General features: G+C 39.6%; 1 protein-coding gene and 1 pseudogene across 2 annotated transcripts; one reads left to right on the top strand and one right to left on the bottom strand.

Moving 5' to 3' along the window:
• Nucleotides 1–24,648, top strand: part of LOC122910089 — a 39,874-nt pseudogene extending 15,226 nt beyond the window's left edge.
• Nucleotides 24,649–33,990: 9,342 nt separating this feature from the next.
• On the bottom strand, nucleotides 33,991–57,507 carry MFSD1 (major facilitator superfamily domain containing 1). Of its 2 annotated transcripts, XM_044251690.1 has the most exons (16): nucleotides 57,254–57,507; nucleotides 56,637–56,689; nucleotides 55,567–55,679; nucleotides 53,237–53,279; nucleotides 52,872–52,939; nucleotides 51,187–51,295; nucleotides 46,812–46,914; nucleotides 44,930–45,028; nucleotides 44,133–44,244; nucleotides 42,973–43,029; nucleotides 42,467–42,623; nucleotides 41,119–41,216; nucleotides 40,427–40,539; nucleotides 38,895–38,942; nucleotides 37,274–37,331; nucleotides 33,991–35,817 (listed from the first exon to the last, which is right to left on the bottom strand). In XM_044251690.1, the coding sequence occupies exons 1-16, from the start codon at nucleotides 57,423–57,425 to the stop codon at nucleotides 35,814–35,816; spliced, it is 1,407 nt and encodes a 468-aa protein (XP_044107625.1). In that variant the 5' UTR covers nucleotides 57,426–57,507; the 3' UTR covers nucleotides 33,991–35,813. The 2 variants fall into 2 exon arrangements, with proteins under 2 accessions (XP_044107625.1, XP_044107626.1); XM_044251691.1 differs by lacking the exon at nucleotides 33,991–35,817 and having other exon boundaries at nucleotides 37,270–37,331.
• Between the last annotated feature and the right edge of the window lie 14,582 nt (nucleotides 57,508–72,089).

Here is a 72,089-nt window from a genome sequence, read left to right as displayed (position 1 = left end):
GGTCAGGTGTAAAGGAGTGATTTCTAAAAAAGCTTTTTAAATAAATGTGTTTGTGTGTGTCTGTGTACACGTGTGTGTGTGTGTGTGTATATATATATATATATATATAATTCTATTATTATTATAACCTTTATATGGGAAGGTCCACAGTTTTCCAAGAGGATTTTAAAAAGAAAAAAAAAAAAAAAAAAGACTTCTCTGCCCCTAATTTTAGGCTGCAATTGAGCTCACCTCCAGGGAGTTCAGGAGCAAACTGCAGGGCCAGACCCATATGCTACAGCACCTGCACTCAGTAAGACTTACCCCAAGAGTCACCTGGGGTCAGCATTTGGCTTTCCAACTCCTTCACTTGCAATAAAGTCTGCAGGACAATGAAGCACAGAGCTCTTCCCCAGGAAGACAACAGAGGACTGCTACAGAGGATCAATCAGTGGCACATGTGGACCAGGCTCAGTGAGGGAGCTCCTGAGGTAGTAAGGGTTACAAAGGGGACACTGAAAAATGTGGGGGCTGGGGGGACGCTGTGCCAAGGGTCTCAAATTCAATTGCCTTCTGAGGCTGAACAGATCATAAACAAAACCAGACAAATGTGGGCAATGCTGAACTGGCAAGCAAATCCATCAGCTAAGAGAAGCAGTCATTGTCCAGTACTAGCTGACTGTCATCAAATGAGACATCGTTTCATTTGTCACCAAATGAAACTGACTTTTCGGGAGAAGTTGGAAGTCATTTTTGTGTGAAGTTCCCCACTTACTAATCAGGAACTAATTCCCCCCAAAATGTTAAATCCTCTGCAAGCCAAATAAAAAACAAGTCTGTGGGCCACTAGCCATTCTACAGCTGCCATTTTGCGAGCACTATAGTGCCAACCCAGAAGACAAAGGGAGAAAAACCAAATCACAATGAGAAGACTATTTTTAGGCATTTTCTAATGTCACACCAAAACAAAGATAGCCAGATTGTAAGCTAGAGCTGGCAACTCCCTTACAGGAGTGTTCAGAAGACTGACCAAAACGCTAGTTTTCATAACCGTCTGAGAAAGCCGTTTACCAGTGTTTTCCTTTGGCCCGGATCAGTGTAGTACCATTACCCGCTGCCGCCACGGCCCTGGATATTGAACTAGGACGACAAACCGAACACCGCTGCAAACATGCCCCTCAGCCACCTGGCTTCCTAATGAAGAACTAACAGACTGTCTGCATTTCCCAGCTTTCCCCTTAACCTCTGAGATTCGGGTCTCATTAAAGACCAGGCCCGAAGGATGGCTGGCGCACTGGCAGCGTGAATGCAATGATGTTCACGGGTTAATTCCCGTTCAGGCAAAGCTAAATGGGGCCGGCTCATCTCTTGCCCTGCACATTTCACTGCAATTGGGGGTACTCTGGAATCCAACAAAGAAGTTTCTGAGAATACCACAACCGCTGCACACCTGACCCCAACACCACACCCGCTCTCCCAGGACCCGTTATTTGTGAACAGCAACTTCATGACCTGCCTTTCCGTCCTGGAGGATGCCTTCCTGAGCGACAGGCACACAGAAGTGGGCAGCCATGAACTTCTTCCTCCAAGGCAACTGCAGCCACGGCTTGTGAGGCGGAGGTGCTCTCCGCCCTCATCCTCGCGCATCGCGCCTGGCGGCGGAGCGCGAGCCGCATTGGCTGCCGCCTCCTCACTCCCACAATGCCCCGCACCCGGCACAGTCCGCAAGGGCCGCCGGGAGGACTGGCTGCCTCCACGCGAGGAGGCGAGGCGAGGCGAGGCGAGGCGGTGTCTTCCCTCAGAAACGGAACGGTTAGTTCCCCTAACCTTAGGTGTCTAGTATGTAAGGCATGCAAAGGTTTTGTGGGCTTATCTGTCCTCGTGAACCAGCAGAGCTGTTTGGAAGATCATGAGATGTCTGTGCAGGGTTGTTAAGATCAAAGCTATGAGACTCGAAAGCATTTCCCCAAGTATTTGGAGGACAGATTTTCCCCCAGTTCTGCAAACCCTACTTAATCCAATTTAAAAAAAAAAAAAAACAACATATAGTAAGGTATCAGATATACTTAGTTTACATTTCAGCTATTAGGTAGTTCCTTACACACTATATGCTAAGGAATTTTTTTTTTAAACTGGTGAGGTTTTTTTTTTAAAATTTTTTAAAGATTTTATTCATTTATTTGACAGACAGAGATCACAAGTAGGCAGAGAGGCAGGCAGACAGAGAGAGGAGGAAGCAGGCTCCCTGCCAAGTAGGGAGCCCGATGCGGGACTCGATCCCAGGACCCCGAGATCATGACCTGAGCTGAAGGCAGCGGCTTAACCCACTGAGCCACCCAGGCGCCCCGAGGTTTTTTTTTTTTTAAAGCATATTTTCTAGCTTAACAGTTCCAGAAACACTTTCAGTTCTACTTTTCAACTGGTATTGCTTACTAAATGCAAGTTGTGATGTATGTATGCATATGTACATATAAACATATCCTAGTCTAACTGTATTTTAGAAATATGTCCTTAACTCTCAATGTAGACTCAAAAAACAATAGCACTGAACAAATATTAAAGCTCAGTCTTCCTAAACCCTTTATGAAAGAGAGAAAGAAACTTTACTCTTCAGGAAACACAGGTGGATAGGCTTAGGCGAAGAAAATATTATAATCACCTATTACCAGGAGAAAGGTTTTAAATAAGGAAGAACTTGCCCTACTGGGTAAAGCAAGTAAGATTTAAAAGGCCTGGATGAAAAAGGCAATTACAATGAAATATCATCCCGTGTATGCTAGGCTCAGGAAAAAGACATGCCACATTGTACAATGTTGTGCAACATTGTACAAAAATCCCACCAACATAGGTATGTTAGCACCAATTGCAGAAAGCTGAACAGACATCTTCCTTCACTCAGTTCTCTAAACAGAGACAAGACCAAGGAATGGGGGAGGGACTGTGGAAATGATTCTCAAAATCAGTCCTTCTTTTTCCTTTTTTTTTTTTTAAGATTTTATTTATTTATTTGACAGAGATCACAAGTAGGCAGAGAGGCAGGCAGAGAGGAGGAAGCAGGCTCGCAGCGGAGCAGAGAGCCCGATGCAGGGCTCGATCCCAGGACCCTGAGATCATGACCTGAGCTGAAGGCAGAGGCTTTAAACCACTGAGTCACTCAGGCACCACCAGTCCTTCTTTTTCAATGACTGAAAGCCTCAAATCCGACAGTACCAGCTCCCTTTTCTAAAGACCACCACCTGGAATGAAGTCTATCTCATTCTGTGAGTGACAAGGCCTTCATTATTACTGACAGATTTTTTTTTAAGATTTTATTTATTTATTTATTTGTCAGGGATAGAGGGAGAGAGAGCGAGCGAGCACAGGCAGACAGAGAGGCAGGCAGAGGCAGAGGAAGAAGCAGGCTCCCTGCTGAGCAAGGAGCCCGATGTGGGACTCGATCCCAGAATGCTGGGATCATGACCTGAGCCGAAGGCCACCACTTAACCAACTGAGCCACCCAAGCGTCCCACAGATTTTTTTTTTTTTTAGTGTGTTTGAACTCCCAAAGACTAAGCAAGAAATCTCTTGCCAGCCCAATTGAGATGCAAGAATAGTGCCTCCTTGTACCTCCCATGGTCTGCTGCACAGCCTCCTGTGTGACCATGTCCCAGCCCATAGGACAGCAACTGGACAGGGTAGAGGGAGAAAAGTACAGGGAGGACACCTGAGCAGAGCTGAGGGTAGTGTGTCTGAGAATAAGCCCCACAAGTGGGGCATGCTAGCCTAGCAATCCCAGAGCAGAAACACCTGGAAACCAAAGAGCAGCACAACAGGGTCGTAAAGTGCTCTTACAATGCCAGTACTGTAGTTATCCAAAAAAAAAAAAGTTGGGGTAATCTTACAAACACAGCTTGCCTGTCCCCAGACCCTCTCTATAATCTGTTTGCTGCCACTCTCCTGACCCCCAAACAGCAAAGATGAGAATTCATGTTGGCAAAGCTCAGGATCCAGGAGTTGCTATGACCTTCACTCTGAGAAATGGCTATAGAAACAGCAGCCTGGGGATAGGGAAGGGACATAATGTTAAAGCAGCAGCCAGAAAGCAAAGAAGGAATGCTGGAAGGCCACATTCCTCCTGTCCCTCCATTCTTCCTGAGAGGTAGCTACACAAATAACTAGCCAGTCACTTCCCCAAACAATTTAGTTCCCTGAGTATTGTTTAGTGCCAGGTTACATACTGAGGGGACAGTTCTTTCTGAGGGAAGGGGGAAAGTGTGCAAGAGAAGTTTTAGAACACAGGCAAAATTGAGCTGGCCAGTAATAATGATGAGGATAACAGCTAAATGTACTGAGTGTTTACACAGTTTAATTAACTATGTTCAGTGCTTATGGGATTATATAATGTAATATAATTATAAAATGAAATTGACAGGCAGGAAGATGCATAGAGAAAGCATTGCAAGAAGGAACAGCATGAGCAAAGGTAAGGAAGAGAGAAAGTGTTGTCACAGTCAAGAAATGATGAGGTGAAAGAAATAATGAATAGGTAAGAGAAGAATTGGGGCAGGGATAGCAAAATGCTTCCAAGAAGCCCTCCCTCGTGGCAGTTTCCCATTCTGATTACTGCTCTGTATATAGTCCCTTCCACACTTAAAATGTTCACTTTGCAGGATGTGCCTGCCAAGATTATATTTGGCTGGAAGTATCAGATACCTAAAATAACAGACAGATGGCAGTTTATTGCTCTCTCACATAGAAGCCCAGAAGTAGGCTGCCCAAGGCAGTTCCATAAACACAGCACCCCAGGCTCCTTCCAGACTTTACTCCTCCATTCCTTGGTGAGGCCCTCATCTGCAAGGTCCAATATGATCACAGGAGCTCCAGCAGTTACATCCACATCCAGTGAGCAAGAAGAAGACATGAAGAAGAGGAGTCAAAGGGGACACGGTGGACAAATAAGGATCTCAGTAGCTCTCACAAAACAGTTCCTCTTACACAGCATTGTCCAGCCTTAGCACTGTCCACATTTATCTGCAAGGGAGGCTCAGAGATGCATCTTTTCTCTGAGTGGTCATGTGCCAGCTAAAAACTAGGAACTCTGTTACTGAAAGAGAAGAGGAACATAGATGCTGGGGGACAAGTACCAGCCTCTCCATAGTAATTTGTATCATCTTGCTTGCCTCTAGAACATTTTCTTTTTTATTAACATGTAAGGTATTATTTGTTTCAAGGGCCTAGAACATTTTCTTTGACTCAACTAGATCACAACTTCCTTAAGAGTAAAGACTATCTTCTACTCTTTAACACATTTAATGGCACCTAGTACATACAGAGCATCCAATAAATGATGTAGAAAATAAATTGATGAATAACAAATTAAACAAGAAAATTCATAAAACCTTGATAGACTCTACTTTCATGGCTGAGCTACACACAAACAGTGTGACCATATGATAATGAAACTGATTTCTTTTTCCAGTATGTATCATGGGAAGATAAAGACTTTAAGAGCCATAATCATAATATCAGTAGAAACAGAATTTTTTTTAATTTTTAATTTTTAATTTTTTATAAACATATATTTTTATCCCCAGGGGTACAGGTCTGTGAATCGCCAGGTTCACACACTTCACAGCACTCACCAAAGCACATACCCTCATCAATGTCCATAATCCCACTCCCCTTCTCCCAACCCCCCTCCCCCCAGCAACCCTCAGTTTGTTTTGTGAGATTAAGAGTCACTTATGGTTTGTCTCCCTCCCAATCCCATCTGAAACAGAATTTTTTTTAACAAACAAACCAGCCCCTGCTAACCCAAAGGAGAATCTTTATCGTCAATGCAATCTTTATAGCCCCATGAACACTGTTTCACAATAACCAATTATGTTGAATTTTCCATCTTCCAAGGGTTTATTTGGAATTTGGAAGCATGGAAAAGTGATCCAGAACCAGGTCTGATAAATAATAAGCTAGATCATCCAGTATAATACATTTAATTACATTAATAATTACATTAATAATTATATTATTACATTTTTAGATAATGGTAAAGTAACTGGGCCAAATATCTCACATGCTTTAAAAATACCTGTGGGACAAAGAAAATAAGAGTACACAGATTGTGAAAAGCACTGAGTAATTTATAGAATTGTTTTGGGTTTTTTTAATCATTGAATCACTATATTGTACACTTGCATCTAACATCGGATGTGAAAATAAAAGCATATTCATGATAAAAAAAATTTAAAAATTTTTAAAAATAATAATACTAAAAAAAATGCCTGTGGGAAGTAATTTTAGGAGGGCAATTCCGAAATCTTTTCAAGAATGATGAATTACCTAAATGTCACAAATAGTAGTTACTTATCATATTTATTATTTCAGAAGAATAATAATTCAGACATAGATAAGCATATTAATATGATATATATATTTATTTGTCCTATTATTAATGAACAGGATTATGCACTATAGATAATGTAAATTAGATTTTAAATTTAAATTTATATATACATATATGTTTATACATATACCGCACATACATATTATATATAATATGATAGTATAAATATAAATATTATATGTGATATATACTATATATACACACACACGCACACACACATATATATATTTGCACAAATACACACACATCGTGTCCCCCTATTATTTGATGAATAGGATAACCCAGAATGGATAAACAAAATATTTACCAAACCAGACCCTCCATAATGTAAAGCGTTTACTGGGCTCAACTTTACTATACACGGTAACTAAAAAGCAAACCAAACCAAACAAATAAAAAGAAAATACTCTGATGGGCAAATACAAATACAATAACAATACATAATTAGTTTAAATCATGTAATAATGTTTTTTTCAGAGAAACTGAAGGCAGTTTACAGACATCAATTTTCCTTGGGGAAAACAAAGGCCACATCTCTTCTGCCAGCAATTCTTGGCTGTTCATGCAATGCTGAGCCATTATCTGATCTGTGGAGAATTTTATATTAACCACAAGGAAAAAATTGAATCAATAATGTTGCTTAGAGTGGACACAGCACTTCTCATCTTCCTAGCACTTTACCAACATTGATGAATTAAACCCCCCACCGTCCCAGTGAGACTAAAACAGAGAGTCCTACTCTTTCACTCGGGAAAGGAGGCAGAGAGAGGTCCAATTAGCTGCCCTCAGCAGTGTGGGGAGTTAGGGTCAGGGCCAGGGCTGAGGTGAAAACTGCCTTGTAGGGGAATGAACACTACACCCAACACACTCAAGCCTTCCACCGCACTCCTTATACCATCCTCAGAGAACAGGCTTCAAGCTCGGGCGCCCCATTGTCTGAGGCAGCGTGGAGAATGTGTTTTCAAGTCAAATATCTATCAATCAACACACATTGATTTTCTTTAATTATCTCCACAGAGCAGACTTGATTCTGAGGAGCTTATGTGATTTGAAAAATGTATCACCTATTTGTCAGACATGTATAATTTATGAAGTTCTTTCACTCGAAGCCTATAGTCCAAAGCTGGCAATTTGTGAGTTATTAACATGTTATTAGACATACCCTACTAAGATTTGCAGACTTTCAGCCCCTTACACAAAAGCAAGAGAAACGCTACATAAATTTTCACTTTTACTATTAAGCTCAGAGCATTCTGATTTTAACACCACCCTGTGAATCCTTTCCAAGGAACTACCTGATAAAAGAAAACTATCAAAAAATGATCCTTACTTTAACAGTCAAGCTCTTCGACTTAAAACAAGACTCCTTCAGATAGACTTCTACTTTCCTAGACTGTGTTTCAGTACTTTTTCCCCATGCCTAGTGCTTGCCAATACTGATATTAAACTTAGAAGAAATGCTAAGGATTTTTTATTACCCATCTGTGCTCCTGAATTGGAGCACAGATCATCTGCTTTATAGACACTTGACTTAAAAACAATGATTAATACTTACTTCATGATTCCCTTTACATTAGGTGTCACTTACTAAATACTAAGTAACATTTAATTTAGGGATGTCCAAAACCCATGGTAGGAATTTCCATTAGTCTGGTAAGATAATTAACTTTATACCTATTATTGTCTTATGATAGCAGAATAAATAGACATATCACCATTCATAAAGAGGGATAAGTAGGTGTTAGGGTGCAACCTGATTCATTTAATCTCTACAATTCTAATTTCAGGTTAGTGAGAGTTAATAAATATGTATTGATCACGTGTCCTAGGAACTGTGGGGATTGAACAGAGAATGAGACCAACACAGACCCCAGAAAGGGGGTCAGGGCCAATGACTTAAAGAAGCACCTAGAGCTTAAAGCTGAAGGGAGATGAGGAATAACAGTAAACCAGGCAGAGCTGCTGATCTGTGAAGACCCTGGGTGGAGAGAATAGGGAATATGATAGGAGAAGACTGAAGTCCAACAGGTAGGGGAGAAGCCTGGGTCCGGATGCTGCAGGGCTGCAGGTTGCTGGGGGCTTCATTCTAAGGATAACAGGAGGTCATTAGAGAATTTTGAGCACACAGGTGGTAGAAGTCGGGGAAGAGCCTCTGGGATACGTGAAACAAATCACTGTGAACAAAAAGTCCCCGGTTGTCCAACTCTTTTTCAAAGCCAATCTCGAATCCAAGTTTGAGGTGATGTTTTTAAATTTAATAGAAAGAAAAGGTCACCTTCTCCAAATGACACGAAGTAAACCCAGACTACTAGAAGTTGTTTTTCACATGTGATGCTATTACATCGCTTGGAGGTTGGTGGGAGGAAAAGGAAGCTAATAGGGATGGCGGAGGAACTGTTGTATTATTAAATATTTCCCATTTGTGAAAAAGCATAAGGAAACAGTAATAAGTACCCTCATGCTCACCAGCAAGATTTAGCTACAGTTAACAGCCTACAATACTGGGGTTTTGTTTTTTGAGAAATCATACATTATAGATGTAAATTATTCCCCCTATGTATAACTTCCCTTCCTTCCTCAGAGGTAACTGTTATTCCAAAATTCTTGTGTACCCTTATTCTACATTTTATTTTTAGTGTTATTATAAATGTGTATATCTATATATATGTAGTATTGCGTTTTGTTTTTGAACTTCAAGTAAATGGTTTCATACTGTATATATAATTCTGAAACTTGCTTTTTTTTCACCCAATGTGTTTCTGAGATATAGTCATATTGATACACATAGTTCTAGCTCACTCAATTTAATTGTTGCATGAATATTGCATAATCGTAGTATAATATATTCATCAATTCTCCTATTGATATTTGGGCATTCTTTTTTTTTCTTCTGATCACAAACAATATTGCAGTAAATATCTTGTCTTTATATATCCCCTGATGCACATGTAGGAGAGTATCCCCAAGGGACAGTATCTTTGTAAAAATGTTTTAACACATTAGAGAAAAGTAGCCCACTAAATTAAACTAATATCCTAATTACTATAATGACAATGACAGTGATATGTTTAGGTTATTGGAAATAGTTCAAAGTCACCATTTTCAGCAAACATATGGGAAAATATATGAAATCGCTATATGGAGATGAATGGACATGTAGAGGTCAACCAGAACTTGGTCAAGTGTTTAATTCAGTGGCTGAAGTTCTGCAGGGTCTGATCTAAGCTGAAAATCTGTTTGAAAAGAGCTGAGTGTTTCTAATTTAAGACACATGCCAACTAGACCTAAATAGCAAGGAAAAACGGGAATAGATGTACCGAGAGAGAAAAAAAAAAGTCTTGACAGGTTCAGGTTAGCTTCTCACTGAACAAGTTTCCCATAACCCCTGAGGCTCATCCAACATGAAGAGTTATACAGAATTAGTTGCAGATGGATGACATTTTCAAAGTCTGATTTCATTTCTCTTAATTTTTTTCTTTCCAAAAACTAACAGTTTAGGGCCAGGCTGGAGTCAGGATTTCCATCACATCTTACTGCTTGCTGTTTTTTTTCATCATCACTCATCAACAATACTCAAACAACCACCTTGTCAGAACCTGCCCTCTGGCTAAGTGAACTGAGAATGAAAAATCCTTTTAAATTGAACAGTAGTCTCATGTGGGCAAATGGCAAGGCTTCAGTTTGGAAGAAATTAAGTACAGGATCCATCCCCTAGAAGTTGGCTGAGGGTGAAGGTCTTCGATCTTCCCACATGCCTACAGAGTACAGAGTAATGCTTTCAAACAGCCCTAAGATGCTCCACAAATTGAGCCCTCAATCCTGCCACCACTCAGACCACCACTCATCATGTACTTGCTATCAGAGGAGCACAGACATTTTTTATTTATAATGAACTTGGAGATAATCTCATTTGAACCCCTTGTTTTGCTGAAATGGGAGCCCAGCGGTATTAAATGTTTTGTCCAAGCTCACACAGTAAACTGCTGGCATACGAAGACTCCAGATCTTCCATTTCATGCTCTTTTGTCCTACTAATGTATTTGACTTGCACATAATGCTAATACATCATAACAGTTAAAAATACTCATTCTTTTTAAAATTTTCATTCACCACATATTGCCATAACTTTTCAGCAAGAGTATTTTAGGTCTTCAGTAGAAAATTCCTGTGGAAGATTATATTAACATTCTCAATCATTTGCTCTGCCTTTCTGCGAGAGGATTAAACCTCCTTATTGGCATCAGGTTTGACTGGGTGATTTACTCTGACCAATGACATGTAACTAGAAGTGAAGCATGCTATTTCTAAGCAGAAGCTTTAAAAGCTATTTCATGTTTCCTCTATCTCTCTTTTTCTCTCTGCTATAAGACAAGCATGTCCCAGATTGGGACTACTCCTTCAGCCTGGATCCCAGGATGAAGAAGAGACAAAAAGAAGACCTGAACCTGACTCAAAATTAGCACATTGTGAGTGAAAAACAAGACTTTGTTATTGTAAACCAGTAAGATTTTAGAGTTGTTATTGCAGCATAATCTGGTAAAAGCTGGCTCTTACAGTTACCAACAAAAGGCAAAAACAACAGGGGTGCTTGGGTGGCTCAGCAGGTTGACTTTTGGTTTCAGCTCAGGTCATAATCTCAGGGTCTTCAGACGAAGCCCCACATTGGGCCCCATGCTCAGAGGGTACTCTGCTTGAGATTCTCTCCCTCTGCCTCTGCCCTTCCCCCTGCTTGTGCGCGCGCATGCACACACACACACACACACACTCTCTCTCTCTCTTTCATTCTAAGACAAAAAAATAAATACATTTTTTAAGAAGCAAAAACAAAAACAAAATGGTCAGTTACCATAAACAATTCAAAAAATTGTGAATAGAGAGACTAACACAATACACTATTTTTAAAGATGAGAACAAGCCAAAATTCATGTTTTTTCTTTTATGTATTCACTTCCACATTGCACAGAACTTCCTTTCCAAGAGCAGTGTGAAAAGTTGGTGGTGGGATTACTCCCCGTGCTTTTTACTTATCCTTCTCAGGAATGCACATCTCATATCAAAGGTAACAAGACCTTTGCATGAAATTAAGATTACTCTAAACTGTCCTAAATTGATTTAGAGCTCTAAATTGGAGGTTAAAGAGAAGGACCCAGAAAGAAGCCCAATACCCCCAGAGTCAAGGCCTTGGAGGATGAAGGCTCAAGCTACTTCTCTTTATGCCCATCCATGATGGTAGTCATCCAACAACCACTGTCTCAGAAACAAGCCCGTTATTGTCTGTATGAATCCAGCAGACAGATAAAGTCCATCCTGCTGGGATGGGAGAGGTGACATGACCCTCAGCAGAGCAAGCCACTTGTCTCCTTCCCTTCTAAGAAAGTAAACAGAACAACCCCTCATTCAGCTAAGATCCACTGAGTATATATTATGTGCAAGGCACTGCTAGGCCCAAGGATACAAAGAACAAGACAGACAAGGTCCCTGACCTCAATTAATTTACATTTTAGTAAGAAACGCACAACAAACAAGCAAAAGAATAAACAAACACAGATTTCATTAAAGACAAACAATATGTATATAATATGCACACACGCACACACACACATAAAGTAAACAAGGAACAAGGTCTTATAGTAAGGGATTACAGCACAAATTGTTTCAGATAGTAAAAAGCCCTCTCAGAGCATAACATTTTAGCTAAAATCTGAAGGATAAGATGAATTCAGCCATGCAGAGAAAAAAGCTATGGTAAGTGTGTTCTAAGCAGTGGGGGCAGGAATTGTAGAGACTCTAGGGCATGAACTAGCATGATATGTTCAAAGAACAGACAGGCTTTCAGGGAAATGGCCTTGTGATTTGAGTCCTAGGACCAAATGCAACATCAGAACAATTTGGACTAAGGGAATGTCAGGGAGTGGACTATGGGGAAACAGTCCCATTTACAGAAATTATGAAGAATGTTGAGCAGAGAGACAGATTTGGTGGCGGGGGTGGGGGCGTGGAGGAGTTAAATCAGGAGCTCACTCTTGGCCACACTAAGTTGATAAAATCTGTAAATATCCAGATAGTGCCAAACGGGCAGTTGGATACACAAGTCTGGAGTTCAGGAGACAGAACTGCACTGTGGGTATCGATTAGGCAGTTATCAAGATATATTTAAGTGGCATGAAAAAAATAGGTTTCACATACTGTTTGGGTATTATTCTTATAGAATCACAGATTTATTTTTCTCAAATAAACCTATAACAAGAAAGCCAAGAAAGGGTTCTAATGGCTTCTGACTAGAATTAGGTTTATGAATTTATGTAGAAATAGAGTTATGGAATAAAGTTAGTGAGGTCTTCAACAGAGCAGGTTGGCATGCAACAACTTAGCTACATAAATCCAATCTTCCACCCTGGCATATTCTAATATATACAATTTCTTATGATAGACACATAGTGAATAAATGCAATGCCCCACAATAAATATGTAAAACAAGCTTTGCAGTAACCATAGCCTCAGGGTTAAAGATTATATTCCATAGATGATCAAAATAAACCTCTGCAATAAAGAAAGAAAATATCCCAGGAGATTTCTTTACCTTCCCAGCAAATAAACCAGCTAGAAATTCAATTTCACATAGAGAAAAGCACATATGTATAGATACAACCTTAAGAGGAGTTTTAACCCACCTGACTAATACGGTTTATTCTTTGTGCATTTACATAAATATTTGTAAATATTTTCCAATCTTGTCCCTTATCTTTGGAGCAAAGGATAAGGAGAAGCTTGGTCCTCTGCATTCTCAGATACATTTATGTCAACAATTATCCCTTCTATCAAGAATTCCCATTCAACACTCTTACTAAATTCCATGCCTACAATTTCAGCTACCATGTTAGTCAAGGTTGACTCAAAATGTCCTGGGCTATGCCAATTTGCTTTCACAATGGACTGAATAAAATCACCTTGAGAGTAAATATAGACATGGAAGGGGACAAGGTCTGGAACTGGGCCCTAAGCATCAAGTTGATAGGGCAATACAGTGAACAAGACTGAAAAGAGTGAAGTAGGAGACATATTAAGGCATTTATCACACCAGAGAAGTTGTTCTAGGCATTTGTTGTTTTTGCTGCCTGGTATTCATTCCCTTTCCTGTAAGAAGACGCCATATGTGTTTTAGGAGAGCCACCGCTCCCTCGCTCTAAATATATGGAATTTGGATGAAGCCAATTCTCTCCACTGGGTCAGAGGGTTGGAGCATTTAACAAAAGCCTCTGCCAATCAATGCGGTCACAATGGTTGGTTCAGAGATAAACAAAGAACTTAAAACAAGACAAGAGGAGCAATCAGTGCTAATCCCAGGAACTCCTGGCTGAGGTATAATTTTTCCTGCTGGATTTGCACATCATTAAATGAAAGAGTGGTCTGTGACAGCCATCCTGTCACTAAAACCAGAGAGTACATATGAAAATGAAGCCAGTTTGGAAAAAGTGAGGCCAGGAAATATAGAGAGAAAGCAGTCTTGGTAGCACCATCTATAAAAGCCAGCCTTATGAGGTCAGTGATTATAAGAGCAATAAATTATTGTTTTACTTGGTCACCTTTGGCATGGGTTTCCCTCACCAGGAATGTAATCCTAACTAGTGAAGAAAACTGTTTCAGTGACTGCAGCATATGCTGATTAGAGATTTAAATGGAGTCAGAAAAGTTCCCATAGGATTTGGCAACATGCAGGCTAGTGAGAGCCTTGACAAGATCAGCTGCAGTACAGGGGCAGGTTGGAAACCAGATTTGAGTGGTCCTCTGGAATGTCCTCCCAGCACATGCATTATTAGTCATGGCTCCCAGCTGGTATAAAGGAGCAGAAACGACCCTGGACGGAGACTCAGGACATCTGGAATCAGACACAGCTCAGTCATTAACCATCTACCTGAGCTTGGACAAATTGCTCATTTGAGAGTTTCCTCATCTATCAAGTGATTACACTTGCCTGGCACCCAGGGGCCCCTATGGCTCTAAAAATCTTAGTATGTTCTTATTTTCAGCAAATTTATTCTGTTCTGGAACGTAGGGGAAGAAGTAGTCATCCAAATCCACTCGGGTCTTCTTAGCATTCTCTCCTCTGCTGCTAAATTAAACTCTCCTTGGCTCAATCTTCATTTTGTAGAATCATTTCACTGAATGCCTTATCATCATTGTGGTTGGCTTGTGTAGACCACAAGGGTGTGCCCCTGCCTCTGGCATTTCAGTCTGAGTCTCTCCTCTGTGGTCACCCATGGCTGACACATCCCCAGTATCCTCTTTGTCTTAGGGTCTCATGCTGGTCTCAGAGTTTACTGAAGATACTAGTTATGAGCTCCGCAGTATCTCACCCAGAGACTTTTACAGGTCTTTTGATCCTCTGAAAGGCAAAGATTTTTGCTGAATAAATCGGCTTTCATTCTTGTCAAAGTCTTTTCTGAAGAATGTTGAATGTGCATTGCTCTTTACTTCACAACGCACACTGTTCCCATCACAAACTCAGCTTTGGCCATGAAGGAAAACATACACAAAAGGTCAGCAGTGTTGAAATGCATCTTCCTGGGGCGCCTGGGTGGCTCAGTGGGTTAAGCCGCTGCCTTGGGCTTGGGTCATGATCTCAGGGTCCTGGGATTGAGTCCCGAGTCGGGCTCTCTGTTCAGCAGGGGGTCTGCTTCCCTTCCTCTCTCTCTGCCTGCCTCTCTGCCTACTTGTGATTTCTCTCTGCCAAATAAATAAATAAAATCTTTAAAAAGAAAAAAAAAAAAAGAAATGCATCTTCCTTATTTAGTGCAATCGGGAGTAGAAGAGGAGAGGTTAATTTTTCAACACGGTAACATACCATATATATCAGCACTAACAATCAGGTTTTATTTCCCTGAGTCAGCTTTAAAAATAATGTTGACTTTTATGGTCGATACATTATAGATCACCATATTTATGTCAGAACATATTGGCATGAAAATAAATCAATGAAAATATTAATACAGGAGCCTCATGTTTAAATGAAACCCCTTGCCACTCCAACACCTTCCCCTCATATTTCACTGTAGTACTTTCTGAGACCTCACCTCTAACATGTTTTACTGAACATGACATCAAGCCCTGTTTTCATTCTCTATGACTACTGTTTTTAATCTGTCTTGCATATAATAAGGTTCAAAAAATATCCATTTTGTTCTTTTACCATATACGTACATAAGTGCATTCCATCATTAGTAGAACTATCAACTTAAATTTATGGTTTACGTATGAACGAAATATCTCAGAGTCAAAGCTCTGACAGGCATACTCTTAATAACTGAAACTCTCTGTGTTGGAGACCAGCTTCAAATATTATATTTGCTATCCACAATTGTTTTAGAATCATGAGAAGTTTCTATTATAAGTATGTGGTCTAGAAAGCAAGTTTGTAATTTAGACATTATTAAAGAATGCTTGGTGAAAATCCATTCTCATAAGTGGGTCTTCTCTTTCTGAGTAACAGTGAATACCTGGGTCAATCAGAGTCTCTTGGAACATTTCTTTGGCTCTGTGCTCAGAGTTAGCCATCTGCAATAGTAGTAGAAGCCAAAGGATGCCCAGAGGGAAAGCGGAGTCAGAAGAAGCAAGGAAGAAGCAGAAACTGACTAGAGAGAAGCAATAAAATAGAAAAATAATAAACAAAAGGATGAGAGCATTGGTTGGTAGCAACAGAGAGTAAAGTCACTGGGGTCGTCCTTAACCCCTCCTTCACCTCCATATTTAATCATCACCAGATCACGTTCATTTACTTCCTAAGTATCAGCTGAATCCATCATTTGTCTGTTGCCACCCTTACCACTCAAGTTAAAGCTACCATCTTTTTCCTCTTAAACTAGAGCATATGCCTCCGAATTACTTTACAATTCTGCCTGTTCTCCACTCTTCAAAAAGTATCTAATCTAATGTTGTGCATTTCTCATATACTTATGTGTACACACATATACAAACATTAAACCCATTAGTGGGACAAAATCATTTAGATCTAAATGTGGAAAGCTAATATGCTAATATAGGGGAATATTTTTATGACCTCAAGACAAAGATTTTTTTTAAGATTTTATTTATTTATTTGAAATAGAGACAGAGAGCACACGCTCAAGTGTACAAGCAGTGGGGAGGGGCACAGAGAGAGAAGCAGACTTCCCACTAAGCAGGGAGCCCTATGTGGGGCTCGATCCCAGGACCCTGAGATTATGACTTGAGCTAAAGGCAGATGCTTAACTGACTGAGCCAACCAGTCGCCCCAACAGAGAAAGATTTTTAAGCCAGATACAAAAGCATAAACCATAAAGAAAAATTGATCATTTCAACTATGTTAAAATTTAGAACTTCTATTCCTTAAAAAATACATATAATACATATATACACATACATGTCATTAAGCCAGCAAAGTCACAGAATAATATATATATATATATATATATATTTAAAATAAGAATAACTGAAAAGACTTATCCAAAATGTGTAAATAACTCCTAAAAATCAGTAACAACAAAAATAAGACAACTCAATATAGAAAAATGAACAAGAAAAAACTGGAAGAATTACTTCACACAAACAGATAGGGAGTCAGATACAGCAAGAGACCCTCATTTCCCATGCAAAAGCAACACAGAAGTGCATGTAAAGGAAGAAGCCAACACCTTATAGGGCAGAAGAAAAATGGGTTTGGAGACAACATGCATTCTCTTCAGTGTGTTTCCTCTTTCTGATGTTCTTCTCCACTCAAAGGACACACCCACCACCATGGTCTGGCCAGTGGGAGATAGAAACTGGTAGACAAATGCCTCCTTTCTTCTGGCCCTGGGAGAACCTCCTTTGGATATGGTTGATTCAAGATGACAGTCTCTTGGGATTGAGCACTAAGTTGCTTTTTGTGGGGGCCAACTCAATAACCCATCTTTGAGTCCTCCTGTTAGTTCTCCCTCATTCACCAGGTAATTCCCCTTTGTCCCTCACTCTTGCTCCCTAGGACTGTACTTATAATAAAATAGTTGCACACTAAACCTCCACTCTGCTTTCTGGGAGACTCAAGCTAAGACAACAGCATTCTCCCAACTCCCCCATGTGCTGAGTGTCCACAGCCATTGTGGATTCTTTCTACCACTGCCCCCCACCTTAGCAACACCATAGCAATAGGAAGGGCTCCAGTGATGGACAGCATGTCAGCATGTTACTGATTTTAAACAGCAATCTGTGAGGGGAACTTGCTGCCTCAGGGTAAGTGTGGATGGAAGGAGGGGTCCTCTGATGCAAGCCCTCCACTCAGCAGATGCCTTGGGCAACTTTCCCGCTAGTCCTAGAGCCCCAGGCTCTGCTACTGATCTCTGCTCTTGCCCCAAACTAAACCAGCTTTCTACATTTCTTGACACAGAACACAGGGAAAGACAGACTGAGTTGTACTGCATTTAAAGATATTTGTCTGATGCCAAATGAAAGGAAAATGAAAAAGTCTCATAAAGATCCCCTTTCAAGGTTGTGAGCCCAAAGGCAATGATGAACTTCTACAAGCACAGGACAATATAGCTACAGTTATTTTTACAACAACATTAATGTTAAAAATTCCGATTTCAAAGTTAGTTTGAGGAGATCACACAATTGTACAGATGGGGGAAAAATTATTTTTTAAGTAGTAATTATTTTTCTAGACAAAGTAACATCGCTTTCAGAGCAGCCATCTAGGCTGTTGTGACATTACAATATCAGAGCAATGCTTCCCAATCACTCCCCATGTTTACACTAATTTGAAGCTGCCAATTATGTCAGATCCCTGTCAACAGAAAACAAAAATGTGCAAGCTGCTATATAAATTAATTATTGAAATTAAGTATTCACTGTCTCTAGACAGTCCTCTAAATTATTTAAGGAATCCAGTTTGCTTTCCTTGAAGGAAAAAAAAAGCCTTGGATTCCAATGTTTTGGGACAACTGAAATATGTAAGAGGAATCCAGGTACACAGCTGAGGAAAGCCTACAGTATAAAAATATAGTAAAAAATCATTAAATAGCTAATGTCAGTGCCTTTTAAGACTAGGATATAGTTTAAAACTGGATAGAAGGCTGCTATATAGGTCTTATTCTTGATAGGTTTTTTAAAATTCTATTTATTCTGTTCTCTCTTTGCCATTATTTCCAGATGATGCTTTTTTAAAAATTTTTTATTTTTTATAAACATATAATATATTTTTATCCCCCAGGGTACAGGTCTGTGAATCGCCAGGTCAGATGATGCTTTTTAAACTAGGGTTCTGTCATCTATAACAAAGGCACTACATAAAGTTACTTCAGGGATGACCTGCTCTTTTATTTCTGTGTCTTCTTTGTTGTATGACTTGGGGGTTAGGGGAGAGAAAACATTTCCTGGAAATGTGGGAATGAGCTGAGTCTCTGCTTTGTAAAAGAAGTCCAGACTTTCCCCAAATCATCACAGATAGAACTTCCATCAGCCTCTCTGAACCTCAGCTCACTCAGCTGTAAAATGGGGGGTGAGGGGGAATAATGCCTGCCACATTGCCTGTCTCACGAGATCTTTTTAAAAATCAATCACAATACCAGGCTGCTTTTGGCTATCTGTATCTCCATTTCATTGTGAGAACCGAGCATAGTAACTGTAGACATAAGACAATTAAGAGGTTGTTTGGTGGGGTTTCCTATATGTCCTCAATGAATTATACCTCATCCACAGCTGCTATTCCTGGACCTGAGCCCAACCCCAGTTTCTACTTCCTTCCGCGGGAGGGGGTGGGGATTGTAACCGGTTGGTCTTCATTGCCACCCACTGGTCTGCTGGCCAAATAACACCAAGTTATCTAGTGAATTTGAAACATAGGAAAATTAATTCAAAGTAAACCACCAACTATCTTCATCCACCACCTCATAGAATGTACCTGGGGACCTCATTTTTTTTTTTCAAAAAAACTTGTCAAAAAATCAAATAATTACACTGTGGTATTCATCTCTGTAGTTTATCTTTGTAAATTCATCAGTGTAATTCATCTTTGTAAATTAAGAAATACACATATTAATCAACAGTTTTGCAGAATAACTTTTGTAAGTTAAAAATGAACTTTTACTGTCTGAAGGTATTTATGAGACTCCATTAAGTAGTTCCATCTGTTTAAGCAAGAAAAGTCTCCAGATATAGGTAAAATATTAAATATTAAGATTTTAAACATGTATAATACAATAGTGGCATTTTAAAATGAAAATGAGCAATTCTCACTCCTTTGGCCTAGAATCTTTTTTAAAGATTTTCTCATTCAACAATCATTCCTCCACAATCAAAAGGCAGTAACATAGAGGGTTCCTGGGTGGCTCAGTGGGTTGAGCCTCTGCCTTCAGCTCAGGTCATGATCTCAGGGTCCTAGGATCCAGTCCTGGGATCAAGCCTCACGTTGGGCTCTCTGCTCAGCAGAGATCCTGCTTCTGCCTCTCTGCCTACTTGTGACCTCTGTCTCTCTGTCAAATAAATAATAAATAAAATCTTTTTTTTTTTTAAAGTAACATTTTGTCGTTACTCAAATTTATTCGTCACTTTTCCTTTTTCTGAACTCTTGAAATATGTATCTTATAAACTTGTTTTTTGGGTTTTTTTTGTATCTTATAAACTTGTTAAATGAGAGAGAACAGTTCTTTCATCATAGGTGTGCTTTTCCCTGGGGGATGATAGCTATTTTAGGCCATTAAGATGACGAAGACTTCCCCATTCCTTTTGAAAGATGTCCAGTGTGATACCGAGATCACTACTGCTCTTGGGAAGGCTTGATGAGGCCCTTGTCTGTACAGCAGGGGGCCACAAAGAGACCCAGGCTCTTGGAGACACAGTGGGAAGACCCTGGGCTCAAGGTCAGAAGCTGTCATACCCATTTAAGTATACAATGGGGACAGCTGCTTCATTCTTTCCATAAGGCCCATCTTCCTGCTGAGCCCATTTAAAAGAAACAAATTCCAACCCTAAATTGTGTCAGTCTTTTTGAAAGCTCCTGGGGCAAATGGTGATAAAGAGGGGAAACTGTATAATGCAGTACACACTTTCCAAAAGTGTGGACTTCTCCTTAGAATTCCATTCATCATGGCAGATGCTCCCTCAGTTCTCATCTATTCTAAAACCCCAGCCTGCCTCTCCTCCACTCCTTTCCTTTAGTCTATGAATAGCTACATGCCCTTTCAGTTTTGCATCCCATTGAATGGGGAGAATTAGGAGTTCTAGGGAGGCAAAAAAAAAAAAAAATATCCAGGGGTGACACAAGCCAGGAAAGAGAGGCTTCTGGGAGGAGGAGGCGGTCAACACTGTCAGGGCTTTCAGCTAGTGAATTAACCCTTTATGACCTGACCTTTTTCTTCTTCCTCTTCCTTTCTCCATAATAGCAACCTCAATGATACACTAGTCTAAACACGATAAGTGTAAGTTCTCTACACTTATCCCTTGACTAAGATGGTCATCCTCTCACCTGAAAAGCTGTCCCTCCACAACAGGTAGGCCTTGAAGTACATAGACAGTATCTTAGCCTGCTCAAGCTGCTGTAACAAAATACCAGACTGTGTGGCTTAAATAGTGGAAACAGTTCTGGAAAGTGAGAAGTCCCAGATCGAGAACTGCAGGGTTTGGTTCCTGGTGAGATCTCTGTTTCAGGCCTGCAGGCCACCTTCTCACTAAGTCCTCACATAAAGTCAACACTCTGCTGTCCTTCATTACAAAAACACTAATCCTACAGAATTAAGGTCTCACTCTTATGACCTCATCTAACCTTAATTAATTCCTCACTCCAACTTCAGTCACATTAGGGGTTAAGGGTTCAACACCTGAATCTGTAGGGATAAAATTCATACCACAGCAGAAGGTAATAGCCACAGAGAAAAAAGGGACTTTCTTCAATTATGGGGTAGCAAAGGCATACTTGCCTTCCCATCCTCCCACACAAACAAAAGAGCTCAGGTTTTCAGGGTACCATAGTCCCTAGCAAAAGAGGGAGGAAGGTGTGAGAAGAGAGCTAAAATATGTTGGGTTTCTCCCTTGCAGCAGACCAGTGGGTGCTGTGTGCCTTTCTTCTAGCTAATTCTCACGGCAACCTCACCTCACAGAGAGACTGTCCCATTTTTATAGCTGAAGATACCACAGCTGCGAGAGACAAGGTGGCTTAGTTCAAACTGCGCTAGTGGTTCCTGGCAGAGCTAGATCTGAGCACTTTCCACCATGCTACAAGGTGCTCTGAGGGAGCAGAAACCCACAATCCACATCAAGAGCCAGCATACTAGATTAGAGGACCTAGTGAGCCCCATAGAGGGGTCTTCTCTGACCCTCAATTTCCTCAGCAGTAACCTGGAGCTAATAATTCTTCCTCCACAAGGTTGTTCTGAAGATTAAATAAGCTCACAGTGTGAACTAACTGGCTGAGCCTGCACTAAGCCAAGTTGGTTCCCCTCTTTGTCTTCCGAGAGCCTACACCAAGCTGGGAAGGCAGTTACGCCGAAAACAACTAGGCACTTGCCAACCCCCCACATGAAAGATTACGGGGAACAAAATGAGAGAAAACTACATTCCTTTTACTCACCCAGCCAAAAAGCTTTGCTCTCCTTAGTCAGGTAGAGTGTAAAGCTAGTTAACAAGGAGGCGAGCCCTCTGGCAAGCTGCAGCCCGAGAGCCACTGTCCCCCAACCTCAGAACATCAGGCCCAACCTTCAAGCTTTAGGCTTTGGCTCAGGCCCTGGCCTCACCACCTACTCACTCCGTCTCAGGGACACCCTCGACTCCTCCTCTGGTGCGTGCCCCATGTCCACGCAGTCCTGTCCTTCCTGCCTCAGCAGCATCTCCAGAGACCCACCCTCCACCCACCCCGCACGGCCTCACTTGGGGAAGTGAACAACCCTCACCTGCGTACACTGCTACAGCTCCCTCACAGTCTGGCCGCTCCAGGCCCGGCTCTCAGCTGCTATTGGGGATCTTCCTCACACACAGCCCATCCCATCACCATCCTGCTGAAGAACGCCCACCCTCCTTCTTGGGGGCATCCCCACACTGGCTTCCCTGCCACCCCAGGAAATGCAGAGGCCTTAAGCTCCACTGCCTTTCGTGGGCTGCCTCCCCAACCCCAGGGAAGGCCCCTCACCCTTCTTTGCCTAGAGAGCTCCTCTGTTTTTTCCCCAAGCAGCTCAAATGGCAGCTCAGCAGAGAACTGCTGATCCTGCTGTTCTTCACAGCATTTTGCTGACCATTCTTCACATTGTTACAATTAGCTGTATTGGTTTCTGTCTTCTCCACCAGACTGAAATCCTGGAGAGTAAGAGCTGTATTTTATTCATCTTTGTATCCCTAGTGCCAGACCCAATAGATGCTCAATAAATGTTTGTTGACTGACAAAGTGAATGAGGTCTCTGTTCCTTTTGTTGTGAATAAAGCTCTGTGTTACAGCTTATAGTCAGCCCTTGGTAACGCTGTGCTATAGCTTTTGGTCAACACTCAATCTATGCCAGTTACCTATCTGAAATCTTTCTCTCTTGCCCTGTATTAGCTTGTCTTTCTGAATGTCAAACCCTAGAAATAAATTCCTTTTCATTCCTATAGGCTCCATGGTGGTTGGCTGACCAACCCACTGACTTCCCAGCGTAACAGAAATGTGCAGGCTCCACACACAGTTTCCTCTGCTATCTGGATCTGCCTACTGGATCTGCTTCCTCAGCAGAGATGGGAGTATGGAAGAAGTTCCACCTGACCTCATGGCTTAGATTTGGTTTTGGATGTTCGGGATGCTGAGGTGGTTAGTAAGCAAATCAGCCTCAGTATTCAAATATGCAGTTAAGAAATCTCGAAAGAGATACAAATCCAAATGCCCTTGGAGATTTCCTGACTCTATGCAAAGGATTCTAGGCAGAGGAGTCACAGTGCTTGAGGTTGTATGCCCTGTTGAAATTACAGCACCTCCCTGCAGCATGTGTACTTCAGCTTCCTATCACATCCCAGCCTAGAGCAGAAAGCATACAGGATAGTGGAAGGCCAGCCCTCTGGACCTGGTAAGTCTACAAGCCCTGCTTTAAAAGACTCCTGTGTCCTTGGGTTTAATTTTTTTTTCTTCCTGGAGCTGGCCTATGTCAAACAAGGACTCTGACCAGACTGGGAACACAGAGTGGAATGACAGATCAAGGGAGAGCCTAAGACACAAGCAGCCAAGTTCATGATCCTATGCTGCCCATTTTGTTTCCTTCCAGGTAAAGCACAAGCAGGAGCAGCTGTGCTCACAGAGAGAGCATCCCAGGAAATGGAGACGCTGGATACTAATTTCTCGAGGGACCAGCAAGTCTGCAAGTTCTCGGAGGACTACAAGCAAATCTACCTGTCCCTGACCTACAGTATCATCCTCATACTAGGGTTACCCCTGAATGGCACGGTCTTGTGGCTCTCCTGGCGCCAAACCAAGCCTTGGAGCTGTGCCACCATTTACCTGGTGAACCTGATGGTAGCTGACCTGCTTTACGTGCTGGCGCTGCCCTTCCTCATCATCACCTACTCCCTGGGTGACAGGTGGCCCTTTGGGGAGCTGCTGTGCAGGCTGGTGCGCTTCCTGTTCTACATCAACCTTTATGGCAGCATCCTGCTATTGACCTGCATCTCCGCGCACCGCTTCCTGGGCGTGTGCCACCCGCTGCGCTCACTGCCCTACAGGAGCCGCCGACACGCCCTCCTGGGCACAGCCACCACCTGGGCCCTGGTGGTCCTCCAGCTACTGCCCACCCTCTTCTTCTCCCACACAGACTATATCGATGGCCAGATGGTCTGCTACGACATGACCGGCCCAGAGAATTTTGATCAGTTCTTTGCCTATGGCATGGTTCTGACACTGTCTGGCTTCGCCTTTCCTTCCTTGGTCATCTTGGTGTGCTACTCGCTGATGGTGAGGAGCCTGATCAAGCCAGGAGAGACCCTCAGGAGGACAGGCAATGCAGCCCGGGCCAAGTCCATCCGGACCATCTTGCTGGTGTGCGGCCTCTTCACCCTCTGCTTTGTCCCCTTCCACATCACACGTTCCTTCTACCTCACACTCCGCTTTCTATCTTCACAGGACTGCCAGCTCTTAATGGTGGCCAGCGTGGCCTATAAGATATGGAGGCCTCTGGTGAGCATGAGCAGCTGCCTTAACCCAGTCCTGTACTTTCTGTCGGTTGGGAATAACAGAGTCAGGCTCCTCCAGGAACTCAGGCATAATAAGGTGGGTGAGCAACCAGCTGGAGCCAAGGGAGAGAGACCCAGGGGTGGCCAGATCTGGGTACTGACAAGATGAAGTTTGGGGAAAATGAGCTCCAAGATGTTGATAATGACTTGTTTGAACACAGTCATGTGGTATCAGGAGAGGGGCTCAAGATCTCTGAGCAGTATCCTGCTACAAAGGATTTTATACTGATGTTAAGAGATTGTAAAGGAAGAGTATGGAGACAGCCACCAACACAAAGGAAAACTTTCTCATTTTAATCAGAGCTGGAATGTATCTCTTATCACTCAGGCCTAAGCTTGAACATCACCTCCTCAGAAGCTCCTACCCACCCTAGTTAATACTGGCCTCTTTCCCCATAACCCAGTCACTATTTCCCTATCTATTGTCTTTTTAGCACTTATTAGTGCCTGACCTTGTTAACTGGTTTAGTCATGTACAGTCTGTTTCTTCCCCCTAGAATTAGGTTCCAATAGGACAGGGACCTCATCTGTCTGACTGCTGTACCCCTAAGGCGCCTCCACAGCAGGGCCCAGCACACAGTGAGTGTACAATCGACAGGAGTGGAATGAATAAGTAATGAGTGGATGCATGGATAAGTGAACAAAGCCCTTACCATGGAAAAGCACTTTACATGCAATAATTCATTTGTTCCTCACAACAGCCCTTGGAGGTGCGAACTTCTGTTAGCCCCATTTACAGATAAGCAAAGAGCCTTAAGTAACTTGCCCAAGGTCACCCAGCTGCAGAATGGTTAGATCCTCATGCTGGATAGAAGCTTTGAACCCAGGCACTGGCCTCTTAAGCACAGGCTCCTAAGACGGACACATATGGCCCAATCCAAACGCTGGTCAAGAGCCAGCCAGGTGCGCCTCAGCAGCACCAGCTCCTCGTTCACGTCAGCTCAGCTCTCACACAGCTGCTCGCAGGTGCAGACCACCGGGTATATAGCATGCGATCTTTCCCTATACTTCTTAACCAGGGTTCTAAGGTTAGAATAAAAGCTCTGCAGGGCAAAGTGGGAAAAAAAACAGGGCAACACAAGTGCATGAATGGCGATTCCCCTTAATCTTATTTGAACATAATGTTTATGACAGAAAAGTTTTACCACTGTATTTAATCATAATATGATGTTCATTCTTAAAATATATATATAAGGGGACACGTGGGTTAAGCTGCTAAGCATCTGCCTCTGGCTTGGCTCATGATTCCAGGGTCCTGGGGTCGAGTCCCACATCAGGCTCTCTGCTCAGTGAGGAGCCTGCTTCTCCCTCTGCCTGCCATTCCCCCCTGCTTGTGTGTTCTCTGTCTCTCTCTCTCTCAATCTAACAAATAAATAAAATCTGTAAAATAAATAAATAAACAAAAAATCCATGGTAATCTGAAAAGATAACCTTAAAAACCTCTCATATTTGAACAATAATGATCTCCAGGGAGTTCTCAGATCTAAACATACATTATTTAATAATTCATTATAATCTCCCTATGAGGAGGTGGATAAACCTTTTTAATAAAAACCAAAGAATAACCCATCATTACTACCCCACTCTAATTACAGGAAGTCTCTGAGTAAGCCACATATATGTCTATATTATAAAATTTCATTCTAAAAGTGCAGTTTATTGCTTTCAAAGGCACACAATAATTAGAACTAGATCAAGTATCGCCTAGCAGAATTCTTTAGGATAATTAATTTAATGAATAGGCAAGGATGTTTTCTAATTAGTAGGTCAGCTGTTTCCACATAACTGTCTCTATAGCAGCTAAAAGAACTTAAAACTGTTTGCTCGTTTGAATATTCTCAGCTCTCTTGCTTATATTATTCACTTTTGTCCCTTCCTTTGCAGAGCACACACAGAAGAGTCAGGTATCCAAAAGTCCCAATTGTCACACCTTACAAATTAATACGGTTTACATTACTGGAAAAATGGTGCACGAGGCTCCTCAATAAACACATAAAGCCATCCCGTGTGTCCCCTTAGCAGTTACCTCGAATGCACACTAGCCTGCCAACCCTGAAGGTGGGAAGAAAATTAATTAGAATCCTCAGGTTACATCACCTTTATCTAAAAAGCACGTGCTTTAACACCCCTGATCAAAGTTTTCCAGCCTTTAGTCTCTGTTAACTTAGGTGCTTGCAATTATTTCTCTGATCTATATAATGTTAATTTTGCTTCTGCAGAGTCTTCCGACCTACTTAACAGCAAAGTATAAGCATCCATTTTTAACTTAGTTCTGTATAGTTGGGATAAAAAAAGTTTAACTTGGTTGACATCACATCCTGGTTTTCAGGGACAATTATCTCAAGACAAAAATCAAACTAGACTACTCCCTTTGGAAAAAAAGACCCACTTGTAATGGGAGCTGGGAACCCAATATAAGTCAAGGGGATGTTCCCAACTCCTCTGTAGTCACTGAAAAAAAAAACTCACCCACAGAAGGTACAATAAGACTAGAAGAAACAAAAGTTTTTTTCTGGATCTAGTCATCCATTGCCCACCAACCTGATAAAAGCTGGGATCTCCAAATATGTTATTGCCCTGGGCCTCAAGAATCTTGCAAAATCTGTCTGGCTGTTCAGAAAAAAACTGAAGGTCAGCAAATATTACCATGTTCCAAACAGCATGACTGGGGCAGTAGCAGATACCCGTATCTTGGCTGTAGCCACATACAAAAGTGTCAAGCATGGGGCCAGCCCTTAAGGACATTACAGACTATTGGAGAAACAAAACTGAAATGTTCAACAGCAATATGAACATTAATTCAACAGTTTCAGCAGCTACAGAAGAAACCATGCCAGCTGTTGATTAACCAAAAATAAACAGTACAAGCAGTACGTATTAGAGAAGAGCAGGGGTAAGAATACTACTACTGACCGAGAGGGCCATGGAAGGCATCATGAGCATGCAGAAGGCTGGTGAAATTTCAATTAGCACAATTTCCCAAACAGTGTTCGAGAAAAGGAAAATCTGTGAGAGCCCATGCTGGTGCTTGAAGAGGAGGAGGATAAGATAATGCTGGAAAGGTGGGCTGAATTGAGATTACAAAGGCCACCCCAGAGCCGGCTAAAGAACCACTCAAGGCACAGGGAATCTTTGGGGGCATTTAAGTGGAAGAGGGATATGATCAAAGCTGTGACCCAGAAACTTAACCTGGCAGCCTCCATGTTTTGAATGAATTAGAGAAAAGAAACAAAACTGTCACAGCCAACTTGTGTGAGGCCCTAATTGGCCTTCCTTTCCTTCAAAGCCAGCCTACACACCACCTCCACATTTTCTTTAAAAGAGCATTTTTCTTATATGACATTCTCCCCAGCTCTGTCCATGCCCTCTCTATATCCTCACTTCTACAGGACAAAGCCCAGACTTCTCATGCAGGCATACTACACCTATCACAGTCCAGTCCCAGCTGAAATTTTCAATTCACAGCTCTCCTGCCACACCATGTGAACTTCTACCCCTCACATGTTGACCACTCAATACCTTCCCCCAAACCTTCTCCACATGCTTAAGTACCCTTCCTCCTCTAGATGCCATCGGTCTCACTCTGCACTGCTAATTCTGCCATTGCCTTATCACCGTGGAGTTGAGGATGGTCTCCTTTCTCAGTCCAGGTCTGTTTTCTCTCACCCACTAGTCCATTTTCCAATCTATACAACATGCCATGTTAGCAACATTTTGAACATAGTAGACACTCAGTAAGCAATGGTGATGCTGATAATGAAGAAAGCAGTCCACATTTAGAAGACCACTGCAGTGATCCAAGCATACAGATAATGGGCATGAACAGAAATAAAAAGACTGCAAAACATTAGATAGAATTAAGAGAAATAAAATACTCCTTTACACAGGTGGTAAGGAGACAGAACAAAAATGACTCTGAGACTCCAAGCCTAAGGAATCAAAGCAATGATAAACTAGCACCTAGCATATAGTAGGCACTCAACAGTCAACGGGCAAAGAAAAAGGAAGAGGGGGAGGAGGGGAAAATCTGTGCACTGCAGGGGAGAGTTCAGATTCAGACAAATTAAATGTGAGCGGCTAGGGAGGCCTCAGCGGGAAATGCAGGATGGAGGTTCAGAGACAGCTTGGGCTCAAACTCAGTTTACAGTTAACCACCCAGGGAAATATTCAAAGCTGAAGATGTAAAGGGTACCACTGATAAAGAAGGAAAGAAAGAATGAAGGACCTAGGAGATAAGGGAACCATAAAAGTCTTGACAGGTAACACAGGGATAGGAGGTGCTGCTGGATTGTAGAGTGCTAGAAAATCAAATGAGGGAAGAGTTTCAAGAAAGAGAGTAATTAACCAAAGATGTCACATGAAACAGAAGAGTCAAAGAGAATAAACAGCTGTCTCTCAGAAAACAATTCAAATGCCACCTCTTCCAAGAAGCCTTCCCTGACCCTGCATCGGAACACCCTTTCCCTTCTCCCACCCACTATCCACACCCAAGAAACATCTCCCCTTCTGCCAAGAAACATCTACCCTTCTACCACGTATGAGCAGCAATATTTAAATCCTCTTACTTCCCCTCCTACAGGATCTAGCAGACTTCAACATATGGGTACCCACTAAATCTTTGTAGAATAAATGAACACACAGCAAATGATTCTCCTGTGTATGCTTTTCTGGAATTACTGCCTAAATCCAATTTATGAATGTGTACCTATAAAATTAAATCATAAGTTGTCTGGGATTTATTTGTTCCAAAACTCACCAACTCCAATTCAAAGCAATTCCAGAATACACAACACCTTTAAGCATGCTCACTTTTTAGCCCATGTTTTAAAAACAATAAAAAAGAAGGGAAATGTTTCACAAAGTTGTTTGCAATTAAGCATAACTTAACCTAACCTTATAAAGTTATGTATTCTCATTATATTTTACTTTCTTGTAAACCAGCCAAATCCCTTTAGTATTTCAGTTTCTCAACTTTTTGTTTTGTTGAGATTTTTTTTTAATGTATCAAACAATTTCAAAGGTAATGGCCTTAAGAAGAAATTCATGACGAGAAACAGAACTTATGTTCTTGCAGCTAGCTATAGCTGGAAATGTTTAAAGTGGTTAAACCATGAACAAAAAGCAAAAAGAGCCACTTCAATAAAATTACAGAATCACAGAGTCTGAGAATGTTCCACTCTGCAAGTAGAGAATCACACTAACAACGAGACCTTTATAAAGTGTTAACCTCACGATCAAAAAAACAAAAAACAAAAAACAGCCACTAAAGACTCCTCATGTTCTCTTACTTTATAGCCTACTTTCTTGCAAGAATAGACTACACTTCTTTAGTGTAATTTCTACCATGGATTCATACTTCAAATCATTACAAGCTGGTGGCTCTTTCCGGTTAAATAGCCCCACCATCTACTGAAGCTGGAAACTTGGGAGTCGTGCTCAATGCCTCTCCCTCATCTCCCATAATCACGTTGTCAGTTCAACCTCCCAAGCATCACTAGAACTTGTTCTTTCCATCTCCTTGTCACTGCTTTAGTTCAAATTCCCATCAACTCTCGTGGGCGTCACTGTTCCAACCTATTAAACATCCTCCTGACTCTAGATCTGTTTCCTCAACCTCTACTTCATTTCCTTCCTTCTGCTCCTAGGGTCACCTTTCTGAAATGTAAACCCTCTCTTAATCCCCAACAGAAGTATCTTCCAAAAATTCCCATTTTCTTCCAAAACTTTCCATTTGCCTTCAGGATTAAAATCATGCTGAACACGGGGGCACCAGTGTGGCTCAGTGAGTTAAGCCTCCAACTCTTGGTTTCCACCCAGGTCATGATCTCAGGGTTCTGGGATCAAGCCCCAGGTCAGGCTCTGCACTCAGTGGGAAGTCTACTTCTCTCTCTCCCCCACCCCGTCTCTCTCTGCACTTGTATACACACTCCCTCTAAAATAAATAGGTAAGTCTTAAAAAAAAAAAAAAAAAAAAAAAAACCATGCTGAACACGGAATGAAAGGGCTTCACCAACCTGCCTCATATCAAAACTTTCAAGCTAAACTCCCCCTGCATCCCCTTCATTCCATTTTCATTACCAGCAGGCTCACTCGGGATTAGCTCCATGATCTCTTGCCCTCCCCACTCTCTCCTCACTCCTTCCCTGCTTAGGTGAATCATCCTCCTTACTCTTTATGATACAGTTCAAAGACTCTCTCTTCTGGGAATCTTTGACGTATTCTAGGTCTTCTGAACCCCATTAGCCATCGCTCTAGGACAGTGCTTATCACACTGTAACACAATCACAGAACCACTGATCCTTTGTCCATTTCCCCATGCATCCATGCAACTCTTGAGGAAGAGAGTCTACGTTTTCCACATCTCTCGACAGCCACCTCCAGTAAGGAACTTTAGGTTCAGTGATGCCAGAAACAAATGATGACACAGAAATCTATGCATATGTTATATTATCAAGCATCATCACATTGTTACAGCATCATGCTTGGTTTTTCCCACAACTGCTTTCCTTTGAATTATAAGATGATGTCAAACATACATCCCAATTTCAGAGATCTTTAAGGTGAAATATTATAGTCTATGAGATACAGCATATTAAGTAACATGATCATAAAAACTTTATGTAGCCATCAGACTAGAATAGCATTTTCCAGGTTCAAGTGCAGAAAATAAACTTAATTCTTAAATGAAGATATCACATGTACACTACCTTAAAATATTGTAATATTTTTTACTATGAAATGATCACTGAGTAACTGTTTGTTCTGTATCCTAATTGTGGTAGCCTGAACACAAATCTCTACTTACTGAAATTCACAGAACTGTAAAATAAAGTTAAAGCCACGGAAAATACTTCTAAACATCCACTAAATATGACTGTCCTCTTAGGCCCGTTCCCCCACTTTCCATCCACCAAGTCTGTACTCCACCTCCAAAGACCCCACCAAAACCCAAAGAAAACACATTTCTCCTCTGACACTTTCACTCCATCTATTGATCAACGACCCTAAAATCTGTGATAACCTGTCTCCAGGCCCATCTGCCCACTTCCTCTGTGTTCTAGCCCAGGCTTCCTTTTGCTGATACAGAGCCTGTTCTCCTTCCAGTCATTTCTCTCCCAGCGCAGCTGCTGCTCAAGCCCAGCCGTTCTCTTCTCAACCTCCTCCTCACTCACTCCCTCAACTATCCAACTCTTGTGCACTGTACCCTGTGAAATCTGGGCTCTAATGCAGGCAGGAGGGGGGAAAAAGAAGAGGGGTTCACCTTGCATCCTGACACTTGTATTTACCTCTTCCCCAGGGAAGGCAGGATCTGTTTTGAAAGGTTAAAAACTAACTGAACATGATAAGACAGAGAACCCTGAAATAGTCAGATTTCCCTCAGAAAACTGAACAAGCTTCAATATTGGGGAGGAGGGGAGGAGTTGGATAAACCTCGCAAGAAGCTTAAAAGTGTCATCAGCCCACACTTTCATCTGTTCGTGAACAACCCACTGTGTCCTAGAAATTTCTCAGCATGCTCTATTTATTTGCCAGAGTGCCCAAAGGAATCTGAGCAGAATCCTAGGAGAGCCATCTTCTCCAATTCATCAACTAAATGCAAGGAATGGATGGATATTTCTCTAGACAGTGTTTCAGGTCATCACCCACCAATGAATATATATCTAATATGTGGTAATCGACCATATCCGTATGTTTCATAAATTAAGTACATGAGTGCTAGAAGAAACTCTAATGATACTCCATTTTGCTGATCAGGAAATGGAAGCACAGAAAGTTGCTACCTAGTAAAACTTAGGACACAAGCATAGAAGATGATCTTCTTCAAAGAGACAAAAAAAGACACACTCCTATGAAGGACATACTAATCCCAAACAGAAATACCACTGATTTTCATTACACAATTAATTTGCAAAGATATGGGGGAAAAAATCATTTTAAGCTGAGTGAGTTAGGCAGGGTCACTGACAACATGTGGTACTGATAAAGATCCACCAAGGAGAAGACATATGTACTTGAGTACATGACCTTATATAGGAACAGCTCAGGGGACTATGTGGTAGTAAGTTTGTAAACAGTTTGCTTGTCTGGCCTACCTGCATGATGTCAAGGACTGATCAATATTTCCTACAAAAGATCAAAGTTTCCCCCCATTAACCTCTAGAGAGCAAATCTCTGTTCAGGGCCTGAACTCAAATTTCCCCTGGTGCATTCCAAGAACAAGTAAATGGAAGAGCCAGGGAGTATGAGGCTGAGGTTGAGGCAGTCCAGAAATCACGGATAGTCTGCAGACAACTTGAAGCTGTTCTGTGCCACCAATGAGATCAGAAAGTGTGTTATTAGCCCTTACTCCATTCTCTATTCTGTTTTGTCTCTCAAGGCTCCCTTCACATGCAATTTTTTTCCAGTCAATGCAAATTCTATTTCTAACTCAGGGGCCTGTTTATTCCCACCTACATCTCCAAAGTTCTTTGAGAAACACTATCTGTTACCTTCCTCCTTTCTGAAAACCAACTACCACTTTCCTCAAAAGTAGCACTCAGGGCGCCTGGGTGGCTCAGTGGGTTGAGCTGCTGCCTTCGGCTCGGGTCATGATCTCAGGGTCCTGGGATCGAGTCCCACATCGGGCTCTCTGCTCAGCGGGGAGCCTGCTTCCTCCTCTCTCTCTGCCTGCCTCTCTGCCTACTTGTGACCTCTCTCTGTCAAATAAATAAATAAATAAATAAATAAAAGTAGCACTCAAACTTGTGTTGAATATTCTTCTTTGTGGGATTTTAAAAGCTTCTACTACAGTATTTACTGTTGAAAAATTAGAAAATATAAATAAGCCAAAAGAAAGTCCTCATCCAGAGGCATTTACATACATATCCTTCAGACACATTTGTTTGTTTTTATAAAAACAGCAGCATTCTGGGGGCACCTGGCTCAGTCAGTTGAGCATCTGACCTGATTTTGGCTCAGGTCAAGATCTTGGGAGTTGTGGGATCGAGCCCCAAACTGGGCTTCACATTCAGCGCAGTCTGCTTGGGTTTCTCTCCCATGCAGGCAGGCTCTCTTTTTCCCTCATAAATAAATCTTTAAAAAAAAAAAAAAAAGCAGCACTTTTCATATAATATCTTCATATAATAATGCCATCATTCCATGTCAATGCTCTCTAATGAAACCATTTAATGACTGTTTTAATATTTCACTTAAAGCATATGATATGATGTAGTTAACAAATCACCTATTCTTATAAATGCAGGTGATTTCCTATTTTAGGCTATTATAAAGCAATCTCGCTATGAAAATACTTTCTTAAAATACATTTATGTGTATATTTGTTTGGTGGTTCTCTTGGGATAAATTATTAAAATGAAACTGCTAAGCCAAAAGGCATGAAGCCCACCATCATCCCCTTTATAGGTCTTTTTATTCAAACTGTCAAATTATCTTCCAAAAAGTTGTTTCATTTTATTCTTTTTATTTATATATCATTCAAAAAAATATTTATTTTGTGCCTACTTTCGCTAGGAACTATCAACACAATCATAATGAACATATTAGACACGGTCCCTGCCCTCATGGAGCTTACAATCTAAAGGAAGAGAGAGACGCCCCCACCCACACTATCACAAATTCTTCATTATAAGCTGAGGTCAACAAAGAAGGAAAAATATGGGGCTTTTCAAAAATCACAAAAATTTTAGAAGAATTTGATATAGCCTGAAGGTCTGGAAGAGTTTCCCTGGGAAAAATACGTCTGAGCTGGGGCTAAGGTTTCTGTTGTAAATCAGGTAAAACCAGGTTGTAGAGAATCCTGGATGAAATATTCTAGGCAAAGGGAACAGCAAGGACAAAGCCCCTGAAAAGGCAAGGAAGAGGACCCATCTGAAAGAATGTAATGAAGCAGCTCATTATGGCTGAGGCACAGAGGCGATGGAAAGAGTAAGGCAGGGGCCAGACCACACAAGTCCTCCAGCAGCAGTAGCAACTGGCTTCTTCCACTCTCACCAGCTGGTAAAACCAACGTTCAATAATCTGGGCTACAACAGTCACATGACAGTCAAAGCCAAAAGAACAAACAACTGAATAGTGACACAATAAAACTGTAAATCAGAAAAATGGATGTAAATAAACTTGACCTGAACAAGGAATGTACTTTCAATCTGTTCCAGAACTTTCAAGCATACAATGTTATGTCCTATTTTGAACAATACAACTAGCTAAATATGACAGTTTAACAGTTGTCTAAAATACCTGGATACTCCTGGAGAGCAAAACACATGAAAAATTCTTTGACTTTAATATATAATATGCTAAAACTAAGTCAATTAAAAAGTTTTTAAGTTTGTCAAAAGAAATTTTACACTTGTATTTTATTTAACTTGGAAATCATACATGTTACTTAGGTTCTACTCTGGAGAAAAAAGTACTCCATTGATTTTCAAAGACAAATTTTCTTTACTCTGACGTTGATTATCTTACAGAAATAGTCTTCCAAATAAATAAGACTTAAAATCAGTATTTTAATATTTTTTAAAATAAAGTTTTAGAAGACAAGTACTCCTTTTTGCAGTGTTTTTATTCATGTAGATATGCAACTATCATAATTTAAGGGACACTTTTTAGTAATTAATTAGACTATAAGAAAAAACTGTACAGAAAGTTTGTACCATAAAATTACATCCCTAAGTGATCAGTGTCCTCAGTAATGGAGAGATAAAGAAGATCAAGAGGGTCACTGCTCAGCAACCTCTTATAACTAAAGATAGCAGAATACAATCTGCTATTTGTAAAAATGAAGGGACTGCATAAAAGATATCTTTCAAATATTTCCTACAGAAACATGGAATGCCTATTAAAATGACATTGTTTATTCTGTATAAAATATCCCTTCTACCCTCTCAAAAGCTTTTTTTTAAGATTAAAAAAAAAAAAAAGCCATATCCTTAAGAAACATCTTCTAAAAATTATCTCAATGCCAGATCCAAGTTTTCCATTATTTACTATCCTTACCAAAGTTCACCTGCATATTCCAGAGGAACTTTCTAAACTTTACTGTTAACTAGCCTAGTCTAAAGTGGAATTCATTAGCAATAAACAGTACATAAGACACAAGCTAAGATATCCTCACAAACATACTTTGAAATAGGTGCTTTTGAAATATAAATATAAATTTCCAGACCATTATTATTCCTGATTAAACTCTAGATTTAAAAAAAAAAAAAGAGTGAGGTTTTCAGACCAATGATGTGTGCAGCTCCTCATGACACAGTCATTCAGTTTCTCATCTGCAAAACACAATGCAGTAAATTATCAGAAGGGGGGAAACAGCATCCTCATCTGGTGTACAAAATAAAAACCATTAGCATTACAAAACACATACTGCCAAATGTTAAAGGTTGCACACTTTGCTGAATAAACTCTTTAAATCCTCTTGATTATAAAAGTAACATTAAGATCAACATAGAAAACCTGGAAAATACAGAAAAACAAAAGGAAAAAGTATGCCTGTAACCTTACCATTCAAATAGAATTGTTAGTATTTGGGTTTTTTTCTTTCAGTATTTCTCCTATTATATACAAGTACATAAATAAGAAATACATGTGCCTGCATACTTTTTCCTAATCAAAATTAGAATATTACATTTGCATTTTAATCTTTTGTCTACTTAACATGTAGCATGGTAAGCAACTCTGATTTGGTGCAGGGAGGGAATTACTTCTGACTTTTAAAATCCTCAAACATGGTTGTAACAATATATTATATGGATGCGTCATCATCTATTTAACCACTTCCCTACTTTGGGACATTCACATTGTTTCCAATTTTTTGACATAACAAACAAGACTGTCATAAAGATACTAAAAACCTGTAACATTTCTGATTATCTTCTCAAGAGGTATTTCTAGAATTACTATGTTAAAAGGAAATTTGAAATGGCCAAGAATCACCTCCCAAAAAATCCTTTGTTCTACAAGATTTTAACCTAAATAAAATTCACAAAACTTATAGTTACATAGTATATGTTTACAAATAAATGTTTTAAGTCATAAAAAACTGAATATCTGAAAAATCAGAAATTATAGTAACAGGAAATAGAATCACTATTACACTTTAGCACTCATTGAAAAAATAAGTTTAACTTAATGCCACACTAGATACTTAATTTGTTCCGAGTCAAAGAACAGATTATTAGTACTGGGAGAAGATGAAAAGTTATCTCAAATAGTTAAGCCCAGAACACAAGTTTAGGACAAAGACCTTTCCTCTAATAAATTACAAATACAGCAGGTCTCCCTTTCTCTCAGAAAGCAATTTAAAACCCAGTTACTTTTCCCCCTTCACTTTAACCTTTGATATCTACCCTATTTAAATTTTCTACAAACAAGAATTTTGTAGTAGTTCCCAGATAATCATCAGCTCTCGAATCTCAAGAAGACTAGTTTCTTAAAAGCCCAAACCTCGGAGTGCCTGGGTGGCTCAGTGGGTTAAAGCCTTTGCCTTTGGCTCAGGTCATGATCCCAGGGTTCTGGGACTGAGCCCCGCATCCAGCTCTCTGCTCTCTGCAAGCCTGCTTCCTCCTCTCTCTCTGCCTGCCTCTCTGCCTACTTGTGATCTCTGCCTGTCAAATAAATAAATAAAATCTTTAAAAAACAAAAAAAAGCCCAAACCTAATACTTGGAAATAAAATGCTAATGTTTCAGATTTGCAAAAGGAGAGAACTTTTCTCTTTCAGTACTTACTCAGCATGAGAAAGTTTTATTTCTTCCCTTTGTCTTGCAGAATAATTTAGGTTCCCCCCTAAAATACAAATAAGCATAGAACTTTTTCTACACAACTATTAAAAATAAAATTCACACACCACACATACACACACACACACATACAAACACACACATGCATTGGTATACCTTAAAGTAACAGAAAAGGCAATGGGAGATGACAAAGAAATGGTTTATCTCCTGGGGCCTTCCCAAGGGAAAAAATGTTTTTTAAGAATCTTTATATGAGGGCGCCTGGGTGGCTCAGTGAGTTAAGCCTTTGACTCAGGCCATGATCTCAGAGTCCTGGGATAGAGTCCCACATCAGGCTCTCTGCTCGGCGGAGAGCCTGCGTCCCCCTCTCTCTCTGCCTGCCCCTCTGCCTACTTAATGATTTCTCTGTGTGTCAAATAAATAAATAAAATCTTTTAAAAAATTTTTAAAAAAGAATCTTTATATGATACAAATACAAATAACCACTTCTTTTTTTTTTTAAGCTGATTTTTTTTCATTTTTTTTTCCAATTTATTTATTTTCAGAAAAACAGTATTCATTATTTTTTCACCACACCCAGTGCTCCATGCAAGCCGTGCCCTCTATAATACCCACCACCTGGTACCCCAACCTCCCACCCCCCCGCCACTTCAAACCCCTCAGATTGTTTTTCAGAGTCCATAGTCTCTCATGGTTCACCTCCCCTTCCAATTTACCCAAATTCCCTTCTCCTCTCTAAAATAACCACTTCTTAATTTGAGCATTTTTTTTAAAGTTTGGATCTACATACTTCTTTACATCTTGTTAACTCGGGCATTGTATTAATAATCAGTAAATAGTGGAAATTAAGAGAAATGAAAGGAAATGACCTAAAATCATTTAAACAGCAGGTATACACATTTTACTAAGTACCTAACAACCTTTAGGGGCAACCTTGTTAGAAAAATTAATAAGAGTTAACATCAAAATCTTGTACAGAAGAAAGAAAGAAGTACAAATGCATTTTAAAAATACTAGCAAAAGAAAAAAATCTGTAACACCTCATTCTGTATCAAACACTTTCAACCTTAAAATACAAACTATAACTATAAATTTGCTTATTTTTTTATTAACATAAAATATATTATTTGCTTCAGGGGTACAGGTCTGTGAATCATCAGTCTTAACGTAATTCACAGCACTCACCACAGCACATACCCTCCCCTGTGTCCATAGCCCAGCGACCCCATCCCTCCCAGCCCCTCTACCCACCCCCCCACTTCCACTTACTAATTTTTTTAAATATGAGACAGTAACACAGTAATGGCTTTAGGTTATTTTAAAACTGCCATACCTCCTTATGCTAACATAAAAAGAACATCTAAAATTTTCTATTACAAAACTTAAATTGAACTAGCCAGAAAGAATATGACAATGATTTAATAAGTCTGAAGTTCCAAAATGCATAGTTATATGTTACATAATGAAATGTGTTTCCATGAACATATGAACAGATTGTCATTATTACATGAACTAAAGCACTGGCCTCTGAAGAGGCACGCAGACAATCCAGGGACCCTACAAGATGATCCACTATGGTTTAAGAAGAAAATGTCTGAATTCTACTTACCTCGGGCACGATTCACCACATAGAGTAAGACCACAGATAAAAGTGACACTGCAAGTGAAAAAATCACAGCGTCCTTAAAAAACATGTACCTCTTCCCAACAATTCCTATGTAATCATAATTACAAAGTAACTCAGATAAATCTTCACTGATTGGCATTTAAAAATAAAAACACTATTCCCATTATATTCCAAAAAGTACTAAAAATTATTTACACACCATTTTTTCCCTGTGGGCTACATGAGCCCAGGGATAGCAGGACCAGAAAAAAAGCAGCTGAGAGAAGGGAGGGAGCTGATCCACCCAGAGATCACCCCTGCTGCTATTTACTCTCCAGTTTAAGTGTTAGTTTTCCTGGTACTTCCAAAAACTCCTGCCAGCCCCCTGACTGTTTATCTTTTTACAAAGAACCGAACAGAAACAATCCTTTGAGGATTTTAAGTCTGAAAACACCACATCCATTTTACAATTTAACCAAGTGTTAGAATGTGGTCATCTGACTCCCAGAAGCCCAGAAAGCCCAGAGCCAGTAGAAACCTCAGAAAGTCATGGCTTGTCTTTTTACCATAACAAGTAAGGCACACTAAATTTACTTTAGGTTAATATGGCAACAAAAACATTTTTAAATGGCATGGCATTTGGTTTAAGAACCAAATATATAGAGAGTTGTGGATTGAAATTAAACCACACATCGCAGCATCAAACAGACATAAACACTTCCACGACCTAAGTATTTTGAATTCTACATGACTCACTTTTTAAAAACAAATAACGTATTTTTAAAATTTGATGTGCTCACTTCTAAAATTACGGGATAATAAAATGCATTCAGGCACATCATAAACCACATTTCAAGTATAAACTGTCTTTTATCAATGTAAATGTAAATGATAAAATCATTGCTGGGGTTTGCCATTTTAAACACATGTTAAAGCATAAAAGACAACTTGATATGTTTATAAAAATTTATAAGATGAACACAACTATCTGTATGGTGAAGCCTACCACAGGAAAAATGTTAATTTATTTTTGTAGTTTTCAACAGTTTCCTTATACTTCCTATTTTTAACCAATAAATCATTACAGGTAAACGTTAAGTAACAGGGCCAAGAATAAAAGCAACTTAAAGTTGCCTTATGGATAAACCATGAGCACTCACACCTGAATCGTATCAATGTCCACACACTCACACCAGAGACAAACTCACCACTCTTTAAAATGGTTTCACTTTCAAGAGGATAATGTTTTCTAAAAACCATAAATATCTAAAATAGAATATGAAACAGACTCTACTACTACTTTTAAAAATAAGAATCTCCTTAAAAAAATGCCTGTGAATCTTCACAGAACCAGAAAGCCACCAGCTGGGAAACTCTGATGCACAGACTAAGAAACGGGCAATCTGGGAGATACATCTTAGTGATTTGGTTTAAAAGAGGGAAAAAGAGAATAATAACAACAAAAACCCAGAAGTATAAATGAAAACATTGTTATCCATTAAAAGAAACTAAATGTTGCCATATCACATACTTACAAGAAACACAGGCAATGAAGAAAACTTCTAAAAACAAATATCCCCGAGTATCCAATATCATGCCAGCAATGATGGAAATGATTGCCAGCCCAAGATTCTGAATGGACTGCATGCTACAATTCAAGAAATATAAAGACACATCTTCATACACACCGTAACAACTCACTTTTAATATTAGTATCTATAAATGACATACTATTAGTGTTAAGAGGTGTTTTTACCTAGGGACGACCTGATCAGGTATTTTCATCCCATGACTATTTCTGCTACTAGATGTTATGCTCAGAGGTAAGGGAGCCTGTCTTATTAAATGCAATATAAGCTCAACATTTTCCTGCTGACTGAAAGTTAAGAGCTAAGTGAATACCAACCATGGGTGCAGTTTCCCCCTTTTGCCCTTTGGGTCAGACACCAGAACTCAAACTTCTCACTAAGAAACCCTCAGATAAAAAGGCAGTCAATGGCAATGTCAGAAATAACTTCTGGGTTAGCTTAATACCAACTCTCTTGCTGGAAGACTGGGGCATTTCTGTTGCCACAATAATATCACAAGTAGGTTAACTGACTTTTCTGGTGGTTTCTAGGTTCAGAGCTGTCCCAGAAGCACGATGATGACTAGGTTCAGGAGACCTGGAGTTTCATATGATAATTAAATTGCTATAGCAGAGAGACATTATGGTGTAAACACTTACAAGCCATATGCAGTTCCCAGCTGGTGTTCAGGAACTACAAATGCCACCATCGGCCACAATGCACAAGCAAGCAACGAATAAGAGAGTCCCAGGAGACACTGCAGAAAGTGACACAGAAAAATGTAAAAGTCTTTTAACATTAACCAAAAGGTGATTTTTCCTTTGATGCAGATTAGCCAGAGTGACATAACAGCAAATATATGAACATTCATGCAAATTTTATTGCAATTTTGCTAAAATTCATTTGATAGAAAGAAGTCTAGACACTAACAGTATCCCTCTAGTGACAAAAGACACTATCTTCACCATTTTATACTATATGCACACATAACTTACTGGTCCCAGGGTACAATCAAGGACTCAGCAAGAAAATAAAGCTAATTTGCAAAAAGTTACTACCACTGTTTCAGGCAAGGTAATTTTCCAGTATTTATTAACCACAAATTAAGCAATCAAGGCAACATCACACCAACAGTCCATTATCTTACTTCAGATCATCAACACCTAACCGGAGGGCAAGGCAGAAAACTATCACCTAATGCTGACTTTTTCTTTAGTTAAAAAAGAAACCTTGTGATTTAAGTTTAAATAAGATCATCTACACCTATCATACTGGCAATGATTGAAATTGGGCCAATGCCCACCATAGCTAGAATACTAAAAACACACACACATTCGTATATTATTGGTAAAACTATAAATCGGTAAGAACTTCTTAGAGAAGAAGTTTCACAATGTCTATCAACATGTTAAATATGCAAAGCCTCTGCTACAGCATTTATACCTCCAGGAATCTGTTTTACAGAAATTTTACTAAGTGTACCACAAACATATATACCCAAAATATTCTTTTATTAATAGGTAAGAACTTGAGCCTGTGGTCTTTAAATTGATATTCTAAAGGACAGTAACAAAAACCTGATGATGAATTCATTATCACTTTTTAACCGCCTAAAGGTCAAAGACAAAAGAATGCAAAATCATGAACCCTGGGCTGACAGACTTTTTTTTTTTGCGCACCACCTATGATGGAAGAATTTTTTTAAAGAAATACAGGAAAATAAATGGAACTGGTAAGCAATTTGGCTTTTAAAAGACTACTTTATTTCAAGTTCTATTTCAGCATTGAGATTACTGTGTTAAATAAGCCAAATAAAATTTAAAATATCTTACTCATTAATAATTAACATTTATTTACTTTAAAAATAGTTATTTTGTAGAGACTGCAATCACAGCATTGTTCTTCCTACTGTCACAAGCTCTGCTTTCAGAGGAGCGGAGTGTGGCTCCTGACGTAAACTTGACAGAGTCCTCCCCGAAGCCCTGTGAGCATCCGCAGTGACATTACCATAGCAATCCAAGGGTTCCACAACGTGAAGGCCAGCATGATGTGGGCAGCGAGAGTTGTCACCACGGCACACAGAACCCAGATGATGTTCTTTCCTGTTTTATCCACCAGGAGCCCAAATATTGGGGACATGGGAGCTGATATGACATATACAATACTGCCCAGAGAATCAAAAGATATTTAATGAAATGTATCACAGCTACCAAAAAAAAAAAAAATCCAAAAATTTCCTAAAACCATTAGGCAAAGCAAATCCTAGCAAGTTTAATTAAGCTATTCTTCTAAAATTGTCATCAGTAAACAGAAATTTAAATATTAAAGAGTGGTCCAAGATTTCTTCGATTTTTCCATTAATGCATAGATGGTCTCTCAGAATCGAGTGGCCATATGCTCTTGGTTTCACATTACAGATGTTAAGTCACATGTCTTGCCTCCTAGAACATTTGCTTATAATTAAAGATGCACACTATGCACACAATAAGCACTCAAGAGAATTAATGAAATACCTGTTAATAGCACTTGCTGCCTGGGAAGAAAATCCAAATTTTTCTGTAAAGAAAACTCTAAAATACAGAGAGAGAGAAATAAGCACTTTAGAGAACTACTCTGTTTTTAATAATTAAAGGCAAAATAAAACTAAATAAAAGTAACTCTAAGTTTAGTCAACTTTTTCTTCTTAATACTGTTTTCCCACCTTATATAACATTCATCTTTAAGCAACTGGCACTAAAACTTTAGGGTTTACATAAATATTTCACTAGCTAAATAAAATACGCCTATGTGGATTTTTTTTTCATTTTATTATTCTTTCTTAAAACATTTTATTTATTTGAGAAAGAGAGATAGAGAGGGACACAGAGAGCACAAGTGGATGGGAAGTATGGAGGGAAAGGAGAAGCAGGCTCCCACTGAGCAGGGAGCCCAATGTAGGGCTCGATCCCAGGACCCTGGGATCATGACTTGCACTGAAGGCAGATGCTTAACCGACTGAGCCACCCAGGCACCCTGACTTTTTTCATTTTAAATAAGCACCAAACAGTATGCATAACTTTTCAGAGAACCAAATGAATTATTACAACATAAAATTAAGAGTGTTTCTTTTCCTTAAAGTGGGACTCGACAGGTTCTTTGCAAAACAGAGTTTCAAATTATTGAAAACAGTCTGAATTTAAAGGTTCCGATTATAAAGACATACCCCTATAAACAAACTCACACAATGCTCTGTTCGAATAGCTGCCAGCGGAAAGGAAGAGGTAAGTGGTAACACAAAAAAAAATTTGTTTTTGAACCCCGGCATAATTATAGTCCTAGCAAATGGAAATGTGCCCAGGCATAATGAGCCAAAGCACTGTTTCCATTCTCAAGAATAAGCTTCCAAACAAAAGAATAAAGAGGAAAAAAAAAAAAAATACTCATCTGTTACAAAGCATTAAAATAAATCTACATTAGGCATCAAAAACTATTAAGTATTTCATCAAAAAAATAATGAAAGTTATTATGCCAAATATTAAACCTTAAGATAAGAAAATCAGGATATAAAATAATTCCTATGTAAATATAAACTATAACCAAAAAATCAAGATTTATAACTAACAAAATTGTATTTATGTGATTAAATTCTCATTATAATTTAGCCAACAAAAATGCAATGCTACTTAATACTCACTTCCCAAGTCCGATAAAAGGGAACACTGCCACATAATAACAGACACAGATGATAAATATCAGCCAGAGAGGTAAGGAGAAGTCCTTCACATCAGTTAACTTAATAACTTCACCTTGAAAAGAAAAGGAAGAAACTATCAGCATAATTTTGCATAACTAGGTCAATATTGTTTTTATCGTGTGATTAACCTTTGCCATCCAGTTTATAAAATACTTTTCTCAGTAAATTATTGGAACATAGCTTATGGGAAAACTTAAAAAGACATTAGAAAAAACAAAATCTAATATTAGTGTCTACTCTCCTGCTGTCTTCCAGGAACACTCATCATTTTGCAAATACACAAAGTGCAATCAAGAATGCAAATTCTGGGATGCCTGGGTGGCTCAGTTGGTTAAGCAGCTGCCTTCGGCTCAGGTCATGATCCCAGCGTCCTGGGATCGAGTCCCACATCGGGCTCCTTCCTTGGCGGGGAGCCTGCTTCTCCCTCTGCCTCAGCCAGCCACTCTGTCTGCCTGTGCTCGCTCGCTCTCTCTCCCTCTCTCTCTCTCTGACAAATAAATAAATAAAATCTTTAAAAAAAAAAAAAAAGAATGCAAATTCTGCCAAAAGCACTTAAGGGGAAAAAAAAGTACCCCAAAATTTAGATAAGTAGGAAAGTAAAACATGCATTAAGAAAGTAAAACATGCATTAAGCCTCACTGGACTTATAACACTACATTAGGAACTTACCTCGTTATAAATTATCTTCAAAGGTCTGCAATTCCCCAAAGCCCCCCTTTTCCTGCATTTAGACCTACCTGTTTTTCCTTGTGCTTTATGAAGGATTCTCTCCGCTCTCTGATCCAAGTAAGCGAGAACCAAGGCACAGATTAGTGAAAGGATACATGTTATACCCCCTACAATAAAAAAAGAGAGAAAGAGAGAGAGATTTTTAAAAGAGAGCGACTGAAGGTTCCCAAGATGTAGTACCTTAGAATAACAACAGAATACTTAGCAAATGAAACGGATGGCATTTAGACACACTGAAGAAAATCCTACAATTACTAAATCAGGACAGAAGGAAAGAAACAGCATGTGATAAGTACTCAACAAACAAAAGTCACTCTTATTATATTATTTCCTAGTAGAAGTTTGTAGACTAGAGGGAAAAGACTAGAACATGCTAGGCTAGTCTTGCAATGCAGAATAAGACTTTAAGAAAGTGGATGACAGCTAGCAAATCTGTACTAATTTCTTAACTAAGTCTAAGCACTGATTATTGACAGATGCCAAAGGGAAAAAAACTATGAAAGCAAAGTCTGATTCTGTGATCATCGTATCTTCCTCTTGATTCCTTCCCAAAGTCTGTAACCCTTGCTCCTACCCTTGGGCAACCCATAGGGTCCCACCCTCCCACAGCACAGCTAGCCAGGCTCTCCTTCCTTTGTGTAATCAGCTCACTAATTACTCACTAATGCTGATCTGATATCATTAAAGCAAATCAGGATAAAGAGTAAATAAAGTTTATACTTCTCAAGATCTTTAAAAGAATTTCATAATGCGGTCTAGCTGAAAGTTGCTAAAATAAAAGTCAGGAGATACGGGTTCTACTTCTGCCACAAACTGAATGATAGTGAACACAGAACTTAATCTCTCAGGGCTTCAACTTCTCCATTTGTAAAATCAGAGGCTCTGACTTGATGGCACAGATCTTTTCTGGTGCTAAAATTCTTTAAAATTCTCAAATTTTCCAGTGTGGAGAAGACTGGAAGGAATACTAAAGAGCATCTGAGAGTTAAGAACAAGAGGTTTTAAATAAAGCAAGGGATCTGAGAGGGCAGGAAGGAAAGGAGAAGCCTCTAGATTCAGGTTGCCTGTTCAAGATTTCCTCTCCACTGCATGCTTTCTACCAAGCTATACCAAGGTATTATAAGGAATAAAAGATGGCACAGAATGTTCACCTCACCATCCACGGGTCTTTGTAGGGCTCTGCAACTGACCCTCTTACCCATTATGGGGCACAGTTACAAAAATCCACTGCTCATAGAAAAGCACAGGGAATTCCAGAAGGCCTCGTATGTTTCTTAGTGATCCACCCAGCAACCATCACAACCAAGTCTTATCTAACAGAACTTAGGGCCAGAAGGGACCTATACACTTTTAGTCAAACACCTGAAATTTTACGAAAAAGAAAACTGAGACACAGAGGTTAACTTCCTTGTCCAAGATGACAGAACTAGTTACAGCTAGGACTAGAACCCAGACTCCTGACTCTCAATTTAGTGGATTTCCCACAACAGTATATCCCTTCTAACTTCTCTAAAATCTTAGCTCCATAGTACTGTAACTGAACCTTGATCAAAAGGAAATAATTATCTCTCTGCTACAGACTAGTAACACCTTACATGTATAAAGTCAGTTTTCAGAGTTTTCAAATACACTCTCTTATTTGCTCACCATGACAACGCTGGAGTAGACAAGATGGGATAAAATCCTCCATTTTAAGAAAATGGAAATAGTAACACAAACTGCGTGAATGATTCACTATTTCTAGTTAGGTCCAAGAACTCGTGAACTATTCAGGCAAAACTATAACCAAAGTGGTCTAATCCCAATTCCAGTGTTCTTCCTGCTCTGCCACATAGTTCCTATGACATATTTTCAGAAAAGATAAAACAAGGGACAACAGGATCCACTAACCAATCATAAGTGTGACCCCAAGGGTTGTGTGACCAGCAGAACCCAATGAAGCTTCAACCTTAGAATACAGCCATCCCATGAGATTCATGTTTACTGTACTTCCCTGAAAGAGAAAGAAAAAACATTTCATTTACATATACTCTGCCTTGTTCAATAAAGGATATGAGGTGGCTAAGAGAAACAGGTCAAACAGGATCCAGATTAAACAAGAGATACATTTTTTAAAAAAACATGACTAGGAAAAAACTAACAAACTAAGATAAACCCACAGATAAGATTACTACACACAAAAAAATGCTAAAATGTAGAAAATGCTAGTACCGAAAACAGCACAGTACATTTAGAATTTTCTAGCAGCAAAAGCAAAAATGAAACAATAAGTGACAAAATTCACAGGGTACCTAAGAATAAAATAAACTTCCACTCAGAAAAAGCACAGCCTTTGCTTATAGTTTCATCTCAAAAAAAATTGATCCTATCCATAAAAAGACAATAAAAGTTATAGAAGATAATATCCTCATTTGCTCGTTCATTCAGCAATTATTGAGCCCTGATTGAACCCATCACTGTTCCAGGTACTGGGAATATAACAAAGGACAAAACAGAAAAACCTCCAGCTTTCATAAAGCTTACATTTCAGTGGAGTAAAAGAGGTAAAACATGTAGCATATTAAATTGTGGTAAGTATTTTTAAAAATAAGGGGGGGAGCAGGGAAGGAGAACATAAAGGGAGATTGTGCCTTTGAGTAAAAACTTGAAGGAAACTAGCCACATGTGATCTGGGGGAAGGACAGAGCATTTAGGCTGAACGAACAGCCAGTGCACAGATCCTGAGAGCGCATATGGCAGCATGCTCAAGGAACAGCACGGAGGGCAGAGACTGGAACAGTGTAAATGAAGAAGACAGAACATGAGATGATATCCCTGAAGAGGAAATGGTGGGAAGACTGGCTATAGGTAATAATATGGGCTCCTGGCTTTTATTCTATGTAAGATAGGCAGTCACTAGGGTTTTGAGTAGAGAAGTGGCAGGAATTCAATGCATTTTAATAGATTTGCTCTGGCTGCTATAGTCAAAAGAGACTACAAGTGGGAATGAAGGCAGAAGTGAGGACATAAATTAAGGGGCTACTGTAATAATCCAGAACGATGATGGGTCTTGGTCTAGAGTAGCTAGCAATGGGCATGGTGAGAAGTGGTCACAATATGGATATATTTTGATGGTAAAGCTAATAGGACCTGCTAATGGAAAATACATGTTGAGAGGGGCAGTAAACCTAAGGTTTTGCCCAAGCAACTGGAAATCAAGAGTTGCCCATAACTGATGATAAGAAAACTGCAGCATAAGCTGGTTTGGTGGGGTAATAGGTAGAAAATCAAGAACTGACTTTTGGCCATGTCAGCTGTGATGTGCCTACTAGACATCTAAATGGAAATGTCAAGTAGAAAGCTGCATTATAGGGGGAGGAATTCAGGGAAAAGGCCTGGACAAGTGATATAAATACAGGAGCAAAGACATGTTATTTAAAACTGCAAAACTAGGTAAGATCACAAAAGATGGGAAGTGTGAAAAGAAAAGAGAAGATATCCAGTAACCATGCCCTAGGGCACCCCCACATTTACAAGTTCAGAAGACTGAGATAGATCTAGCGAAACAGGCCAAGTAGTAAAGAAAAAGACAAGAGGGAAACTATGAGACTGTAGTGTCCTGGAACCGAAGAGAAGAAATCAAGGTAGGGGGAATGTCAACTGCGCTAAATGCTATTATCGATAGGTCAGACACTAAAGACTGAGAAATGAACATGTCCTCAGCAATATTCTCACAGCAAACACAGTAGCAAATTTCACACAGCTGTTACTTAAAAAATGCTAGCCTATGGCATTACTCAAATGAGCAATAAGGTATAAATGGAGACTTACTGGAAACTTTCCTCAATATCACTGAAAATAAAAGCTTCTCAAAGACAAGGATGTTGCCTTAAAAATCCTTTAATCCTAAAACCCCTAACACGACATGGCTTAGCAAGTCCTCAATAAATATAGTTTGAAATAATGAGCTTAAAAGAAACAAATTACAAATGAAAATCAAAGGGGTGCTGGACTCCAACCCCCAGTAAGATATAAAAAAATGAAAAATGCACTGCCTAAAGGTAGAATGGTAACATAACAGATCAAGTGTCCAAAACCAGACAAACTCACAGCTCAGCCTATAGGAAAATGAAGAGGTAAAGCCAGAATCTCTATGATCATTCTGAATATGCACAGGGAAAAGGGAAGCACAAAAGCATTGAAATTCCATCTACCCCAGCAGCTCTGTAATGAAATCCTTCGGTCCCATGCTTCTCAAAAAAACCCTAAGCACAGAAATCAGATCAAAGCTGAACTGCCCTGGCTAAAGAGGTGGCTGCTTGAGGTCTGGCTTACTCTACCTCGTCCTCAGGTCCTTCCATCACCCCAGTAACCTCCACCCTGCATCCTCAAAGCCCCTGAGATTCCTTTCTAAAAACTTAGGGCTCCTCAGAATGCAGCTCAATGGATGAGAGCTAATTTGTGACCACACAGAAAAGAATCTGAAGACCACCAGTAGCCACAATGATGTCACCAAGATTGTATCTTACTTCTTTCTTCGATAAGTTATTAGACAATGAAATTCACAAGCTGTCACAGACATATCTTGACCTCCACAAGATACATAATGAAGTACTTGTGGATAAAATTTAGACAATATGAGAAACCACACTAGCTATGAATTAGAAATTAAAGTCATATTTAGGTGTTTCCACTCAAAAATGATTTTTCTAAGTAATAATAGTCTCTACTATCAAAGCTATAATAAAAAGGATCCTTTCATATCCCATAGATGGGGGATGTAAACATCACTGACAGGATAATATGAAACTACTAACCTAAGAAACCCTAACAAAATCTCTTGACTCAATCCCATTCCTAGCGACCTAGCTTCAAGAAACAATCAGAGACGCAGAAAAGTTTTATAGTGTCACACAACAGCACTATCTACAATGGTTGAAAAATTAGAAAGAACCTACATGTATAAAAATCACAACATGTTATGAAAATTACATGTATAATTAAATAGTACATTAAAAACTTTTTGTACTGGATTTCTTCCCTAAGACTATGGTGCATCCATTTTCATGCCATTTGCTAGACTTTGGAACCTTCATTTTTCAATGGCAAGGGTTGTTTTTTTTTTTTAAAGATTTTATTTATTTATTTGACAGAGAGAGAGAGAGAGAGATCACAAGCAGGTGGGGAGAGAGAGGGGAAGGCTCCTCGTCAAGCAGAGAGCCCAATGCGGGGTTTGATCCCAGGACCCTGACATCATGACCTGACCCAAAGGCAGGGGCTTAACCCATGAGCCACCCAGCAGGCAATATTTTTTTAAAAAAACCTCTACTCATAGAAGTTTATAAGGAAAAAAACCTAACATGGTCTGGGATGGCCAAACACTTCATAGGTTAGTTACATTAATAAAAGTACAATGTTGTTTCCCTGGGTACCCACTATCAGACCAAACCTGAAACACCATGAATATCTCCAGGTTCCACATGCCGGGGAAAGTACTGAGTGGCTACAGTAAGCCCAGGCAGAGGGGAGTACCAGCACCACGGAGCTGAAACCCATGTTATGTGGCTTAGACAACCACAGGAAATGAGCATGTCTGACAGAGAACTTAAAAGTTGCCTTTATTAGCAAAGTGCTAGTGCATGAAAGAGGAAATAAATATTAACTGGAGGGCAAAAGTGGGAGCAATGAGAAAACTTGCAGAGGCAGATTTTATCTCTGTGTGAGGCCAAACTTTACAAAGTTGACTGAAGTACAGGAGCTGCTCTATCACACAGTGAGCTTCCAATCACTAGAGATGTGCAGGTTTCGTCCGGAAGCCTTGCATACCAGGGAGTCCAAAAATGGGCAAAGAAATTAGATGACAAAACCTGTAGGATCCCTCCCAGTGCTTACATTCTTTTTATTTTTTTTTTCTTTTTATTTTTTTTTTAAATTATTATTTATTTATTTATTTTCAGAAAAACAGTATTCATTATTTTTTCACCACACCCAGTGCTCCATGCAAGCCGTGCCCTCTATAATACCCACCACCTGGTACCCCAACCTCCCACCCCCCCGCCTTTTAACTAATGAATGCTCTAATAGTATTTTTAGACTGTTTCCTAAGTGCAATAAGGTTAGAAATGCCTTAAACTAAAGGTAAACGCTATACTATAGTCTACAGAGATAAAAAATCAAGACCTAATATGGCAAACGAAAACCTATTTCATCCCATTATTTGTAAGAGATGATTACAAGATTAAATCTCTTACTTCCTGTTTGGCTTCATTAGGTTTGTCATACTTACAATTCTAGCCATACTAAGCTGGAGTCCAAACACCAAGTTTAATTCTTTGCCTTTAAACCAACTCACAGCATATGTATTCTGGGCAACTGCTAAGGACTCCCCACCGATCCTAAAAATGAGAAAAGGAAGAAAAATTACTGCTTTTACAGAAACACCACAGTTAGCAATGCAAATTTAAAATTTAGACACCCCTCCTATCAAAAGGTTGGCTCTATTCCCCACCCCTGGATCTAAGTGGGCTTGAGACTGTTTCAATTAATGTAGTATGGTGGAAGTGGTGCTGTGTAATCAAAGCAGACATCTGCCTTTTCATTCAAACATTCACACTTGAAGCCTTTAGCCATCTTGTAAGAAGTCCAACTACCCTCAGTACACCATGCTATGAGAAAGCCAAGCCATAGAGAGAGGCTGCATTTAGGAAATGCATCCAGTAGAGCTAGTCTTCAAGCTGTCCCAATCCCAGAATGAGACCCATGAGTCAACAAGCTTTCAGATTATTCCAGCACTCAACCTTCCATGAATATTTTGAGCCAAGGCTCTAGACATCTGGTGCACAGACAGGCTGTCCATGCTGTACCCTGTTCAAATTCCTGACCCACAAAATCCACAAACACATTGTAACAGCTCTATAACACTAAGTTTTGGGGAGTGTGGTATGTTGCAATAATAAGCATGACCTGTAATAACAGGAGTCTAGGTTATACCACCACCTATGCTATATAAAATGTTCATGGGGGAAGAGTGGATCATACTTTGTGGAAAGACAAAAAGGCACATTTTTCAGGTCAATACCTTCCATATTTCAAATTTTCCTATTTCCTGGGTTTTAACTTCTCGTTTTATAACTTTTGTTTTGTAAGACCACTCCCCCTCTAGGCCTTTAGTTAGGAGATTCTCCTCCATATCCTAACACTGAGTCCTTCTCACTCTGTCCTAATCCAAAAATACTCCCATTCTCTTTTCCTAATCCAAACCCCTGACTGATGTCAAGACATACTTCATCCATGAGGCCATTTCTGACTACATCTCTGTCTCTGGGTTCCTTTCATATTTTTATATACAGTTTTTTTTCTTCTCTTTCACTTAGAGCACTTTGGGGGTTATATCATGTATGTCTACATGTCCCCAGTACTTACAAGAAAGCTTAAATGAGTGATGTCATCTGCATCTCTCAGGGCAGGAAGCCCAAGGCTAGACTCAGAATGAACTTACTGAACAGACATTGAAATTCATAAAGAATAATCGTTCTATTGGTTATTTTGCTCATTCAAGCCTCTTTAACAGGGTTCAAAAGGACCTGCACGTTATCCACCAAGAAACAGCAAAATGTCCATAAGTCACCAACCTAGAAATGGTTGGTCTATACTTTTCTAAATGAGGTTTAAATCACTCTTCAGTACAACAAAAGACAAAACACCCAGGAAAAATATCATTTCTGGAGAACAATTTAATATTCAAACCCCAAACAGAGTTAACTATGACCACTCAAAATTGTTGCTCACTTTAAAGGAAAAGTAAGACAATAAACATTCTTGTGTATATATATATATATATAGCTAGATTTCAAGGATTTGAGGTAATTCTCCACAACAGACAGTAATATATTTTTGTGAATCTTTATTAAATTGATAGGTAAACAGTGAAACAGTAATATATTAGGATGAATGAAATTATTCATAACTTACCCAAACACAAACCTTCCAAATTCCATCAGCCAAAAAGCATTAAATATTCCACCCAGAGCAAAAATCACCTACAATGTAGAATATAAATGTAGAACCAAACTTAAAAGTATTCAAGAGAAATAAGCAACTTATAATGAATCACCACTTCTATAATAGTTTTAACATTCCCTCTTAGTAAATCTGTGAAATTTAAATACTAATGTTCAACTACCTCAAGGCTTAAAATGGACTATACATTATGCTACACAGGCATTTGTGGACTCTGCTTAATTCAGGCATTCAATAAATACATTTTTGCTGGTGGAATTAGACAAGAATTCAAAAGTCACTGTTACATAATCAATGAAGGTTTTGTACCCTCTCACCTGTCCAATGCAAACAAAGCAGCTAAAAATAATGGTGCCCCATCTGTTAGAGAGAGAGAGAGAAAGAGTATGAATTAAGAGTATGTCACCAAAACCCTTCAGTAATAATTCTTCAGTCTTCTTTGACCCCTATATTCCCTCCAAGGAAAGAAAAATGAAATACAGGTCTGCCTCTAAAGTCAGCAGCTTTCCCAGGCTAAATGTTAATCTAGAGAAATCTTGACTTCTAAGGGGATTCAAGACTTCAGTAATGGCATGTTTAACTTAAACGATTATCATCTCTTAAACAAACAAAACTTGTTAAATAATCTTCAAGAAGTTCCTAGGGTTCCCACTTAAAAATCAACATTCTTGGGGCACCTGGGTGGCTCAGTAAAGTGTCCAACTCTTAGTTTCAGCTCATCATGATCTCAGTGTGGCATCAGGCATCAGGCTGGCATCAGTCAGGCATCAGGCTCCACCCTCAGTGAAGAGTCTGCTTAACATTTTCTCTCTCTCCCTTTGCCCCTCCCTTGCATGGGCATTCTTTATAAAATTACTATTAAGAGTTTAGAATTTATTCCAAGATTAAGTAATTTTAACTGGTCATAATTCCTGGTAACTAAAAACTCTTTATTGATTTTTGGTTTTGGGTTTTTTGAGTATAGTTGATATGGTATTTTAAAGATTTTTTATTTGTTTATTTGAGAGAGAGAGAGTGAGAGAGAATATGAGCGAGGAGAAGGTCAGAGAGAGAAGCAGACTCCCCGTGGAGCTGGGAGTCCGATGCGGGACTCGATCCCGGGACTCCAGGACCATGACCTGAGCCGAAGGCAGTCGTCCAACCAACTGAGCCACCCAGGCGTCCCTTGATATGGTATTTTAATACTTTCAAGTATACAACACAGTTATTTGACAAGTTTATACATTATAATGTGCTCACCAGAAGTATAGTATCTGTCATCACACAACACTATTACAATAATATTACCTATATTCCTTATGCTGTGCCTTTTATTCATGCAATTTATTCAGTCCATAACTAGAAACCTGTATCTCCCACTCCCTTTAACCCATTTTGGCCAACCCTCCAAGCCCTCCCTTCTGGCAACCATCAGTTTGTTTTCTGTACAGGTATGATTCTGGTTTTTGTTTATTCATTTGCTGGTTTTTGTTTTTTTTTTTAGATTCCACATATCAGTGAGGTCATATGCTATTTGTCTTTCTCTGTCTGACTTATTCCACTTATCACAGTAACTAAAAGGATAAATACAAGTTAATACAATTACGAATCTGCCTACTCACACATTCTATACTTCAAATGTCTGTTTCCCCAGAGTAATAAAACGCCAGTATTTTAAGAGTCCTTAAAGATTCTATGAGTAAACCTTAGGAAACTCAAATCCCTCTCCATATCCTTGTGAAATGGCCATTCCCACATTCTACTGAATGTTCTCTAGCACTAGAAAACTTGCTGTAGTCCCAAGGCAATTCATGGCCCCTCATCAAACTGATCAAGGAAATTCTTCATCATACTAAGCAGAATCTGTTCCCCTGAAGTTTCCATCCCTAATTCCATCCCTTCAGACTAAGCAAAATAAATTTAATTCCTCTTTAATACTTAACCCTTCAAATTTAAGTCCCCAAGTCTATACACTTTCAGTTTCTTCAATCCTTTTCCATCGGACATGGCTGGAAGATCCTTCATCATTTTTCCCTCTGCCTTCTGAAAATATTCTGCATCCCTCAAGGAAGTTTCCATTAATAATATATACACAACCATAAGGATGAAAAGTGACAAAGCTTAAAATGCTATACCTTCCTCAGCATCTAACAGAAGTGGCCACGAAAAGTTCAACGCCCAAGGGTAGAAAGAGAAAATCTCACAGGGACTGTGAGAGGCAAATACTATATATGTTACAAATACTATACATCTTCCTCAGTCCTCATAACTACCTTGTAAGGCAGGAATTATCACCATACTTTACCAATAAAGAAACTAAAACTCAGGAAGCTAGCAACAGCTCAGGATAGGAAGCTGAGCAAGTGGCAGCAATGGGATTCAGACCCTGGTTTGCCTGATCCTATATAAGAATATAATTTGTACTTTTAGATAACTGAGTTACCATATTTCATGAGTAGCACTTACTAGTTCCAACCTTAACTGAAATACCAACCAAGTTTCAAAAGCCAATTCCAGGAATATATAAAAACCATTTAAAAAAAAAAACTAATGTAGATTATCATAGTCAATACAGAATTTTAGTCAGTTCTTTATAGAAATACCTTAATCTAGTTCTATGATTTTCTAGTAATATTTTACACATAGGTGAGATGTTTTTCAAGCTTACCGTATTCCAAATACTCGGTCAATCAAAAAGCCACCAAAAAAACACAAAACTACATTTGGCCAAGAATACCAGGCATACAGCAGCATGAATTTCGTTGTATTCACCTGCATATCCTATATGGGAAGAAAATGAAACTATTTTTTTCCCAAACAGTTAAGTTTATCAACAAATCAAAACATTCTTTTTGTGTAGGACAAGCATTTTCATAATCATTTGTAGTTACTAACTGCTTTATGAATCCCATGACAGCTGTGGCCCCTCCCCCAGAAAACTGGTCACACCTAGGATCCCTGGAAACTTGATGGATCCACATGCCTTTCAGAGGCTTCAGGGAGTCCAGGATCAATTAGATCCCGCATTACTAGGACCATCTCCATCTGCATCTGCCTGTATCTTCTACATTCTTACCCCCATTATACTATACACACTGGTGCTCTCCTACCCCAACATGGAAAAAGATAATCTTAGTCCATCTCTACCCACCCACCACTAAATCCTACCTTCTTTCCCTTTCATTCTAGAATGTGAAGGGTCAATCTATTTCTTCCTGTCCAAAGGTAAAAACCTTAAAAAGGAAAAAAACTATCTAAACACACAAGAAACTATAAATATTAAATGTATTTTTACAAAACCAAACTAAATACTGACATGGAGAATCCTCTGCAGTCGGCATCCACATTTTAAAAATGAAGGAATAAAATAAATAAATAAATAAAAATGAAGGAATAAAAAAGACTTATTTAAGAAACAAAAAGCTATTCTACCGAATCATTTGTCATTCAGATGATTATGCAATTAGAAAGTGAACTGCAAACAAAAATCTGCTAATAATTTTTGGCAATTTTGTGGAAATAGGACCTAATTATTTAAAGTGTAAAACAGTATCTAGTCAGAAGTGCTATAAAGTCTTTGTGGCCACTCATTCCAACTCAGGAACATTCCTTACTACATATGGATTTTACTACAGATGTTAAAATGATTCACTGAACAATGTTTCAGACTAGGCAATCTGAGACTTGGTGATGCTTCAACAGCTCACTCCAGAGAAGCAAAGTGAAAAACCAACTTACCCGTTTAACCTGAGTCTGAAGGGCAGCAGGATTATCATAGCAAAAATAGCTGCCTAGAATAAGGAAGAGCAAACATTTTGTAAGTGCTAATACTACCCATATAGAAGTTTCAGGTTGCAAATATTATTCAATGTTTACATTTACTTTCAATGTTTATATGAACGGCTCCAGGACTGACACCCCGGACCATTTCCCTTCCACTAATATTTTCTGCTCCCTATTAGTCATTTAAAAAGGGAATATTACTTAGGGGTGGGTAGTTCAAGCTCTCTGAATTCCTTAACAGTGTATCGAAAGCTTTGACAAAATAGGGATTCCCTCACATCTATGGCCCCAGGGGGCGAGCTGCCAAGCCTCGGGGACTTCTTGAAGGGCAAAAGAGTGGGACAAAACTCGCCCAGCTCAGTCCCCTAACCTCTACCTCCTAGATGCCCAAGGGCTAGCAACGTCCGCAAACTTGAATGGAGTCGCGAAGGGGTGGGGGAGGAAGTTCAGAAGTTTAGGAAGCTGCACTGAGGCCGCGTGTCAGCTCTGAGCTCAGTGCGGATTTCGGGGATACCACACAACATCAGAACTTTGGGATCATCAGCCCCTCCCCACCCGGCCAGATGCCTCACCGAAGCCTAGGAAGCACATCAGCAACAGCACCAAAAGCCGGTGCGCCAGGCGACGAGGGTCGCAAAGGGCCGGCAGCGCTCCAGGGATAGGAGAGATGGCAGGAGCACCTCTGCCAGCCTCACTGGGGCCACCTTCCAACAGCGCTCGCGCTTCCTCATCGTCCTCTTCCATAGGGCCGGGGTCAGACCAGGACGCGAGATTAACTCGGAGAGAAAAGCAGGCGCCTAGGACCCGGTGAAGTCTGTGGTCACGTGGCCAGTGTAGGTCACGTGACGCGGGGCGGATCACGCAGAGCCGAGATCACGTGAATGGCCGTGATCACGTGGCGAGCAGCACCGGCCCGGGAGGTAAGGAGGGGGCGGTGGTTCGCCATTCGTTCTCTCTGAGATTTTGTTAAGGTTCCCACCTTCGGCCTTCCACCGTGGGGAGCACTGTCTTTTTGTTTCCTGCCTTGCCCTCATTGCAGACTCTGCGCAGCTCCACCGGGAGAAATGCGGGCCTTGCGTCCGCTTCGACGCCAGAGTCCTGTGTGATCCGCTGCGGGCTGGAGACGAACCGAAAAGACGCGCCGCCCTTCTCACAGCCTTGCTCTCCTCGGCCTCTTTGCTCTCCATGTTAACACATTTGATTGAATACCTATTGATATGTCAAGTGGCATGCCAGGTACTGGGATACAAATGAAATGAGACGAGCTCTCAGACCTCTAAGAGTTTAGGGTTTAGTTGGAGACAGTGACAGAAACTTATACTTTAAAGAACTAGGATGAATGGATGAATGTGATGAGAACAGTGACTTAAATCAGCACTAAATTTTATTGACATGCCAGGGCAGGGCATTTGGGAAAGGGAGAACGGGTGCACAGTTTAATTAGCTTTAGAGAAAGTAGCATAGAGGGGATGGGAAATGCTGAATGAAGCTACTTGAGGTTGGTATCTAAACAAGATTTAGTGAAAATGAGCCGGCCGTGCTGCCTGTTTCAGGGGATGAGTTATGGGGAGAAGGGGAGAGGTGGGTAGGAGGGATCATGAAGATGCAAGCATGAAACAGAACTCTGTGTGTGTGTCAGTGTGTCTGTGTGTGTGTTGATTTGGGATCGTGAGAGAAGGAACTCAAGAGTAGAAACACTAAAGGTGTTCCATGCAAGGATTTCTAGGAGAATAGCAAAAATACAAGATTTGTGTTTTAAAAATTCAGTCAGGCAGCATCATTCGATCTCCAGTCTTTCTGCGTGTTTCCAGACTTTACAAAAAGAATTTTGAGGGTGAATCCTAGAGGTCTAATTACAGTGATGATTGCTAGGTGTAAGAATATCAGAGGTGGCAAGGGCCTACAGTGGGGAAATAGGGACGGAGCAATAGAGATAATAAGTATTTAGGAGGTGAAATGGGGATGACTTTGTGAATAATAGCATAGAAGGTTTGAAAGAAAAGGATTCGAGAATGTCTCCCAAATATCTAGTACAGACCTCAGAGTCAGAATATAGGAAGAGAGGAGGGTGGGGGAGAGTGTCAAAGAAAAATTAGCTTGAAACTTTTGCCTTTGAGATGCCTACACTTGAAGTATCCATTTTCCACCTTCCATTCTCTCTTCAGTTCCAAAAGAGTAGCCCCCCCGTCTAATGAGATTGTTTTGCCAAGATGACTAACAACTCCATCTTTCCAATTACAGTGATGGCTTCTCTGTCTTCATCTCACTGGACTTCTCAGCATCAGTTGATGCCGTTGACAGTCTCTTCCTCTATGACTCCCATGACACTACCTTTGCCTTGCTTTCCTTCTAGTCTACTAGGCTGTCCCTCACTGTCTAATTTGTCAGCTCCTCTTCTTTCACTTGAATTCTAAACATTTCAGTGCTCCAAGACCCAGTTCTGGGCTCTCTTTCACCATCCAGTCCCATAACTTGAAAGATCATCACTATCTCTGGGCTGTTCTTTAGGTAGCTGTCACTGTGCACGGCTCTTGAGCACTTGAAGTGTGGCTACTAATGGAGATATACTGTATGTGTAAAATACACGCCAGATTTCAAAAACTGGTGTGAAAAATACATTAATTTTTATACCGAATACATGTTAAAATGAAAACATACAGATATTGGGGCAAATAAGATGTTGCAATTAATTTTACCTGCTTTTCTAATGTAACTAGAAAATTTTAAGTTGTGTATGTAGCTTACATACATACATGTATAAATGTCTACAGAGAGAGGGCAAAATGTGGTAAAATTTAACATTTAGGGGATCTGGGTTCCAGGTATATGGAAAATCTTTGTACTAGTTTTTCAGCTTTTCTGTGAGTCCTATTACTGTATGACAAGCAAATTGACTTACTTTTTAATTACCAGGTGATAGAAAAATAGGAATGAGGGCATAGGTATAGACTTTATCACCTGGGACACAAGACCATCAGATTGACCAGCCATTTCATTGGTGTGGGGATGGGTGCAGCCTCTGAAGCAAAGTTAGCCCCACAGACAGAAAAAACAGTAGGGTTCTCTCGAAAATCTTAAGATCTAGATTCACAGATCTTTACATCGTACCACTCCACCAGAGGGCTGTGTGGATCAGAATATTCCCCTATCCATTCTATACAGAAGCCAAGCTGAAAACCTCATAGTCCTTTTCAGTCCCTTCTTTCCTTCTCTGGCCCACATCCACCCCACCTCTCCCCACCAGCAATGCGAGTTTCTAATGCAGGAAAAGAGTGAGCAGTGTCTGGTTCTGCTTGGGATCCCAGAAGCAGTAATAATTGAGCTTGATCTCCAAGAATGAAGAAGATTGAGGAGGAATTTGGGGGGGGGAGGGCAGGGAAAGGGGTTAGGTATTTAAGGCAAAAGGCAAAAACAATGCCATATGCAAAGGCCTAGAAAAAGATACAAAATCACATCAACTGCCATATCAGCTTCATCCAACTCTATGTCGAAAATGTACAAAGAAAGCTTTGGAAGTCTGATAAAAATATTAGATTGATTTAAAGCATGGGACTAAGTAGTGGAAGAGAAGATTGTCCTTACATGGAGGACATGGGGAGATGGAGAGGAGAAGGGAGTTGGGGGAAATTGGAGGGGGTGATGAACCATGAGAGACTATGGACTCTGAAAAACAATCTGAGGGTTTTGAAGGGGCGGGGGGTGGGAAGTTGGGTGAGCCTGGTGGTGGGTATTATGGAGAACACGTATTCCATGGAGCGCTGGGTGTGGTGCATAAAACAAAGAATTCTGGTACACCGAAAAGAGATTTAAAAAATAAAAAATTATTTAAAAAAAAAGATTGTCCTTATATTTTAGAATTGAATTGGCACTGGGTGTGTTAAGGAATCATGGAACACTACATCAAAAACTAATGATGTACTGTATGGTGACTAACATAATAAAAAAAATTTTTTTAAAGAACTGAATTGGCAAAACTGGTGGCCCAGATAATGGGAAGGCATCCACTAGACAGTCTGGGGAACCTTGGCTAATTCATCTACTTATCATTCTTTGACTGCCTCCTTTAGTTTTTTTCTTCTTTTGTTTCGGTTTGGTTTGGTTTTGGGTTTTGGAGTTTGGGGGGGGGTTGTTTTGTTTTGTTTTTTGTTATTGTTGTATTGCATTACCATCATGACCTGAGAATCTGTGCTTCCCACACATTTTCCTAGTCTTTGACTTTGACTGTCTCCAGCTGGAGAAAGCTCTTCCCTCACTTCTCAGTTCTGGGATTCAGGTAATGCTATTTTTTATTCCTTAACATTTCTCTCAGCAATATGTTTGCAAGGAAGTCCACTCCGAATATTGCTTCCTTTGACCAGAATATAAAATTCAATCCTTTATAAAGAACTATGGCATGACATAAAGTTGAAATAATATCTTTGTTAAGCATGATTTAAAAGTTGGTTGAAATGGAAGTGATTTTTCATTAAGAAAAGATACTTAGTATATGACTTGGACTTGTTGCACATTTCTGCACCTTAATTTTTCCATGAGTAAAAATCATACTTGTGACCTGCATATCTTATTGGGATTCCAAGGTGATTGTGGGGTTTTTAAGCATGTTGATGTTTCTGTGGAAAAAAATATGAATGACAGTGAGCAATAAATACTAGTCCTAATGTTTCTTAGATACAAAATTTTGCATCTAAAATAATTAAAGCCAAAGAGCTGTCTTTATGGATCAGACCCTCTATGGCCAGACTTTTTTTATAAAGATCTAAAAGAATGTTTGCATGCTCAATAAATAATGCTTTTTATTGTATAGAAAAATACCTAAGAAGCATTGATTTATTTTATTCACCTCCCAGTGGAATAATTCTGATGTTTTCCTCATTTGAGGAAAATTAGAGTCCTGAAAGAGCAGAATCAATAATTCACTGGGGTTTCAGTATAAATTAGTAAAGAAAATTTAGTCCACAAATTGCTATATAACCTACTTGGAAGAACTGGTTAAAAGAAGGAAAGAGGGGGCGCCTGGGTGGCTCAATGGGTTAAACCTCTGCCTTCAGCTCAGGTCATGATCTCAGGGTCCTGGGAATGAGCCCCACATCAGGCTCTCTGCTCGGCAGGGGGCCTGCTTCCTCCTCTCTGCCTGTGTCTCTGCCTACTTATGATCTCTCTCTGTCAAATAAATAAATAAAATCTTTTTAAAAAATCAACCCCATTTATAAAAAAAAAAAGAAGGAAAGAGAATGCAAAATATATTGTGCAAATATATATGACTATCCCACTGAATGAAAAAATTAATTAAAAATACAAAAATTACAGACCTATTAGAAATATATGAGGCAATATGACAAAACAATAATAAAGAGATACACAATAAAGTATTACAAGATGAAGAGGAAAAGATAAGAAAAAACAACACCAAAACCAGCCCCTTGGAAAAACAGCATGAGAAAGTAAATATAAGTATACCCCTAAAGAAGCACAAGAGATTTCTTACTGGAAAAAGCAAGAACTGGGAAAGAGCTCTTACACCTCAGAGGTCAGAGCCACTGACCCTCAGATCCCAATGAGACATTTAGAACCAAAACATGCATGAGTGTAAAGTGTAAAGGTAAATATGTGTGTTTCTATTCATACACAGACCCCCAGATTGGCACAGCCTTATTAATCTGTTTTGAAAATTAATTAGAGACCTGCCCCCAAAGATAGGAAATTGAGTATGTTGGGATGAAGATGAAGAAGGCTGATATATTGGGAACAAAGATAGGTACCATGGCCAAGATGAGATGCCGTCTCAAACTTCCCTAAATTTCTAATGCCAGTGACTGCATTTATGGCCTACAGACTTCAATTTTTAAGAGATGTCTCTTTTACTGTGATAATTTTTATTCCCTCGTCAGTTTCCTCTACTTTTTTTTCAATTTATTTTCAGAAAAACTATTCATTATTTTTTCACCACACCCAGTGCTCCATGCAAGCCGTGCCCTCTATAATACCCACCACCTGGTACCCCAACCTCCCACCCCCCCGCCACTTCAAACCCCTCAGATTGTTTTTCAGAGTCCATAGTCTCTCATGGTTCACCTCCCCTTCCAATTTACCCAAATTCCCTACTCCTCTCTAATGCCCCTTGTCCTCCATGCTATTTGTTATGCTCCACAAATAAGTGAAACCATATGATAAATTTTTAATGTATGAATGCATTCCTGTTTCAATCTAGTTCTATTTTCTCTATGCGTCTATCTGTGCTTTCATCCATATGCCTACCTCTACCTATACGTTTATTTATCTATTTATCTACTATGGTTATGGAATTCTGTTTTATAGACTAATTGCAAAAATAAACTCACCATATTTCCCCCCCCCCATAACAGGTAAAGGGGCTCAGGAAAAAATATGTAATATTGAATTTTCTAATTGGAAATTTTTAAAGGAAAAAATATATGTACACAGACATACACATATCAGGCAACAAAAATTGTTCACATACTTATGAATTACATGTTAAGGAAGAGAAAGACAATGAGAAAAAGCCAAAAATTAAGCTCTTGGAGGAATAGGTATAGGAAGCATATATGGACACATCTTACACAGGTTGTGGGTTTACTGTCTCAGCTCATTCTTTTCACCCAGGCTGTGATAATTTAAATGTTTCCTTTGCCCCGTCATGATGGGAAGCTTTGTCAGTAGAAGACACAGGAGAGACATCTCAGGCTGGAAGGATCTAGCCTGCAGTTGGTTGTGCTCGCTCCAGGGCTTGGTCTGCGCAGCCTATCCAGTGCCCGGTATTTTTACCTGGTATTTTACCTGGTATTTTCCTGCAGTGCAGGTAAAAAAAAAAATCAAGGAACCCACAGCTTCATAGAAAAATAAATCTGTAAAGTTATTACTGTAACAAAGCTATAAAACAGAGATGCCTCTGAAATTTAAAGTAAGAAGAAAAAGAAAAGGATAAGAAAAATTAAAATGACCAACTTGTTGGAAGAACAACAACAAAAAGGGAAATGTGAGCATCTATGCCAGAAGCAGGGCAGATTTTATAATTTGGAAGTAATAAGTTCTTCTCTACTCTGAGCTTGAAATTTAAGTCAATACACACCTATGTCAAACAGATCTTGTAAAATCTTATTTATTTATTTATTTGACAGAGATCACAAGTAGGCAGAGAGGCAGGCAGAGAAAGAGGGGGAAGTGGGCTCCCTGCTGCACAGAGAGCCCAATGTGGGGCTCTATCCCAGGACTCTGGGATCATGACCTGAGCTGAAGGCAGAGGCTTTAACCCTCTGAGCCACCCAGGCACCCTGCAGATCTTGTAAAATCTTGAACACTCTTACTACACTCTGGTCCACCTGCTGTCGTCTATTCTAGAATAATTTGTGAATTCTGCAAAATAGCACATTCGGTGTGTGATTCAGTTCATACATCTAAACCTAAACACAATTTACTGTTTCAGATCCATATCTTTATCTATATATCTCTACCTGTCTATCTACTGAGAGAAGTGACCTGCCACACACACAGTACATTAGTGAATATGTCAGGAGTGTGGGCCCAGGGAAGGCAAAGACAGATGTACCTGTCTTAAAATGCCTTCTTCATCCATCTCTACCATTCCCGATTCTCCACAGATTTTAATACTAAAAATTAAAATATTTCCTGGATTAGGTAAAAAAACAGCATTGATACAGATGTCAATTGTTAAAAGTTGTTTCTGTCTGCCTAACAAATCCTGGAAAATCCTCCATATCAGTTCCTACAGATCTTACTTATTCTTTCTTTTAATACTTGCATAATACTATATCATATATATGTATTGTAGTTATTCAACCACTTTCCTATATTGGGACACTTATGAAGCTTTCAGTATTTTGCAATTACAAATCAGGTCACAATGAAGAATCTTTGCATATGTATCTTTATATTGCTGGTAGTTCATGTTCAGGCTAATGCGCAGTTGATGAGTTAAGGATAAGTGCATATATGGCTTTCTTAGATATTCCAAATTTCCCCTTAGAGGGATCATAACATTTTGTGTTGTGAGTGTACCTGTTTTCCCAGAGCCTTGCGGAGAGACTGTATTGTCAAGCTTTTGAATTTTTGCCTGTTTGGATTGGCATATGCAGCATAGATTTATCAAAATAACTTGAAGAAATGTATACATTTTTAAAGGCAGAAACCATTTCCTTTTGGATTGGCATATTCACCTATCGAGAGCATCTGTCTCCTGATGCTCTTTCTTTCTTATTCTCAGAGGTAAGCCTCTCTCACACAGCCACTAAAGCTGTTTGGCCAGTAGGTGGCACTCTAGTGCTACTTTAAAGGGTAGATTTAATACCGCCCTTTCCATTCACAAAGCTTAGGACAGTAACTGTAAAAATCCATGGTCTGTGTTCACTAGAGTTTCTAAGGGATGTGTCTTTAAAAACAAAACAAAAACAAAACCCAAGAGTAATATGCTTAGCAGGAAAGAGCTTTCCGAAGGGCTAAAGAAAAACACTTTAGCATGTTCTGATTTAAAACAGCGTGTGGTAGTTCTGATCTGGTAACAAAAATTAGCTAAATTAAGAACAGTGGGCAAAGAGAACTAAACCATGATCATGTGGCTCTTTAACATATGTAATCATTAGCAGATTTGTATTTTTGTCCTTGATGAAATGACCTACATAAGTCCACAACAACTAGAGGGTGGCCTTACCTGCACTCTATAGACACCCCTCTCCCTTATCCCAATCTCCAAACATGAAATGCAAATGTGTTAGTTTAGCTCATGCAGTCCCTTTCCTAACATTACCTTTGTAAAACTGATCTTGACATGAATTCCTAAAGTATTTTTGCATTAAGAAAAATTGACAAGGATGATCTTAAGAACCAGAGAATCCTTACACTGATTACTTTGAACTCAAGGAAGACAGAAATCTTAGCAAACCTAGAGTATTAAACTATAGATCTTGAATATTCATTACTTACTTCAAAGAGCAGGTAATTTTCCTTTTTCTTAAGATTTTATTTATTTGACAGAGATCACAAGTAGGCAGAGAAGCAGGTGGGGGGGAGGTGGAGGCAGATGGCTACCCCCAGAGAGCCTAATGGGGGGCTCAATCCCAGGACCCTGGGATCATGCCTGAACTGAAGGCAGAGACTTTAACTCACTTTAACCCACTGTTAAAGTGGGTTAAAGTCTGCCACCCAGGCGCCCAAAAAAAGCAAGTAATTTTCAAATCAAAAAGAAAGAAGGTTGAGTTCGCAGATTAGAGCTGTACTGTTTATCTTCAGTATCAGGCATATTCATTATTAAAATTAAATTGTCATATAGATTATATTTTAAAATATTTTATCAGTGCTCGCTTTGGCAGCACATATTCTAAAATATTTTATCGGCAGAGTCCTAGTAGAAAAATGAGAGCATAGGAGTAGGGTACATCAAAATAGGGTATAGCAAAAAGAGTTGTAATAAAGACTGCAAAAAGATTAGTTGAGAATAGCCAAACTCCCGTTCTAGAATAAGCACAATATTCAGTAAACATTACCATGATGAAACTGACAACATGATACACACTGAGTTCTGAGTCTGATACCAACAGTTAAGTCACTCCTTAAAGCAACCTTTAGCCAAGAGTGGCTAAGAAATCATTTCCATTCTGAATTTCTTTCTGCACTGTGGAAATTCTGCCACACATTTTTACCTGCTGGCTCAATCCCATTTGGGTCATACAGCCTTTGTACCAGTTGCCTGACAAGTCCTGAGTTCTTGCTTATGCTTTTGTTCCACGGTCACTTGAAGTGCTGTCTTCACAAAGGAATTCCCAGGAGTGTCCTCTTCCTTCCACCATGCTTGCCCAATGTCTGTGGCTAATCATGTGTGACCACAGGACTGGTTCATCTCTTTGTGTGTATGTCTGGGGCCCTGTGGCTTCTGTGTCTCTGATTTGAGCATTCTAAGTTTTCTGGCCATAGCCTCTGTTCTCCTCACAAGCAGTTATAGAAGGAGGGGTTTTCAGATCTGCTCTGTAAATATCAAGCTTTTTTTTTTTTTTTTTGGTGGGGAGGAGATTAAGCTATATGGGTAGTAGAAGATGACAGTGAGTTTATAAGAGTTACCATTTTATTACCTTCCATTTCTTGAACAAGAATTTCACTAAGTCTATCTAGCAACCTTGAATTTAGAAGTTGAACCGGTACATCACAACTGTTTGAGAGGAATAATATTTTACCTAGAACTTTTTATATTTTTCAGAAGTTGAAATTTAAAATCATCTAAGTGTTCCTGAAGAATCTATTACCTCTGTAGTCTGCCTATGCATTTCGATGAGCAAGTTGAAGCAATCTGAACATTTCATTTTTTAATCTAATAAATACTCATCTGCCAACTATTTATACATACAAAATAATATCGACCGCTTGCTGTGTTCCAGGCAGTTTTAAGCACTTTCCTGGTATTATGTGACATAATCCTCACAACAACCCTATGAGATAGGTGCTCTGAATAATCCCATCTTATAAATAATGAATTTCTAGTAATCATCAGAGAAATGCAAATTAAAACACAATGAAAGAGAAAAAATAAAAATAAAACACAGTGAAATAACATTTCACACCTGACAGAATGCCTAAAATTAAAAACACAAGAAGTAACAAATGTTGGTGAAGATGTGGGTAAAAAGGAACCCTCATGCACTGTTGGTGAGAATGCAAACTTGTGCAGTCACCATGGAAAACAGCATGAAGTTGTCTCAAAAAAAAATAAAAATAGGATTATTATATGATCCAGTAATTCAACTACTGGGTATTTATCCAAAGAAAATGAAAACACTAGAATTTAAGTACATTTACTTAATTTAATGTTTTATTTTTTTTCCAATTTATTTATTTTCAGAAAAACAGTATTCATTATTTTTTCACCACACCCAGTGCTCCATGCAAGCCGTGCCCTCTATAATACCCACCACCTGGTACCCCAACTTCCCACCCCCCCGCCACTTTAAACCCCTCAGACTGTTTTTCAGAGTCCATAGGAGGTGAACCATGAGAGACTAATTTAATGTTTTAAATTAAAAAATCACAATGCACTTGTATGTTTATTGCAGCATTATTTACAAGAGCCTAATTAAGTAAGCAACCCAAGTGTCCATCTACAAATAAATGGAGAAAGATGTGTTAAACATGTACAATAGAATATTACTCAGCCATAAAAAAGAATGAAATCTTGCCATTTGCAACATGGATGGACCTAGAGAGTACAATGCTAAGTGAAATAAATCAGAAAAAGAAATACCCTATGGTTTCACTTACGTGGGAATATAAGAACAAAACAAATGAACAAAATTTTTAAAAAGAGAAAAAACCAGACTCTTAAATACAGAGAAGCTGGTGGTAACCAGAGGAGATGTAGGTGGAGGGATGGATGAAATAGACGAAGGAGTACACTTGAAATAGATTGAGAGTAGACTTCTCTTGATGAACACTGAGAAATATATAGAATTGTTGGAAAATTATATTGTAGGCCTGGAACTAATATAACAGGGTTAATTGTGTTAAATAAATTTAAATAATTAGTGAATTTCTAACTATGTAAGTAGGAAAAGGTAGAATGAGGAAACCATAAGTAAGCCAGAGCAGGCAGGGTAGATCATCCCCAGTGGACCTACACAATACCCAGGTAGAGTATCTCTCAGTAATGTAGCCTGATGAAGGAGCATGTGTCCTGAGGAGAGAGAGAGCCAGAGGCTTAGACTGGGTGCCCATTCTGTGGGAGAGGAAGCTATTCATTCTACTAATTAGACTGGGCTGGCAAAGAGGTAAAACAAAAGAAACAGTAAACCCTGGCAGGGCTTCCTGTAACCAGGACTTCCAGGACTTGAGAGCAGAGAGAGAATTAAGACCTTATTTCCATCTTAAATGGATAAGGCAAACTCCTTTATGCTCTCGCTGCACTGGGCCAGACTGCAGCTTATAAAGGACTCTCATGGGAGGCAAGGGCTCCCTAGTGGGATTAAGGTACAAGTAATTCATCCTAAGGAAGGCAGAGGGTAGCATGTGAAATGACTGGACGACAGTTCCATGTTCCTATTTGATTTTATGCCTTGTAGAGGCTGCAGGAGAAGTGCTCCAACCACAGGCATTTATAATTTGTGTACAAGCAAGCCTGACTTCCAACTGAAGATCTTTGCTTGCAGGCTGGCTGTGACCATCAGAGCCCACTGGGCCTGTGCACAGGGTGGCCTGAAAGTTCCAGACAATTAATACCACCTCTATAGTTGGGTGATAAATATCACATCCTTCTTGATACTTGAGTAGGTAACTCTGAAGTGCATGTTCCCCATGAGAATTTTGCCTCTCTTGTCTACTCTAGTAACTTATTTAAAAATATATCCTTTTAAGGCCCATCATTCCTACCCTTCTTCGTGTCTTCAGGGATCATCTCTTGTGTTGGGGATCTTCAAGACTCCCCTCCACCAGGTTCAGTGATTCACTAGCAGGATTCACACAACTCAGTATATAGTCATACTCATGGTTGTGATTTATTAAAGCTAAAAGCAAAAAGAAAAGGCGCATGGGGTAAAGCCCCAAAGAAACCAGAAACAAGCTTCTAAAATGTCTCCTCCAGTAGATCACACAGGATGTGACTTCTTCCCACAGCAGCAAGTTGTGTTGGCATGTTCAAAAAGCTGTCGCTGGGAAGGCTCAATAGAGACTCAGTGCCCAAAGTCTTTAATGAGAGTTGGTCATCTGTGTGGCATGTGCCCAAACCCCAGACTCCCAAAAGGAAAGTAGGTACTTAGTACAAACCACATTGTTTACCTGAGGTTTAGGCACAGTGAGCCATTCATACAAGGACTTTGGGAACCCTCTCAAAATCCCAAGTTCCCTGAATCCAGCCAAGGGCTGATCTTGCAAGCAGTCCCCTGGATAGCACTCTTAGGACTGGTGTGTTAATGCTTTTATCCACATTAAAAATATCCCAAATAGATGTCTTTCCCTCAGATATTTGTGTCAGGGTTCAGGCTCTCATGACCTGAGCACTTCCTGAAGGCTCTACCTCCTACCATCATCATGTTAGGGATTAGATTTCAACATATGAATTTTAGGGGAAAAGCAAACATTCAATCTATAGCGATTCCCTACCACCATAAGCCCCACATTTCTTTGATTTTTTTTCTAAAAATTTTAATCAACTTTATTGAGGTATAATTTACATTCATTAAAATGTGCCCTTTGTCATTGTGCAAATCAATGATTCATGATAAATTTATATGACTATATAATCACCACCCCAATCTAGACACAATAGATGTCACCCAAAAAGTTCCTTCATGGCCCATTACCTTCAATCTTTTCCTCTACTCCTAGCCCAAATAGTAGATATTTATTTATCTTGTTTTTCCTTCTTTGTAATTTTCCTTTTCTAGATTTTCATGTGAGAGGAATCATACAATATGTAGGGGGTTTTTTCCTACCTTCTGTCACTTGGCCTAAGTCACTTGAAATTCATCCATGTTGTGAGCACCAGTAGTTCATCTTTCTGTTGCTGAGCAGTATTCCACTGAGTGAATGATCTATTTATCCATTCACCTGTTCATGAATACTTGAGTTTCTTCCAGTTTGGGATATTATGAATAAAATTGCTAAGGACATTCATGGGAAAAAAACCTTTGTAAACGTGTTTTTATTTTTCTTGAGTAAATACTGATGAGTAGGATTGCTGAGTTGTGTGGTAAGTGTACGTTTAATTTTTTTTTAATTTCTTTTTGGCGTAACAGAATTCATTGTTTATGCACCACACCCAGTGCTCCATGCAATACGTGCCCTCCGTAATACCCACAACCTGGCTCCCCCAACCACCCACCCCCCGCCCCTTCAAAACCCTCAGATTGTTTTTCAGAGTCCATAGTCTCTCATGGTTCATCTCCCCTTCCAATTTCCCTCAACTCCCTTCTCCTCTCCATCTCCCTATGTCCTCCACGTTATTTGTTATGCTCCACAAATAAGTGAAACCATATGATAATTGACTCTCTCTGCTTGACTTACTTCACTCAGCATAATCTCTTCCAGTCCCGTCCATGTTGCTACAAAAGTTGGGTATGCATCCTTTCTGATGGAGGCATAATACTCCATAGTGTATATGGACCACATCTTCCTTATCCATTTGTCTGTTGAAGGGCATCTTTGTTCTTTCCACAGTTTGGCGACAGTGGGCATTGCTGCTATGAACATTGGGGTACAGATGGCCCTTCTTTTCACTACATCTGTATCTTTGGAGTAAATACCCAGGAGTGCAATTGCAGGGTCATAGGGAAGCTCTATTTTTAATTTCTTGAGGAATCTCCACACAGTGGCTATTGGTGGGAATGCAAGTTGGTATATTTAATTTTTTAAGAACTGCAGGACTACTAGGCAAACCAGCTATGCTTTTTGCATTCCCAACAGAAATGTATGAGAAATCCAGTTGTTGCAGATCCTCATGGACTGGATGTTGTCAGATGTTTTTCTTTTAGTTTTAGACGTTCTAATGGATATCTACTAATCACTCATGGTAGTGTTACCTTATATCTCCCTCATGACTATCCATGTTGATTGGGCAACTTTTCATGTGTTTATTTGGCATCCATGTAATATAACTTCTTTGGTGAAGTGTCTGTTCAAATCTTTTCCCCATTTTTAAATAGCGAGTTGTGTTCCCAATATTGTAAGAGTTCTTTATTCATTTAAGATACATGTCTTTTTTTTTTTTTTTTTAAAGATTTTATTTATTTATTTGACAGAGAGAGATCACAAGTAGGCAGAGAGGCAGGCAGAGAGAGAGAGGAGGAAGCAGGCTCTCCGCTCAGCAGAGAGCCCGATGCGGGACTTGATCCCAGGACCCTGAGATCATGACCTGAGCCGAAGGCAGCGGCTTAACACACTGAGCCACCCAGGCGCCCCTAAGATACATGTCTTTCATCATACTATATTTTGTAAATAATGTTTACCAATCTGTAGCTTCCATTTTTATTTTCTTAATGAAGCCCTTTTAAAATAGCTTTATTGAAATATAACTCACATATCCTACCATTCACCATTTAAAGTATGCAAGTCAGTGGATTTTAGCATATTCACAGAGTTGTGCAACCATCATTTCAATCTACTTTTAGAACATTTCAACACTCCAAAAATATACCTTGTGCTCATTAGCAGTCACTCTCCAAATCCCCTTAGTGACCCTTCCTTACCCACCCAGGCTCCTGTAACCATGAAACTATTTTCTGTATCTCTGGATTTGCCTATATGGAACATTTTATACAAATGGTATCATATAATATGAATATATTGTGGTTAGCTCCTTTCATTTTGTAAAATGTTTTCGAGTTTCATCCATGTTATAGCTTGTATCAGTACTTCATTCCTTTTAGTTGCCAGACAATAGTGCATTGTGTGAACATACTA

The sequence above is a fragment of the Neovison vison genome, chromosome 6, assembly GCF_020171115.1.
Source record: "Neovison vison isolate M4711 chromosome 6, ASM_NN_V1, whole genome shotgun sequence".
NCBI lineage: Eukaryota > Metazoa > Chordata > Mammalia > Carnivora > Mustelidae > Neogale > Neogale vison.
The sequence above is the reverse complement of the archived record's forward strand: the minus strand, read 5'-3'. Positions and strand labels throughout refer to the sequence as shown.

Coding starts and splice junctions, on each gene's coding strand:
- MFSD1 (XM_044251690.1), bottom strand. CDS start 57,425: ATGGAAGAGGACGATGAGGAAGCGCGAGCGCTGTTGGAAGGTGGCCCC. Junction 46,915..51,186: donor AGCTTAGTATGGCTAGAATT/GTAAGTATGACA, acceptor TTTCTCTTTCAG/GGAAGTACAGTAAACATGAA. Junction 41,217..42,466: donor GGAACCCTTGGATTGCTATG/GTAATGTCACTG, acceptor CACTTTCTGCAG/TGTCTCCTGGGACTCTCTTA.